The 62,613-nt window shown below is 46.4% G+C and overlaps 1 protein-coding gene across 1 annotated transcript; it reads right to left on the minus strand.

The window, feature by feature from the left end:
• Positions 1 to 3,609: 3,609 nt before the first annotated feature.
• On the minus strand, positions 3,610 to 38,662 carry LOC128350819 (cytochrome P450 2J2-like). Its single transcript, XM_053309582.1, has 9 exons — positions 38,492 to 38,662; positions 23,747 to 23,909; positions 22,126 to 22,275; positions 21,060 to 21,220; positions 15,019 to 15,195; positions 10,210 to 10,351; positions 7,256 to 7,443; positions 4,905 to 5,046; positions 3,610 to 3,797 (listed from the first exon to the last, which is right to left on the minus strand). The coding sequence occupies exons 1-9, from the start codon at positions 38,660 to 38,662 to the stop codon at positions 3,610 to 3,612; spliced, it is 1,482 nt and encodes a 493-aa protein (XP_053165557.1).
• Between the last annotated feature and the right edge of the window lie 23,951 nt (positions 38,663 to 62,613).

Consider the following 62,613-nt stretch of genomic DNA (forward strand, 5'->3'; position numbering starts at 1 on the left):
AAGACACATCTCCTCTGGAATGGAGGTGCTGCATTCACATGTTGGCGAGATTTACCCTGAAGTCCCTGCAAGTTATTGGGGAGCAGTTCACACACAAGAAAAATAAAATAAAAGCACCACACATGCTTCACAGTTCTCACTCAGACCTTCTGGGTTGCAAAACAACTTGAACATAAGTGCATTTATAAATGAATGAATGAATAAATAAAATTAATAAAATACTGTTCCAGAAGTTTTTGCAATTTTCTGCCATGAAACAAGCCACTTATAGGACTTTTTAGATAGTTTTTTTTAAGTCAGCAAATTTTCCAAGCTGTTTCAAAATAAATATTCAGAGACTTCTCGGTCCCTTCCCCCCCCCCCCATATCCAAGCCCTATGGCAAGCAGATCCCTATATATGGGGGGCGGGGGGCGGGAAAGGTAACCACAAAAAGGAGTTCACACTCTACCTGGCAAATGCTGGTCTGGGTTAAGCAGGGCAGCAAGGGGTCTTCTGCTGCAGAGAACACTCTGGCTGCCTCCTCCTTCCTGGCTGGCTTGGGCCCTACTCGAGTTCAGGCTTCACTGCGGCCTACACGGAGGCCTCCGTGGAAGCCCTGCCCACCCGCCGATCAGCTGAGAGGTGGGAGAAAAGGAGCTCTTGGCAGCTTGGCTGCTGCTTCGATTGCGGGCCAGCAGAACAAGCAGGAGAGATGGCGAAGAGGGCAAGTGGCTGAGAGGCTATGGGGCTGGGCAGGGGGCAATGGGGAGTCACGTGAGGTGCCCCTGGGGTGCCCCTCCAGGCAGTGGGGCCCCCAGACAACTGTCTCCCCTTGCCCTATCATTGTTACGCGCCTGGTGGAATGGTTGCAGCACCACGTTTGGCGCAGGGTTTGTAGTTTACAGGGGGTCAAGCGTGCTAGGTGCAAGGCCTCCGCTGCCATTGGGAGGATGGTAACTGCATCCGGTGGGGCAGTGGTTGCACAACCAGGCCAGGGTATGCCCAGCCCCTGTTATTCAGGCCTGACGGCATTCATCTGTCAGTTGAAGGTTGTGACATTTATTTGGCTAATTTGAGGAAGGGGCTTGGCCGGGTGCTGGAGAGTCTTGGAGCAGGCAGGTTAAGCTAGGCTAACCTACCTGGGTGGTAGGGACAGTGTAGGCTGGGTTGTCAGGAATGGGGATTGAACATCAGTGACCGCCCTTGGGCATTTTATCTGGTGGATTGGTCAGACACTCCCTTGTGGTTTTCACGGTCCAGGGATGCTAGTTGGCCATGAGAGCGGCTTCAGGACTTTGCAAATCCTAGGGCTCAGCGGTCTGGGAGCTGTGAAGGACTGGAAGTGTCCAGACTCCTCCAGGGTTGACTATGAAGGGATAGGAGCGGGTTGCTTACCTGCTTCTTTTCTGAGTCAGGGTGTGTCACCCATTTAGGACACGGGCTAGGACTGTGAAGTCTGAACCCGGTCTTTGTTATGCCCACACTGTCAAGGGGGGTGGAGCGTTTTTCCCCTCCTTCTGTCTGCAATTCAACTAATTAATCTTGATAAAGTTGTGGCCCATTATCCCAACACTTGGTGTCTGTGTCTTCTTGGGGCTTGGGTCTGGTGACAATCAACAAACTAACATTTACAAAAAGGAAAAAGAGGAGGGATGGGGCACAAATGCAGATAGATCAAACACATTATTTTGTGTAAATTTCACACTGGAGCAAAATATCACGTGATATTATCCTGTGGGGAAAAGGGATCAATTAAGGAATTCTAAATACAGTTTTTTAAAAATTATGTCCAAAACATTGCCCTTAGCAAGTTATTAGGGATGTGCATGAATCATTTTTTAAAATTCAATTTGTTCTCTAATTGAATCACCCTTGATTTGGTTTGTTTCCAAATCTGTCCCCCCAAATCACCCCAGATCCAATTTTGATTTGATTTGATTCAGATCTGGATCGATTTAAACCACTTATAAATGTCCCAGGGGCTCCAAATTTGGGTGGTGGGCAGGACCCCATGGATGCCACCTACCACCAAATTTCAAGGCAGTGGGGCACTTGGTTGATTTTTAATGATTTTTTAAAAAATGGTTTGTATATTTCCTCCATAGGATATAATGGGGATTCAAAGCTGCCTTATCCTAATCCTAACATGGATCCCCAGCTTTAATTTTTTTTAAAGCTAGCCCTTGTAGAAGTGGAGTTATGGAGCAAAATGTGCAGTCACTATTTTTCAAGTGTTTGAGTTCTTTGGTGTATAGTGAGGTTTCCTCATAATGAATCCCTATAAGGATTCTTTGCACACCTTCATTTCTTCTGTTCATTTTGACTGTGATTGGACAGTGCCAACTGCTATGTGTCAACTAACACCTACCACACACACACACACTGGGGTACTCAGTTTATTTTTTAGAAATATTGAAGTGTTTAGATTCTTTGGTATCTTAATTACAAACCTTCACTTTTTCCTGTTCATTTTGACTCCACTGCTTTGGGGGTGGGGGGGTGGGGAATTAGTGGCATCCCATGTGCCAACTACCCCGCAACCTGCATGCCACTGGGTACTCAGTTTATATTTTAGGAATTTTTGAGGTGTTTAGACTCTTTGGTGTGTAATGAATCCTCATAGGGATTCATTATTAAACCCTCATAGGGATTCATTATGAGGAAAGGTTACTAGACACCAAAGAGTATTGAAAAAGAAAATAAACTGAGTAGTACCCCACTGCCTTGTGTGCGGGTGGGAGAGGGGTGTAGTTGGCACATGGCAGTTGACAGCTGGCACTGTCCAAAGGCAGTAAAAATGAATAGAAGAAATGAAGGTGTGTAATGAATCCTCATAGGGATTCATTGAGGAAAAGTTATTAGACACCAAAAAATCCAAACACCTGAAAAATAGTGACCACACATTTTGCTCTGTAACTCCAGTTCTACAAGGGCTAGCTTAGCTTTATTTAAAAATGAAAGCTGGGTATCTGGGGAAATTCATAACAGGAATCCAAATCTTGAATCGATTAAAATAGAATCTGGTGCGATTCAATTTGTACCCAAATCTAGACAATGGATGACAGGGGTGATTTGTTCTATCTCCAAATCACCCAAATCAGCTAGATTCGGGTACAAATCGATTTGTACCTGAAGTTCTATCACAGCTTTCCAAATACCACAGTTACTTCACAATGTGGCAAATGTTTTCAGTGCTTTAAAATGCTAATGGAACAATTACTAAGCAGAGTCACATGTTGGACAATAGCTGCTAAAGTGATTCCTGCAGGGGAAGCAGGCAATGAAGTTTACAGCAGCGTATCACAGCTTAAATGTACACTTTGGAGGAAATGGGTTACACAGTAGAGTTTGCAGGAAATGGTTAACTGTGCTTGAGTATCTGGTGAGGTTAGCACAGAAACTGCACTTTTTGCTGTGAACTGTGCCAAGAGCCGCAGGAGAAATTGGATGACAAGTAGATAGGTTAGATGCCTGAATTCCCTTTGTAAAGATGAATCTGACAATGGATACATTCTGGGACAGGGTGAACTGAAGCAAATCAAGGCAGAAATTATGCACATCAGAGGGAAAGGAATAAGTGAGATGTAAAATCTAAAGTTACAAATAAACCATTCATGTATAAGGTTTCTTATGCACTGCAGCGGGGAATGGCACAGAGTTTATAAGGCTGGGGAGGTGTTGTGGCCCCTAATGCAGGTACTAGACTGAGTTCTTTGACTCCTGCTGGCAGCTGGAAGGTGAATGCCCTCAGCAGGCTGGTGAAGAAGATGAAGAGCTCGACCCGTGCCAGCTGCTCCCCGACACATACACGATCTCCTGAAGAGGAAATGCAACACATAAATAATAACCTATTCCACCTATTCCAATTATTAACTTTTAAAAAACTGCTTTGTATGTGTGTGTGGATGTTCAGCATGTTCGTCCAGGTAAGTGTTTATCTAGTACCTTTTAACACAAGTCAGTCATTTAGAGAGAACATTTCCCTAGGAGTGTAGGAGTGCCTTTGTGACTGGCCCTTGTGGAAATCACTACCCTGCACAGTTAGCACTTCCTGCTTCTGTTGGAAATAAGGACAATTGGTGGTTCAATGCTCCATACAGTTTGGAAGTCAGGATTGCCATCCAAACATGGATGACTACAGTTCCAGAATGGGATCCCTGGGAGATTTCCCAGACAGGTGGATTTACTGCGACAGGAAGTGCCGTTCTGCACACTGCAAGAATTAAGGATGTCTATAATGTGCCATAACTGTGAATCATCAGGGGGGAAAGCTGAATATTGCTACTGGCTGTATGAACTTTTGCCGCTGTCCTGATGTCGCTGTAAATGATCCCCTTGTAGAAACTACCCCCAGCATGTTTAGCAAAGCTTCATTCCATCACTGTTTGGAAAGACTCCTGCTCAAGCTATGTCTGTCTCTATGGAGCCTTAATATAGGCGAAGTAGGCAGGGAGCTGGATTGAGTTTCAAGCGCCACAGCCTAAATGTACACTGATGAGCGATCCATTCACTCTTCCCACCCCCACCCCCGGCATCTAAACATGACCCATGGTAGTGGAACACTGCTTTGGAAGGAGCCATTAGGAAGGAGTCATAGCTTTGGTTCAGTCCTGGGCATGGTGAGTTATGAGCACCTTAAGTAGCTGGGCTGGAAAAGAGGCCTGCCTGAGACAGACCTCCAAGACAATCACTGAACTGAACAAGGTCAGAGGTTTGACTCAGTAGAAGACTGTATGACCTTGTGAAAAAAAGAGAGGTGTTGCCTTCAGTTGTGCCATTTAAGAAATAATAAGAGTTCATGTTTTATGCTAGTCGGATTATTTAATACCCACAACCACTTGTTCTCTGGAAATGAAAGGTTACTACAGATCTCTACTTCACTGAAACAATCCCATAAACAGGGTCGATAATTTCTGCGTTTACCTGCACCAAATGCCAGAAATTCTTCTCTAGCCATGAACCGTCCATCCATGTCCAGGAAATGATTTGGGTTGAATTTTTCAGGTGTCTCCCATTGTTCAGGATCAAGAAGAACAGAGCGCAGATCTGGAATAATAAGGGTCCCCTGAAAGGAAGAAACCATTGATTCAGAATGTATGCCGAGATGTACATTTTGCTTTCATCCTTAATATGGTATTTCAGCTCTACTCTAGAGATGCCAGGGAGTGAAGCTGGGAACTTCTGAGTGCAAGCAAATGCAAGAGAAGCATGTTACATACAAGAACCTATTTGGGGTCTCCTTCGATGTCCATCACTAGAAACCACTCAGCCTGTATGTAAATGTAGGATACAGATAGTGTCATTTACCCTGCACCAAGTCCTTTGTAGGCATGCACAGAACTGGTTCACAATTGAACCAGTCTGTGCAGCAGCAGAGCCAGCTGAATGGTGGCCTGGGTCTGGCCCAGCTTGGCCTGGGTCTGGCCCAGCTTGGCCCAGTTATGCCCATTCGTTACCTCTAGTTATGCCCAGAGGAGCCCAGAGCGAACTCTCCCCTCCCACCTGAGCTTCCGAGAGCCCAGGTGAGCTCTTAAAAAAGAATTCAAGCTGCCTGATAGGACGTTCCCCCCTTTCTCTCCCTTTCTTTGAACCCATTCACAAAATGGTGGCTACGCCCCTGAGTCTCTGGCAAAGTGGGTCAGCTTGAATGGTTCGATTGCAATCCACTTTGAAAAGGTTCAAGCTGATTCATTGAACTGACCTGCCCAGCCCATTGGCTTGACTGAACCGGATCATGGACCCATGGTTCTGTTTGAATTCAGACCGAATCATGGCAAATATTCCATACACACCCATAGTCCTATTCAGTTTGGTACATGCATAAGAGCCCTTTGGGTGTTCCGATGCTTATTGCTCTTCGCATACTATTTTTGGATTATGTTGGACTATTGAAGCTCATATTGAAAAGGAATAATGGAGCAGAATCTTAACCACATGAAGACAAATAAAGGGAGAATTAACATTTTGCTATGTACTATGAAAGACTCTAGCAGAGAGGCCATACTTTGGCTAGCTTGGCTTGAAGAAAGGGCCTCTGAGTGAAAGGCACAACTTGGCACCATTTAGCCAAGGAGTGTTTGAAGACAAGACCAACAATTCTTGTTAGTGTGTTGGACTAGGACCGGGAAGACCCGAGTTCGAATGCCAATTCAACCATTCAACCATGAAACTCACTGGGTGACTCTGGACCAGTCATGTGGCTCGCAGCCTAACCTACCTCACAGGTTTTTGTGAGGATAAAAATAAGTATGTACACCACTCTGAGCTCTTCATATGAAGAATGGGATAGAAATGTAATAAATAAATAAACGTTTGTGAGGAGGAGACTGGAAGACCTATTCCACCTGTGCCTTGTCAAGTTGGTATATGGTTTCTGGTACTTTATCAAGGGATGAAGAAGAAGAATTACAAGGCCTGATGGTAGCAGTTTAGTGTGGAAGTAAACAAGCCCTGTCAAAAGTGGGAGACTGGATTTTTATAAGCTCCAGGTTGACATAATCAACACAGAATATTACATTTCTAATAAGTATGGAAATGAGGAACCCAAAGAGCCAATGAGAATCCTGGGTGCAACAACTGGAAACCAATACAGGGTCTGAGTGGATGGACAAAGAAGATAAGTTGGACTTTTACAGTATAAAATATGAAGTCTGTAGGAAAAGAGCAAATTATCTCTCTTTGTTCTTATATCTTTTACCTTCCCTTCTGGCACATCTCTCCTTTGTTTCTCTCCTCTTCAACCTTCCCCCTCTCTGTCCAAGATGCTTTATTGCTCAAACTATTTTCTTTTCCCTTTTCTCCTTCACAACAATAGTCTCAAGCATTCGATCTTCTTCTAAGTATACAAACTTCATCTATGCAACTTACTGAGGCGGGTCTCAAGATCCGTGAGACCCACGTTTGTAACAACTGCGGGGAGAGCGGGCTGAGCCCGCTGTCCCCACAGACGAGTGGGCAGGGAGCCCTGGGCGGCCGGATCGGCCACCCACATGGTTGCCAGCTCCATGACAGAGCTGGCAGGGGGGTGGGGGGAGCGGTAAGAGCTTCAAATGCCACATGTTTTATGCTTTTTAGAATGTTATACTTTGCTTATGCTTATATTTTGATATATCTTTTACCACACATTTACCGTTTTGCATGCCTTAAGTCTTGGAATAAAACTTCTCAGCTTAAAAAGGTGTGGTCATTGAGTTTGGGGTTTGATCATACAAAAAGCCTACTGAGGTAGTAAATGAACCGGTTTTTCAGAGAGCAGCCATGACCATCTTCAATACCTTGGGAATGTGAAAACCTTGCATGTTCACATCCTTTTCAGTTTGTCTAGGAACCCCAAATAAGAAGACATAGTTGGAACGCTGGATCTCATGAATTACTGCATTAGTGTATGGCAGTTTCTTATGATCTTGATAGTAGATTAAGCAAGAGGAACCAAACACATCTTCTATCTCCTTGTGGACTTTCTCTGAAGAAAAGAGTGGAAAAAGAAGCTTCATTTCCATCTCAAGAAATTCTGGCAATCACTAGGAAATTAATGAAATTTATCTCTAAGATTCTATTAAAGAAACCTGAACACGCATTGAACTGTATGGGTGAGATGAAGGCAAGTCATGAGGCTATCATATATGGTGTCTCCTGACCCCCACCTGGTGCCAGGAAAGTGAGGAGAGAACAGGAGAGGGCAGGGGTCCAACACCAATGACACAACTCCCACAGAGTTTTAACCTGACATGGATCTGTCTCTGTTCTGATTGTTGGGGTTTGCTGTCTTGAGAGAACTCCTTCTGAGGATGCTCAACAGAGCACATATAGGTTTGACATGACGGTCAGACTTAACACAGTCCTGTAAAGTTAAGTGAGTTTATTGTCATAACGCATTTATTAAAGCATATCAAAACATAAAAAATAATAGCTAATACATCATGTTTTTTAAAAAGCAGATGATATAAGAAGACAGTAAAAAACATAATAACTCTATCGTGTCTCCCTGCAGTCATCTTTTCTCTAAACTAAATAGCCCCAGGTATTGTAGCCTTGCCTCATAAGAAAGGAGCTCTAGTCCCCAGATCATCTTGGTTGCCCTCTTCTGCACATTTCCCAGTTCTACAAGGTCCTTTTTAAGATGTGGTGACCAGAATTGTACACAGTACTCCAGGTGTGGCCTCACCATACTTTTGCATAAGGGCATGATAACATTAGCAGCATGGTGTAGTGGTTAGAGTGTTGGACTACGACGGGGGAGACCCGAGTTCAAATCCCCATTAAGCCATGAAACTAGCTGGGTGACTCTGGGCCAGTCACTTCTCTCTCAGCCTAGCCTACTTCACAGGGTTGTTGTGAGGAGAAACTCAAGTATGTAGTACACCACTCTGGGCTCCTTGGAGGAAGAGCAGGATAGAATAATAATAATAATAATAATAATAATAATAATAATAATAATAATAATAGCAAAAATATTCAGATATTTATTTTAAAAAGCAATGAGCATGTGGAGTACACAGTTAACAATCAATGGCGAGACACTTGGACAGGTTAGCATTAGAAGAGGCATTTTCCAAGGGGACTCACTATCCCCTCTGTTGTTTGTAAACGCCATGACCCCACTTTCACAAATACTAAACAAAACAGGCCTCGGATCCCAAACATCTAAAACATCAAGTAAAATCAACCATCTGCTGTACATGGACGATCTGAAGTTGTATGGAAAGTCCCAGTCAGAAATTGAATCGCTACTAAACACTGTCCATATATTCAGTAGTGATATAGCAATGGAGTTTGGACTAGACAAGTGTGCTGCATTAATAATGAACAGAGGAAAAATAGCAAAAACAGAAGGAATAGAACTGCCCAATGGAAGCAACATCAAGAACCTGAAAGAGAAAGAACATTACTTGTGCATTCTCCAGGCTGATAACATTGCACACGCTGAAGTTAAAAGAAAAATTGGAAGTGAATACATCAGGAGAGTTAGAAAAATCCTCAAGTCCAAACTCAATCGCGGGAACACCATACAAGCCATAAACACCTGGGTTACACCTGTTATCAGGTACACTGCAGGAATAATAGACTGGAACAAGGCAGAGATGCTAGATTGTAAGACCAGGAAAATAATGACTATCAATCATGCTCTGCACCCCCGCAGTGATGTAGACTGGCTATGCCTCCCTCGCTGCTCAGGTGGAAGAGGAATGCTGCAAGTCCATCAAACAGTAGAGGAGGAGAAAAGAGGCCTTGAAGAATATATCAAGGACAGTGAAGAAGATGCACTTCAAATGGTCAAGAACGCGAAACTATTCAACACCAATGAAACCAAGCAGGCCTACAAGAAAGAACAAGTCAAGAACCGATCAGAAAAATGGAAAAAGAAGCCAATGCATGGTCAATATTTGCACAATATAAGTGGAAAATCAGACATCACCAAGACCTGGCAATGGCTTAAGAATGGTTACTTGAAGAAAGAAACTGAGGGTTTAATACTGGCTGCACAAGAACAGGCACTAAGAACAAATGCAATAACAACAAAAGTTGAAAAATCCACAAGTGCCGCCTTTGTAAAGAAGCAGATGAAACCATGGACCACCTAATCAGCTGTTGTAAAAAGATCACACAGACTGACTACAAACAAAGGTATGACAAGGTAGCAGGGATGATACACTGGAACATCAGCAAAAAATACAAGCTACCTGTAGCCAAAGATTGGTGGGACCATAAAATTGAAAAAGTTGTAGAAAATGAAGATGCAAAAATTGTTTGATCAGTAAATAGGTCTGTGATTGGATGACTGTCAGTCGTGCCAGTCTAGGTTTGTTACATAAAATGTAATAATCTGGTTGACACAATTGTTTTAATTAAGATTTAATGTGGGTTACTGACATTAGCATGGCATGTTTGTGTGATCCATGTCAAGGCAGGTATCTTGGATTCATCTTGGACAATAAACCACCATGGTGTGGGTTCACACAATGACACTAGTGTTAGCAACCCATATTAAACCTAGACTAAACCATGGCCAGAGAATGTTAGTGGTTCCATGAGATAACTGAGTTCACCCAATGAAAGTTTTCCTAAAAAGCATTTTGGAGCTGGGGTTCTACTGGATGTTTTTGGACTTGGTCATCTGAAATGTGTCTGAAATCTTAGAGGAATTCAGATCTACTGTTCAGCAGATCAAGTATTTTTTCCTATGGGGATCAGGACCGGCCCTTCCTCACATTTCATACGTCTCTCTCACCTTGGATATCTGGATGAGTTGCCATCAGGAGCAGGGCCCATTGCAGAGTAGTGGCAGTTGTCTCTGACCCTGCGGCAAAAAATTCCATAATGCACTGAGCCAGGTTTTCTTCATCGTATGTAGAGTTGGGGTAATTCTTGGCCTGCCATTGACAATAGGAAAGTTGAAATGTCTCTTACAGTGAATTACTGGCATTTTACTATTATTACTACAGCACAACTAAGGGCCCCAGAAATAGTGTTTGAAAAGAAAGGGAAAAGGTACTGAAGGCCAGATTCAACAACAGAAACAGTGACATAGCTGCCAATGGGCTCTGCAGTCATGGATATAAAGTTGCATGAGAAGGATGGCAGAAGACCATCTGGTGCTGGTGAAAGAGTGTGGAAGGTCGGGAAGAGTGAGAAGAGCTAGAACACTCTCTTCCAAGATGTTAGCTGGATCATGAGGCATCTAGATTCATTTATTTGGTTGTCACAAATAAATACACTGCCCTATATAAAATCTCAGGGTTGTTTACAATTTAAAGAAACAGCAAACAGCAAGTAAAACCTAAAAACATAAACTAGATTAAAAGTACCATAAATAAAACTTGAAAACATCATAAACTAAAAGCTTGGGAAAAGGCATTTAAATACAATCAGAGATGTGGAGATTCTGAGGTCATTTGGGAGTGTGTTCCAGAGCCACGGGGAGAAGGCATGGTTTTGGGTCACTACCAAACAGGCCAGTGGGAAATGCAATGGGACCTCTCCCAATGATCTTAATATTTGGTTGGGATCATAAAGAAGAAGGCACTCTCTTAAAAACCCTAGGCCCAAGCCATTCAGGGCTTTATGGGTAATAACAAGCACTTGGTATTTTGTCCGGAAATTTATTGGCAGTCAGTGTTGTTCTTTTAAAATAGGAGAGATATGGTCTCTACACATGGCCCTGGAGACCAACCTGGGTGCTGCATTTTTCACCAATTGCATTTTCCAAACTGTGTACAAAGGCAGCCCAATGTAGAGAGCATTGCAGTAATTGAACCTGGATGTTACCATCATATGCACCACTATTTTAATTTTTAATTTTAATTTTTAATTTTCATTTGTCATGAGAAATGGACATAGCTGGTGTATCAGCTGAAGCTGATAAAAAGTGCTCCTGGCCACTGCCTCAACCTGAGATATCAGGGATTGGTGTGGATCAGGAAGTACTCCCAAGCTTCATACCTGATTTTTCAAGGTGGAGTGTAACCCCATCCAGAACAGGCAGTTCTAAACAATTTCCTGCCTCCCATTAGTACCTTCTCTTTGTTTCAATTCAACTTCAGTTTGTTCTCCCTCATCTGGCCCACTACCAATTCCAAGTAAGCATTTAGAGAGGTTAAGCCATCTCCTGACATAGTTGATACTTAGATCTGGGTGATATCAGCATATTGATAGCACCCTGCTTCAAATCTCCTGATGACATCTCCCAGTAGTTTCATGTAGGTGTTCAAAAGCATTAGGGAAAGAATGTAATCCTGTATAACTCCATACAAAAGCTCTGGCTTTGAAGGGCAACTATCTCCATGTGACACCATCTGGAATCTACCCAAGAGATAGGAGCAGAAGCAGTGCAAAGCAGTGCTCCCACCTCCAACCCCCTCAGGCAGTCCAGAAGGATACCATGTTTGTGTCATGTCCCCTAGCTCTGACAGCGAGGAAGAAAGGGAAGCTGTCGGCATTTCAGCTGAGTCTGGAATGTCTGAAGGGCAGAGCCCGACTGCAGTGGAATTAGCTGACGGTTCAGAACAGACTCAACAGCCTGAACCAGCAGAAAATGTCAGCGACCAATCGGGGGATGATTTAGGCATTGGAGCTCCACCGACGCCACAGCAACGCAGGTGTTTCAAACGCAGGTCACAACTGGAGGCGGTGCGGAGGAGCAAGCGCCTGTTATCAAAGGCTGACAAGCCATAAATCCTGACACCTGGGAGCTTTCGACTGGCTCCATAAATTGGAGCCTCTGACTCCCACTCATTGCTGAGTTTCAACAATTGTCATTCACCCAAAGCAAGCAGCCGAGCCGTGTACTTCGCTGGCCTTGGGCCAGACCTTGACAGTTTGAAACTCAGCAATGAACTCCTCGGAAAAGAACTACAGCATTTGGGACAAGGAACTGCTGGCGATCAAGGCAGCGTTTGAATTCTGGAGGCATTTGCTAGAGGGAGCAAAACACCCCGTGGAGATGAGAACCGATCACCATAACCTGGAATACCTACAGACTGCCCGTAAACTGAATCAACAACAAATTCGATGGTCCCAGTTCTTTGCCCACTTCGATTTCAAAGTGACGTACATTCCTAACACCCACAATAAACAAGCAGACGCTCTCTCCCGGAAACCAGAATATGCCACAGAACCTATAACAGAACAGAAAGCCACTGTTATACGAACCGAAAATTTCGCTGCAACAAACCCGAGTCCCATAACCAGAGACCTGCTAAAAGCTCAACAAACACAGGACCCCTTCGCGCAAAACCGTATCCGAGAGTTGAACCAAGCCAGACCAAACAAGTCCTCAGACTTTTCATTCCAAGATGGTCTCTTGTATTATCGGGATCGATTGTATATACCCACCGAAGACCTCCGAGCTCAGGTCCTGAAACAATGTCATGACAGTCGCCCCGCAGGTCATTTCGGCTTCTACAAGACCTTGTACCTGGTTGCCCAGGAATTTTGGTGGCCCAAAGTACGCTGAGATGTGGAGAATTACGTACGTATGTGCCTCACGTGTCGGCGGGCCAAAGATCAGCGTGGGAAACCCACGGGACTACTCCACCCTCTACCGACCCCTGGTGGCCCATGGAAAACGATCTCCTTAGATTTCATCGTCGACTTACCAACCTCTCAAGGCCACAACACCATTTTGGTGGTTGTGGATCTTTTGTCAAAAATGGCTCATTTCATTCCATGTTCAGGAACCCCCTCAGCCCAAGAGACGGCCAAACTGATAATCCAGCAGATCGTCCGGTTCCACGGCTTGCCTGAAGAGATCATCTCAGACCGCGGACCCCAATTCATCGCCCATTTCTGGCAGGTTCTGTTCCGTCTCCTTGACGTGCGAGTACACCTCTCCTCGGCGTACCATCCACAATCAGATGGTCAGACCGAACGGACAAATGCCACCCTGGAACAGTATCTAAGGTGCTACGTGAACTACCAACAGACGGATTGGGTAGACTTGTTACCTCTTGCAGAGTTCGCCTACAATAACACCCCACATGCATCCACCCGACAGACGCCCTTCTATGCGAACTACGGGTATCATCCCCGCTATTTCCCAAACACCTGCACTTCGAGCTCCTCTGTCCCTGCAGTTGACCAGTTCCTTGAGGAACTTTGGGCCGTACAAGATATCCTGAGAGAACAACTAGCTCGCGCAAAGAATGCATATAAACATGCTGCAGACGCCAAAAGACAAGCAGGTCCAGTCCTGAAAGTGGGGGATCGGGTCTGGCTATCGACCCAACACTTCAAGACACATAGACCATGCAAAAAACTGGATGCCCGCTTCATGGGGCCTTACCCGATTGTCGCCCAAATCAACCCGGTCGCCTATCGTCTTCGCCTACCCTCCGGCCTGCGCATTCACCCGGTCTTCCATCGATCACTGTTAATCCCAGCAGACCCTACCCATCCCTGGCATGGGCAGGAAGTACCTCCACCGCCGGTGCTGGTGGACGGCGAGGAAGAATTCGAAGTCAAAGAGATCTTGGACTTGCGGGTATGGCGTAGATGCCTACAATACCTAATTGACTGGTCAGGGTACGGGCCCGAAGAACGTTCATGGGAAAATGCCAGTGATGTCCATGCACCTGAGCTCGTGCGCCAGTTTCACCGGTTGCATCCCTCCAAACCCGGGCCTCCGGTCCCGGAGGGGGAGGACCCTGGGGAGGGGTGTAGTGTCATGTCCCCTAGCTCTGACAGCGAGGAAGAAAGGGAAGCTGTCGGCATTTCAGCCGAGTCTGGAATGTCTGAAGGGCAGAGCCCGACTGCAGTGGAATTAGCTGACGGTTCAGAACAGACTCAACAGCCTGAACCAGCAGAAAATGTCAGCGACCAATCGGGGGATGATTTAGGCATTGGAGCTCCACCGACGCCACAGCAACGAAGGTGTTTCAAATGCAGGTCACAACTGGAGGCGGTGCGGAGGAGCAAGCGCCTGTTATCAAAGGCTGACAAGCCATAAATCCTGACACCTGGGAGCTTTCGACTGGCTCCATAAATTGGAACCTCTGACTCCAACTCATTGCTGAGTTTCAACAATTGTCATTCACCCAAAGCAAGCAGCCGAGCCATGTACTTCGCTGGCCTTGGGCCAGACCTTGACAGTTTGATGAAATTGAAAGCCTTCAGGAGATCTAAGAGGACCAACAGGGTCACACTCCGCCTGTCTATTCCTAACTGGAGATCATCTATCAGGCTGAACAGATGATATTTGTGTATGTATTAGATTGGAGATTCTGTTTCTTCATGTTGGATTTGCCTGGGACTATATAGCCACCCTGTCAGTACCCAAAGCCACATTTGACTCGAAAGTTATGGAAAGTTACCAATTGCACCCATCAGACCAAGTGATCCTTCATTATCTTAAAAGAAAGGGGAATAAAAGCAAACAAAACTCTTAAATGAAAAGTATTTATTTAATACTCTTCAATGTAATACTCTTAAATAATGCCCAGAAAATCTTATTGATGACCTCATAACAGTTGCTGTTGAATCAGAGCAGGAAATGTAATGCTTTGTTGCATGAACTGTATTTATATACAAAGCCTATACTTACTTTTTCCATCTCAAGTAGATAGAAATCAATGAAATCCTGTGGATCATGCAGTGTCTGATGCTCTTTATGTTTTTCTAGTTCCTTCTTTGCAAATGAACGTGCAATCTCCACTGAGGACAATGCCTTCGTGTGAAGCCCTGGGAGATGTTTCACGAGCCATGGAAACGTATCATAGAGCTGCAGACACGAAAAAGAAAAACGTCATTATCAGGTGAAGTTTCACTAACAAACTCCACAACTCCTTTGGGTAAACAAAAGGGATGTGCACGTAGCGAAAATTGTGATTTGATTTGAGTTTGTATCAAAATGTGCTGTTTCTATTCAAACATGAATTGAATCAACCCTCAACAGGCTGATTCTATTTAGACTTGATTCGATTCAAATTGAACCCAAATCAATTTGACCTGTACTGTATGGGGAATGTTGGAGGGGGGAAGAAAGGATAGGAGCCCCTCACCTTTCAGCATTTTTGAGAGAGAGAGAGAGAGAGAGATATGCTTGAGTGCCTGGAAATTACCTTTGTTGTGCAAAGCCCACAGTGGTGGGAAGCATGGGGAGGTGGCCACCTGACCCACCATCCCCCTGCAGCCCGCCGACCTCTGGCTGTACAAACAAGAGGTGCAGATGCACCTTTAAACCGCTCCTGGCGGGAGTGGTAACTGCAGAACTGTCAGCCGTGGGGTGGTGGTGACCTGACCGGCCATCCTTCCCTCCAACTGGCTGGCCCAGCCTCTCACACTGGTCTAAACCTTTAAATGCCCTCTGTGCATGCATGGGGAGGCCATTTAAAGGGATAGCCTGGTGTATTGTTAGGTAAGAAAGTGATATTTTTACAACAACAAAAAACCACTGGTCTTCTAGTGAAAGAACACTGGGTAATCCACTACAGTGGCCTCCCTGCCCTGCACACACATGGAGACCATTCAAGGGGATAGAAAGTTCCTAGAAAATCCCCTTGAATCATTTCCACACATGGTCTCCCCGCACAAGTGTGGAAATGATTCAAGGGGATTTTCTAGGAACAACTTACTAAATTGCTTCCCCGCACATGCTTTGAAGCCATTTAAAGGCTTAGCCCAGAATGGATGTATTTTTTCACACAATGCATAATCAACTTGTGGAATTCATTGCCACAAGATGTGGTGACAGCCAACAACCTGGATGGCTTTAAGAGGGGTTTGGATAACTTCATGGAGGAGAGGTCTATCATTGGCTACTAGTTGGAGGGCTATAGCCCACCTCTAGCCTCAAAGGCAGGATGCCTCTGAGTCCCAGTTGCAGGGGAGTAATAGCAGGAGGGAGGGCATGCCCTGAACTCCGGCCTGGAGGTTTCTAGCATCATCTGGTGGGCCACTTTTGAAACAGGATGCTGGACTAGATGGGCCTTGGGTCTGATCCAGCAGGGTTGTTCATATGCCCAGCTGGTTGCAAGGACGCATAGTGGATCAGCTTGCTGCCTCCCCACCACTGTCAGTTTTGCAGTTACCGTTCCCACCAGGAGTGGTTCAAAAGCACCTTTGTGTCTCTTGTTTGTAATAGCAGTGGCTGGTGGGCTGCAGGAGGAGGATGATTCAGGTTAGGCTTGTGCATTTTGATTCAGCAACAAAACATTTTGTGTCCGAAAATGGCATTTTCGGACATTTTGTATACAAACCAAAATGAAAAAAGTAAAAAAAAAATTTTTTTGGTATACAAATCAAAATGACCCAATTTCAGAGCTAAAGTTTTGTTCTTCAGAAAAAAATTTGGACCTTTGGTCTCCTGACTGCCACACCTACAAGGCAGTGAGTGTTTGTCAAGAAGAGATTAGCAGAAGATAAAAAGAAAAGATATGCAAAGAGCAGGCACAGCATCCCTGAGTAAGCTCATTTCCTTGGAATGTGTTCTATTGTAATGCATTGGTGTGCTAAGAAATTCGGTTTAACCATTGCCAGCTCTAAAAAACAATGCCCTGTTTCCACTCTGTCTGGGCTGATTGCTTTGAGGGTGGTGGGGAGTTTGGTTCCATTCATTCAACGTCAGTTACTCAGTCACTTGCTTCTGCCTTTCTGGATGCCTCATTCAAGAGAGAGAGAAAGAACTAGTTTTGCATTGCATGTCTAAACTCCTTATTCTTCACGCCTTTGCCCTTGTGGCTGAGGTGCTATTGAGTCCACTACGCACTTTATTCTTTATTGTGACCTCTACAGGAATGTTCGTCTAAATTTTATTTCACCCTGGCTGTAGTCTTTTCCTGGCTTTGCGGATGACTTTTATCTTGATTTACTATTGTCTAAATTTGACATTATGAGTACTAATTCTGTCACCAAGTTTTGTTATATTGCATGCAAGTTGTGTATTGCCATTTTATGATGTCTTTTTCTTTTTTCTTTCTGTTCTGGTCATTGATCGAAATAAAAACTGACTGACTGACTGACAATTTTCCTTCTAAACTCAAGTTTCCATGATGCCATGCTTGCCTTGCTGCTAGCCTGAGCCTAGCATGCAAGCCTGCTCTGGCTACTGCATGCTACTGCATGCCAGCCTGGGAATGGATTAATATGCTGCTGCACTGCTTGCTTTTTTGTTCCAGAAGATTTTTTTTCCCCCACCTCCTTGAGAGAATCACTGCCTGACTGTGCCCTTTGCCAGCAGCCACCAGTGTCCTGAGTGAGTGGGGAGGCGAGTTGGAGGGAGGTTTGGGGTTGTAATTGAATGTAGGGAGGGAAGTTGGAGGGAGGTTTGGGGTTGCAATTGAATTTAAAAGGTTCTGTGTTGTGATTTAGTTTAGAGAAAGTTTAAACAGGGGTTCTGTGTGGGAGAATCTAGCTATTGAGGCAGGTCTCATGATCCGTGAGACCCGCCCTTGGTGAAACTGCGGGGAGAGCGGGCTAGGCCCACTCTCCCTGCAGACTATCTCTGTAGGAGCCCTGGGCGGCCGTATCAGCCACCCACATGATTGCCGGCTCTGTGATGGAGCCTCTGGGGGCTGGGGGGGGGCTATCGGCCCCCACAAGCTCCAGCATGCCCTGCGCGAGTGTGCAGGGCATGCTGGCAAGACCCCTGGAGCTGGGAGGCAGCTTTTCGCCTCCCCTCCAGGGGTCTCCTCATGATCTGATAGCCCGGGTCACTCGCTCCGCAAACCCAGGCTAAGGGGCAAAGCCGGGCTAAGGGGCGGGCTACCAAAGCGGGTTACCCACAGCCGAGCCCAGTGGTTCTTACAATCAGGAGAAATTGGGCTAAGCTTTCCTAGCCCGATTTTTCCTGATCGTCAGAATAGCCCCATTGTGTAGCTTTAGTTATATTGTGTCTCTCTGTTCCCTTACTGCTCCATATTTAGTTACTGTGTGTGTGTGTGTGTGTGTGTGTGTGTGTGTGTGTGTGTGTAAAATGCAATTCAAATGCCTGCCTGCCTGTCTAGGATGGTTTGTTGTTCTGCTGCAACTGTGTGATCTTGCCTTGGAAACCTGGTTCTTTGTAAAGCTCCGCTGTTGTTGTCAATGTGTTGAAAAAAATGACTGTGGATGAGAACTGCTTGCTTGGTGGAGGAGGGAGGGCAGGACACACTTGATGCTGCTGTTGGCCATAGTTTGCTGTATCTGATGCTTGATTTGGAAACCTGGTTTTTTATTTATGTATGTATTTATTTAACATACTTATATACTGCCCCAAACCAAAGCTCATATGCTTTAAGAAGCTCTGCTAGTCTGCTGTTCTCTGTTGTTGTGTGCGCTGCCTGGCAATGATTTTCTATGAATTGTTGAAGTTTGCATCTTTTTGTGGCACATTTGGGGCAGAAATGGGCCTGTGGGGGGGCAGAACAGTGCGTTGGGTGGCAGTACCCCAAGGGGTTGCCTGCCAACCACCCAGCCAGATTCCAAAGGGACTGGCCAAAGGCCTGATTTTCTATGAATTGTTGAAGTTTGTGTGTCTTTGTGGCAGATTTGGGGCAGAAAGGGGGTGGAGCAGTGGGTTGGGCATTAGCACCCCAAGGGGTGCCTGCCCCCCACAAAGATTGCAAAGGAGTTAGCCAAAGGCCTGATTTTAAATTGATTTCTGAAGTTTATGCGTCTTTAAGGTTTTATTCTATAGGAAACAATGGAGGTTTCAGCAGCCCCATAACTACACTGTGGGGTGGGGGGTGGTCCAGAGTGAGTGGTGGTGTATTGCACAGAGGTGCCAACCACCCCCATGGGTTGCTAACTGGGTACTGGGTTTTGTTGTTTCTGAGTTGTTCTGAATGTAGATTCTCTGGTAGCATATGAGATTTCCAATGACATGAATCTACATTCAGAACACCTCAGAAACAACCAAACCCTGTACCCCACAGGCTTGTGGGTATGGGGGTGGTTGGCACCCTATGTGCACTACACCACCACTCACTCCAGGCCACCCCTGTGCCCCCCAGCTGGAGTTATGGGGCTACTGATACCTCCATTATTCCCTATGGGGGGGAAACCTTAAAGATGCATGAACTTCAAAAAATCGTGAGACCTGGCTCTATGTATGGTTTGGAAAAAATGGAAAGGGAAAAGGTCTCCTTCTCTCACAACCCTGGAGCGAGGGGTCATCACATGAAACTGATTGCCAGGAAATCTAGGACCAACAAAAGGAAGTATTCTTTCACACTGCACATAATTAAACTGTGGAATTTTCTGCCACAGGATGTGGTGACAGCCACTGGGTTGGATGGTTTTTAGCAGGGTTTAGACAATTTCATGGGGGACAAGTCTTTCAATAGTGACTAAACCTCGTTATATAGGCTACCTTCCATGTTCAAAGGTAGGATGCCTCTGAATACCATTTGCAGAATAGCAGCGGCAGTATATGGGGATGCCCTCATGTCCTGGTTGTGTGGCATCTAGTGGGCCACTCTGTGAACCAAGGTGCTGGACTAGATCGGCCTTTGGCCGGATCCCACAGGGATCTTCTTATGCTTTTTCCTTGTTAAATTATAGAAACAGATAAGAAAAAGCAGGTGCTGGTTCAATGTGGTCTTAAGGATACACCATTGTTCCTGGATACCCGCCTTTGCTGCCCTCTCCGGCTCCTTCTTCCTTCTCTTTCAATTCTGCCTCAACTCTGCCGTGCTACAACATCTACCTTTCTACCACCTCTGCTTTCTGTCCCCCCCCCCCCCGCCGCCCCACCACACCAAGCCACAACCCCTGAACGCAAAACCCAGCATGTGACCAGTTGGGGGAACTAGACAGGCTGCCGTGTATGATCTTCGTTCCAGAAGTATCTGATGAGCTGCCTTGTTCTCCATAGCTTGCATTTTAAATGGGGGGTGGGTTAGAGCTCATTTGCTTTCTCTAGGGCAGGCTTCCCCAAACTGCAGCCCTCCAGATGTTGCATACCCAGCCACAATAAATTGTGGCTAGGGATGCTGGGAGTTGTAGTTTAGCAACATCTGGAGGGCCGCAGTTTGGGGAAGCCTGCTCTAAGGCCTCGAAGTGGAATGGGAGGGAAAGTAAAAGGATATTTCCTGTTCTTTTTTAATGCAAGCTGCAGAGTACCAGGATGCTCTTTGCATGCTCCTTCTTGAATGAAGATCACACAAGCCTGGTCCCTAGCCTCCACCCCGATCCGGTCCCAGGCTGTCTTCTCCATTCTCACATGGGGGTTTGGTAAGTGAGGATGCAGAGAGGGGAGGTGACAGAGGAGAGGAGACGCAGTGCAGTGCTGCAGAGGCGAGGCAGAGGAGAAATGGGGGAAAAGAGATGGAAGAGTCAGTAGTGACAAGGGAGGGTCCAATAACATTGTTGGTCATCTGAGCTGACAGTTGGGAATGGTGGACAAGCCTCTTACCAAGAGTGTCGATATCAGACTGGGTTGAAATTTGACTTTGGGGCCTGTGCTTGGGTCCAGTATATATGGCCTTGTCCACTTCCATCCATGCAACAGCCCTGAGAGGCTGAGCAGAGATTTAGTCCTGGGTCTTCCTTTTCTTAAGGCCCAGCTCTAACCACTTGTTTTCAATCTCCACTCTAATTACTAATAATATGTTTGGGTCTTTGGGTGACCCATTCAACTATTAAGGAAATTAAAAGATTACTCACAATTTGAGGGACACTACCTCCAAATTTTTGCAAAAAAGCAATGGCTTTCACCAGTTTTTGGAAGTCTTCATCTTCAGGAGAGAACCGCTGTCCAAAAGTTAAGACACTGATCACATTGCAGATTGAATTTGTGATGGGTAATGAAGGATCAAGAGGCTGCCCTACAAATAAAGGTAATTGCACCCATATCAATATTAATCCTGCCTCTACTGAGAATACAGTTATTAGGCTTAGAATGCTATTGGCATCTCCTATGATTTCTATTTCATTTTGTAGAACAAGAAGAAATGCATCAAACTCCATCCCAAAATGGAGAGAATGTACATGAATCTTTCTGCAGCCTGGGACATGTGCCAGCATAGGCCTGGTTCACACACTCATCTGAATCCAACTTTAACGTGGGTTATCGACATTAGTGTGAATGTGTGGTCCCATGCCAAACTGCTTCTTGGTGTGGGTCCACAAAATCCCACTAATGTCAGTAACCCACATTAAACCAAATGCAAATGACAGTGTGGACCAGGCCATAGTCTCTTAGTGTCCCATCCTTGTTGGCCATAAGGTGAGGCAGAGGCATGGAGGAGAGGCACAGGCCAGTCCATGCGACGTTGGAGAAAAACCAGAGAGCAAGCCGACTTGACAGCAGCCAGAGGCAGACTGAGCCCTTAAGAACTTCTGAGCTCAGGATGCCCCTCCTGGGTACTTCATCGCTGCCTGAAGAGTGGAAGCCTTAAAGGGTCAGTCTTCTGGAGTGTGGCAAATCCTCCTCCACTCTGTCTGCTTCTGCTGGCCTTGTGGCTGGTGCTGGGGTGCAGATATTGGAGGGCATGATGGTGTGTGAGAGGCTAGCTCTGTAGTGGGCTTGGGTTCTGAAGATGCTGACCTAAGGAGCTCAGGCACCAAAGGGGTTGCCTCAGAGGGCTCCAATTCTGGGGCTATCTCCGTTTCTGGGCTGGCATCAAGATCCAGAGCTGGTCCTGGTCCTGCCTCCTCCTCATCTGACTCAGAGTTGCTAATGGGACCAGGGGCTGTGACAGCCTGGACCTTGACACTTGGCATCACATACCATTGGCTTGTGCAAAGGTCTCCACAAGCTGCTGGGCTTCCTCCTTTATTCGGTGCTCTATGCCTTTCTTCCCTAGTCCAAGTTTCCTCAGGGTAACTAGTGCAAAACGCCTGTGCTGCTTCCAGTTGTGTCCATTTGAAAATATTATGCCTAAGATAATCAAGAATCAATGAGAAATTATTTCTCTGAAAATGAATGTTTAAAAAATTGTTTCATTGCCAGGCTGGAAACACCCCCTCCCCTGCCAGTGTGTTCAAGAGAAACACATTCTTGAACCAAATCCAGCGCTTCCACACCCATCTCCTCAGAAGGGGGACAAACAGGCCTCTCCACCCCTTTAGAGGAACGAAGTAAGTGTGGGCCTCACATAGCTGGCTGTGGAAGACTTAGAGGATCATGAGGTGTCCATGAGGCTGTTCTCATGAGTAGCCAAGACCGGGCTAGGGCAGCAAACCCCTGGGATGGCTGCTCCTGTGAACTGCCAGGATCTACATGGCTTCCGGCAGTGTCTCAGCAGAAATCCCACATAGGAAGCTCACCGGTTAGCTGAGGTTAAGGGCACGGGTGTGGTCTTAACCCAGGCTAATTGCTTGTGTGTCAGCGCCAGCTGTTCCCATCCAGTGCTGACACAGGAGCAGGCTCCCGGTCATCACATTGCACCGTCCACTTCCAAGGCACATGGTGGGATCTCCGGGGGCCAGGAGGATGCATCCCTGCCCCCATTCCTCTGCGCTGCCTTTGAGAGCAGCAGAACATCTAGGCACACAATCTGCACACCCAGAACCAGCAACAGGATCATCTGTGGGGAAGACGAGCTTCTGCAGCCTTCCCCGGCGTCCGCCGGCAAGCCCACTCATGCCATCATGAGAAAAGGCTTGATATCTCCCTAGAGATGTGCTTAGCAGCACAATGGCAACTTGGCCACCCAGACAGCTTCTGGAAGGGAAGGATTATCCCAAAATCACCCAAGTGCCCCACTGCCTTGTGGGTTCGGTGTTATGTGGCATCTATGGGTCCACACACCCCAAACCTCTATGGAATTCCTAGACACTACCCAGGTGAATAATGGGGCTGCTTTGGATCCTCATTATTCCCTATGGCAGGAAAATACAAAACTGCTTAATACTAAGAAATTACTTAAAATCACCCAAGTGCCCTACTGCCTTGCAGGTTGGGTGTCAGTTGGCACCCATGGGACCCTGCCACCCCACCCACTGTTGAACCCCTAGGAGCCACCCACAAGTGGCAATGGGGTGTTTTGTGTCCTCATTGTTAACTATGAGTGAAGCAAGCTGCTGCACACCCCACACTCACTCAGTGTGTCCCTCTCCCCCTCATACAAAATGACAGCACAACATGCATTATGCAATGAGATCTGCTGCATCCATAACTGCTAATGCCCCCACCCCTCACAGGATGACAACAATGCAAGATGGCCCACAGCAGCAAATATGTCCCTCCTGCTCCACACAGGATAACAGCAAGCTTTGCAACATGGAATCGCAACATGAAATCAAACTTGAAATCCACATCATCCATGCTGCTGTTTTTTCAAATGGCTTAAAGCTTCTTTATCTGGAGACAAGATGACTATAACTTCTGATTTTTCACCAAGACCTACCTCTTTCTTGACACATAGCTTTAACGAAATTGGTCTCTGGTCTCCCACTGAAGTCATCTGAATGATTGATCAGCCCTTCTTTCACGGCTTGGAATCCTGAAAGTACTACCGTGGGTATAGGCCCTGCCCATAGGTTGTAAATCTTTCCATATTGCTTTGCCAGCTGCCATTTGGGTCAAAACAGAGGAGAGTCATGCTATATTGAGAACATAAGAACTGCCCCGCTGGATCAGGCCTGAGGCCCATCCAGTCCAGCATACTGTTTCCCACAGTGGCCCACCAGATGTCTCTGAGAAGCCCACAGGCAAGAGGTGAGGGCATGCCTTCTCTCCTGCTGTTGCTTCCCTGCAAGTGGTATTTAGAGGCATCTTGCCTTTTAGGCTGGAGGTGGCCCTTCTCTTTCACAGCTTGGAATCCTGAAAGTACTAGCACGGGCCAAACAATGGGCCAAAGCCAACAAGTTGAAAATGCCTTTGGAGAGTGCTGATACTATAGCATGGATGGGATATGAATATGCTAAATAAATAAGTAAGCAAGATCAGGCAAAGTTAATGTTTAGCTAGCTAGCCACAGAATTTCCCAACTCTAAGAGCTGTTCTACAATAGAACAGTGTGACTTATAAAGTGGCGAGTTCTCCTTCATCAGAGGTTTCCACTGAAAGCAGAGGCTGGTCAGCTTTCTATCTTGGCTATAGGAGATTTTGGACTGAGATTTTGGAGTCCACCGGTACAGTTGATGATTCTGTGGATCAAACAAGTTGTTTTAGTAAGAACTAACTAGCCTACTTTCCTTTCACTGCCTCTACAACTGGACTAAATTTGGTTCAATTCGAGGTTCACAAGTTAGATCTCTTAAACCTCAAATGTTCATGCGTCTACCTTCTTGGATCAGGATGGATGACATCATTACAAACTACACCATTGAGGTGTCCCTATGTGTCACTCACTACAACTGTACCAAATTCAGTTTAAATTGGTTAGACCGTCCACAAACTAGTCGGCTTGTTCCTGAATAGTTCACACGTTTGCCATCTTGGATTGGGGCGGGTGACATCATCACAAACTACACCACTGGAGCATCCCTATGTGTCCCTATAGCCGTAGCAAATTTGGTTTGAATCATTTAGACTGTCCACAAGTTAGCCCTCGTGCACCTCCAAAGTTTACACATCCGCTATTTTGAATAGGTGTGGATGGCATCACAAACTATGACACTGAGGTGTCCCTGTGTGTCACTCACTGGAACTGTTCCCAATTTGGTTCAAATTGGTTAGATGGTCCACAAATTAGCTGGCTTGTGGCTCAGACTTTCCTGCGACCACCATCTTGGATTGGGGTGGATGGCATCATCACAAACTACACCGTTGAGCTGTCGCTATGTGTCCCTACAACTGTACCCGATTTGGTTTATATTGGTCCATTGTTGCGAAGTTAATAGTTGGGGGACACACAGACGGACACACACATAGGGACACACAGAGAATGCCGGGTGATCTCATAAGCCTACTGGAAAGTAGGCTAAAAATGTAATGGTTGATCACATAACTGAGTTCTCACTGAGACACGCAAAGAAGCCAACATAAAACATTCTCTTTTCCATACAATTGCTGATTGTTCTTTCCTCCTCCTCAAACCTTCAGTGCTGAATGCAAATTAGATGCTTTTAGTTCTTTCTATTTCTCCTACTCCCTTGTGATTGGGGAAAAGAAGTTTGAGATGCAATAAAAATGTGAAAGATTGAGGTACAGAGAGTGGAATAAGTTTGGGTGAACGGCCCAGGTACATTGTTGTATGGGGCGGTATATAAATGTAAGACGGAAGGAAGGAAGGAAGAAAGGAAGGAAGGAAGGAAGGAAGGAAGGAAGGAAGGAAGGAAAGGAAAACTTGGCTTGTCCTCCGCTTCTCCTGATGTACTACAACAGTCAAAGATTTATTTATTGTCTAGCAGTAGCTCATGCTGTTCCTGCCCCCTTGTCTTCTCTCTCTCTTATTCTAATATATTCCAATTGATTTTCTTGCCATTTTTTCTTGTCTTCTGTTACAAGGCATATGCAGGTAGTCCATCCTTTGTGCTTGACAATCTGGACCAAAGGCGTAACGATAGGGGGGGCAGGGGGGCACGTGCCCCCGGCGCCATCTTTGCTGGTCACGTGGGGGGTGCTGCCATGACCCCTGCCGATCCCAAATAATAAAAAAATTTTTTTTTAATTAAAAAAAAATTTTTTTTAATTAAAAAAATGCGCCGCGGCGCCCAGGCAACCCTCACTTCCGGCTTCCATGCGACTTCCCCCTGCATACAGAGTGGCAGAATGCAGCCACTCTGTATGTGGGGGAAAGTCGCATGGAAGCCAGAAGTGAGGGTTGCATCACTTCCAGCTTCCATGCGACTTTCCCCCCTGCATACAGAGTGGCAGAATGCAGCCACTCTGTATGTGGGGGGAAGTCGCATGGAAGCCGGAAGTGAGGGTTGCCTGGGCGCGTCGGGAGACAAGACAAGGCGGCGGGAACACTGAGAGCCTTCCAGCTGTGGCGTTCCCCACCAGTCCCCCGCCCTCTCGCGGCGCGGGCCCCTCCTCAGCCGCGCTCTGCTCCTCCTTTGCTCTCTCCAAACTTTACTGGCTTGCATGTTCTGGAACTTAAATGCTTGGAAAGCATTAAAAAAATAACACTTGTCTTGCTTTCTGTGGGCAGAAGATAGAAGTTTATTCCACCGGCTTAGCTGAGTGTGGTAAGACTGTGGAGTAAGGGGGGGGGGCGGCAATGTGTATGAGGGCTTCAGTTCATAGCCCACCATTAACTATAGTTAATAAGAGCTAAATATATCATTTTACTATAAGGCTTCATATTATTTTACTATATCAGTGTCCTTGTCATTGATATATTCAAGCAACTACATATGGAAACAAAGTGGTATGTGACCTGTATTAACAAATGTCTCTTTGTGGTTTAGTTATTGTGGGGCTTTAAGATTGTTCTTTAGCCATAACTGGCACAAGTTAATGCACATACAAACCTGCAATCTATCCACTATAACCCAAAATGTGTCACTAAAAATTATGAAGGTGCTGCTCAGTATATCTTGGTTTTAATATGATGTGTACTGATTGCTGCTAGATGCATTTTAGCAACAGTGGCTTCTAATTGTTGCTCTAACAGATTAACAAGCATAACTTTCAGATAAATTAATATTTGAATTTATGGTGTACCCTCAAAATTGCATGGCCTCCTGAATACACAGATATTTTGTAATAGCCCTAATCACAGGGGTGTGGCTTGAGGCCAGATAGCTGAGTTTGTGTTTATAGAGGATCACTTTCTGTACCAGGCAGAATGTGAGCATAGGCAGGCACTGGTGGAAGAGTATTATTATTATTTATTATTATTATTTACATTTATATCCCGCTCTTCCTCCAAAGAGCCCAGAGCGGTGTACTACATACTTAGGTTTCTCCTCACAACAACCCTGTGAAGTAGGTTGGGCTGAGAGAGACGTGACTGGCCCAGAGACACCTAGCTAGTATCATGGCTGAATGGGGATTTGAACTCGGGTCGCCCCGGTCCTAGTCCAGCACTCTAACCACTACACCACGCTGGCTCACAGAGTAGATTACGTGTCAGTCAGATGTATGTTGGGGGGGGCGGTGGGGGGGCGCAATTTCAGTGCTTGCCCTGGGCACCGTTTTCCCTAGTTACGCCTCTGATCTGGACTGCTTTTTGTAGTAAAGTGTATTTCACAGAGCTCTGGGTACTGAAAGGTTAATAGCTGTAGTTGTAGAAGGCACTTCTACTGCACCTGCACTCCTGAATTTGTGACTACCCCTCTTCCCAGAGATCCTGTAGAGAGCATTCCAAGACTCAGAACTGATATTAAACGACTCTGGAATGGGGCACTGAGGAATCTCTGCTGGGGAAGTATGGGGCAGGCGGGGTGGGGGGAGGGAGAGAGCGCTCGCATGGAAGTTGAATTTGAGAGAGGGAGTTGTTCAAAGGGAACCTTTTTTGTGAAGATTTCTTGGAAGGAAAGTGAGGAATGTGTTTAAAGTTGGGTGGAGAGGAGGAACAGACGGTAACCTAAAACCACATACACTTTGCTATCAATGTGAGTGTGGAACAGAGAGTTCTGCAGCTGCCATCTGTGGGGACAGTTCATCATTCTGTAATTTTGACCCGTAATTATGCACAGAAACTGGGGAAGGCTGCAAAAGTCATAGGAACATAGTAGGAAGCTGCCATGTTCTGAGTCAGACCGTTGCTCTATCTCATTCAGTATTGTCTACACAGACTGGCAGCGGCTTCTCCAAAGTTGCAGGCAGGAGTCTCTCTTCAGCCCTATCTTGGAGATGCTGCTAGGGAGGGAACTTGGAATGTAGATGCTCTTTCCAGAGCAGCTCCATCCCCTGAGGGGAATATCTGACAGTGCTCACACTGCTAGTGGAAATGGAAAGCACTCTCTGTATTACAAACATTAGTAATATCAAGGCATAAGCTCTCTCCAGGCTTGCTTTCAATGGTGACCTGGAGATTGCTATTGATTCCCAAAGATCCCAGGCCAGTCCTGAATGGCTGGCAAACCTAGAGATGAATTCTCAATATGGTAACTAAAATTGATGGTTTGTTATTGTGTTGCCTCTCTGTGTATTCTCTGCCTGCCTGCCTGCCTGTCCTTTGGATAGTCGTTTGTCATTTGGATAGTTATTTGGATAGCTTGACTTTGGATAGTTGCTTGCCATGAGTCAGTGTTCTTCAGCTGTAAATGGGGACTGAAGCCTCCAGAGGGGAAGAAGCTAAATAATGCCTACTGTATGTATGTATTTTGTGTATTGGGCTTGTCTTGTCTTATGTGCCTCTCGTCACTGCTTTTGTCACCCTCAGCTTCCATACACTTTTAGTTTCTGTATTCTGCTAGTGCTACATCTGCATCTCGGTTTTGGGGGTCCCAATGAGGTCTGCCAGATCCTGTGGCTGGACTCTGTCTACTCATGCACAGGCATGTTTATCTTTCCACTTGTGAAATGTTGGAGAGGACGTGTGATATGAAGCAGAAATTGTAGTCCTTTTTGGTTCCTGAGTGAAGAGACTGGATTTCTTTTTATCGGTTTGCCATTATCATGCTGCTTGTCGCCACCCTATTGGGAGGTGCGGCCGGTTTTCCCCAGCCCCCTGCAAGATGCACAAAGCCTCGGAGCTTCCCATTGGCTGGAAGGCCAATGCGGGGGAGGAGCTTCGGCCGCTCAGCTTGCTCTGATGCTGACAGTCTCAGTTCGCTCTGAGAAGGCATCGGAGCAAGGCATGTCGGCAGAAGCTCCTGGGCTTTCGGCCTATTGCTTCCCTGGGGTGCAGCGGTGATGAGGAAGTTGGGGTTTCCACCTCATGAGGTAGTGGCAGCAGAGCGGGGGGGTTTTTAAACCCCCTGAGGTTTGGTGGGCCCAGGGGGCTGGGCTGCCAGGGCTTTTTTTGCGGCACCGGGTAGGAGGCTTCCAAACCCTTCCCCCCAACAACAGGCCGCGAGTAGCAGCGGTGTGGGGTGGATGACGGGGGCACCTTGGGGATCACCCCCTCCCCCCTAAGCTTGCAACCCCCTCCATAGTTACTTTAAGTTAGGAAGAACGGTTTACAGGTTACTGGGACCTGTCTTTCTAGCTCCCGAATAAAGCTGGTTGGGGATGGGTCCCAAGAAGGCCAAGGAGAAAATGGGTGGGAAGCCTATCGGGCCTCCTTGGAGGCCTGCGCCTAATACTGATTCTTCTTTAGAAGACGATGCTGATATGGGCACTATTAGAGCGCGAATAGCTCACTTGGAGGTTCTTGAAAAGGAAAAGCAGGGGGGTGGCTGCAAACAAAGACAAAGGTGGTCTCCCGAGGGTCTGATTGGGGCCTGGGAGGGCACCAGTGGTACCAAAAAGGCCAAACTAATACACTCACTATCTGCCAGGCTTGATGCATTAGAAGCCAAGGAACGACAGCCCGCTCCGGGATCCATGGACCTGACTTCAGACAACACAGTGGCCGCACCTGCTATGGACCCAGCCGGGGGCACCGATGCTGCATGCAGTTGGGCCTCTCCTGGGTGAGTCCCTGCACCACACTTGGCCTTGGGGGCCACCCCCCATCGCTCCTACATACAGCCCATACAGCTAGCACCCAGACCTTTATGCCCATCCCGCCCCTTATGGGGTGTGTGCACTAGGGGTGTGCGTTTCGTTTTGGATACAAAATGTTTTGTGCCCCAAACAGGCCATTTTGGCTGTTTTGTAGCCGAAACAAAACACCCAATGCTCAAAACAGTAAATTTTGTAGCCGAAATAAAACGTCCCGGTTGTTTCAGCCATTTTGGAACTCCATTTAGGAATTGCGAAAAGTCTTTCTCCAGTTTCCATTTTGAGCTTTGACATCTGTTTGAATTTCCGGCCCTTCCAGCCTGCAGATTGGCCAGCGAAAGCTTGGGCTGATCTGCTGGCAATCGCCTCCTTATTGCTTTTAAGGGTAAAATTTACCCTCATTGGCCAGTGGGACAGTGCACATTTCATTGTTTCACACTGTTGTGTGTAGATCAGTTGCATTTCTGCGGGGGATGTGGATGTGCATGACCTTTGGAGATCTACCTGGTTCTTTGCAAAACTCTGCTGTTATTGTTGATGTGTGATGTTGATGTTATTTTGGGTGGATTTGGGGCAGAAAGGGGGCTTGGGGGCAGAAGAGTGGGTCAGGTGGTAGTGTCTCAATGGGTCCCTGATGCCACCCAGATTCCAAAGGAATTGGGGAAAGGACTGGTATTAAAAGAATTTCTGAAGTTTACATGTCTTTGGGGCAGATTTGGGGCAGAAAGGGGTCCTGAGGGGCAAAACAGTGAGTTGTGTGGCAGTGCCCCAAGGGGTGCCTGCCACAACCCAGATTCCAAAGGAATAGGGCAAAGGGCTGATTTCTTAGGAATTGTTGAAGTTTATGCGTCTTTAAGGTTCCACCCTCCAGGGAATAATGGAGGTTTCAGCAGACCCATAACTCCACCTGGGGAGCACTGGGGTGGCTGGTAGTGAGTGGTGGTGTAGTGCACATAGGGTGCCAACTACCCCCATGGGTTGCTAACCCATGGGTTGCTGGGTTCTGTTGTTTCTGAGGTGTTCTGAGTATAGATTCTCTGGTAGCATATGAGGTTTTCAACGACAAACCATGAATCTACTCTCATATGCTTCCTTGCCTGCACAGGGTGCTACCACCCACCTTGCTCTGCTCTGGGCCACCGCTTTCCCCCAGGCATGAAGCTATACTTTTGCTGAAACCTCCATTATTTCCTATGGGGAAAATCTTAAACTTCAAAAATTCACCAAAAACCAGCCCTTTGCCCGATTCCTCTGAAATGTGGGTGGTAGCTTCCACCCATTAGGTACTACCACCCCCCATCCACTAGTTTTGTCCTGGGGCCATTTTTTAAAATCCAAAACATTTTAGATTTGGATTTTGCAATTTTGAACAAAGAACAAAATTGGGGTATTTCAGATTGGCTGATTTTGAACAAATAACAAAATGGGGGTGTTTTGGATTTGGGCCAAAAACAAAACAGAAAACCCCCCAACATGCACAACCCTAGTGTACACAGGTCTGACAGGGCAGCGCAGCCACCTTGGGCTGTGCCCTGGCAGCTTTACCCGCTGCAGCTCCGTCAACATCAGCCCCACAGACTCCATACCCACTGGGCAATTTCTCCCTCTCTCTGGGTGACCATTTGCTGCCCGCAGTAAACAGAGCATATGTCAGGGGGAGTTTGTGGACATCTTCCAATTGCTCCTTAGGGAGCCTGAACCTCTAGTGAAAGGGGAAGAGCAAAAGCGAGAGGAAGAGAAGTCAAAGTGCAAGCTGGTGGAACATAATTGGACAAACTGGCTGTCAGCATACACGGTTTATGCGGGTGTGGTTCTCCAAGTCCACACGTCCAGAGGCCCTGTCCTTGTTAAATACCTGGACATAATCATAGGGGGTACATGGATTTTATGGGGAACACCTGGGAATGCTACGATCGTTCCTTCCATCTTAGAGCAGCTTTGAACCCTGCTATTCCGTGGGATAAACAGCACTAGGAGCTTTGGCTCCTTATTCTGACTCCCTCGAGACCCATTCAGGGCGAGTGGGCCGACAGTGGGCCCCCACAGGGTAGTACCCCTAGAAAAGGGCCCCAGCCCAATTAAGCTCCCAGTGCAGGCATGCCTTCTGTAGGTTTACCCCCTTAGGGACCAGGTGCCTTATTTATGGTCAGGTTTTAGTTGTGGGTTTCACATCCCTTATATGGGTCTGAGAGACACTGTTCAGCATCAAATTTGAAGTCCACCCAGGGCATGGGGGAGGTGGTGTTAAAAAAGATATGCAAAGAAGTGGCACTGAGACGGGTGCTGGGCCCCTTTGCGGTGCTGCCCATCCCAGACTTGCACATCTCTCCCCTGGGGGTGGTGCCCAAGAAAGCCCAAGAAAGCAAGTACAGCTTGATTCATCACCTGTCCTTCCCCCATGGCTCCTCAGTGAATGATGGGATACCACCCGAACACTGCTCAGCCAGGTACACCTCATTTGATCAGGCAGTTAAGGTTTTCCGCTCCTGCGGGCCTGGTGTGCTCCTAGCGAAATGCTATATCGAGTCTGCGTTTTGTCTGCTCCCGGTAAACCTGGCTGATTTCAATCTTCTAGGTTTCACCTTCCAAGGTCAATATTACATTGACTGAGCCCTGCCAATGGGTTGATCAGTTTCCTGTGTGGCATTTGAAGTGTTCAACTCCATGTTGGAGTGGATGCTTCAATGGAAGATGGGTTTAGGAAAGAGGGCTCACTGCCTTGACGACTTCCTTTTCTCAGGTAGTGTGGAGACAGACCAATGTAGGTGCCTTTTAGAGGCTTTCCACATTCTTTGCTTGGAACTGGGCTTGCCGTTCGCACACGATAAGACAGAGGGCCCCACCACCACCTTAACCTTCCTTGGCATTGAGCTGGATACATGAACAGGCAGCTCTCAGCTCCCACAAGCAAAGCTTGAGGTGTTGTGGGTACTATTACGCGACTACTTGGGGGCACGCAAGGTTACGCTGAAGCAATTACAACAGCTTATAGGTCACCTAAGTTTTGCTTGTCAGGTGGTTGCTCCAAGCCGGCTCTTCTTGAGGCGGCTGTGTGACACCACCATCGGCGTCAAAAAGGCAGAACACCAGATGATAGTCACGGACCCCATGCGGGAGGACCTCAAACTATGGGCATTTATTTATTTATTTATTTATTTATTATTGTTGAATTTATATACCACCTTTCATTAACAACAATCCCAGATTACAAAGGTTAAAAAACATATAATAAAATGACACTTCAAAGTATTAAGCTAAAAATATGACAACAAATCTGATTTTAAAAGCCTGGATAAAAAGCCAAGATTTAACAAGTTTTCTAAGAACTGTGATGGAGTCCGAGGAGCGAATGACCACTGGGAGAGCATTCCAAAGTCTGGGGGCAGCAACAGAGATGGTCCTGTCGCACGGGCACGAGAACCGAGCCACCCTCATTGTCAGCACCCAGAGCAGAGCCCCCTCAGATGGTCTCATCAAGTGGGCAGCAACCCTTGGGAGCAGGCGGTCCCTCAGGTATCCTGGGGCCAAACTGTTAAGGGCTTTAAAGGTCAAAACCAGGAACCAGAAACACACTGGTAAGCAGTGCAGCTCTTTCAAAATAGGTGTGATATGATCACACCGGGCAGCTCCAGATAGAACCCTAGCTGCCGCATTTTGTTCAAGCAGCAGTTTCCAGATATTCTACAAGGGCAGCCCCACACAGAGCACGTTACAGTAATCCAGCCATGACGTGACTAAGGCATGGGTAACTGTGGCCAGATCTGCCTTCGAGAAAGGGACGCAGCTGGCACACTAGCCGAAGCTGTGCAAAGGACTCATATAATGAGGTTTACTTCTGACATGATGTGCTCCTGTTGGAGGCTGACCTGCAGGTCCAGTGGTCTGGGCTTCGGGGTGTACTTCTGGGGGTGCTGGTGAGATGGTGAGAGATGGCCAGACACCTGCGTGTCAGCAGGCATCAACAGAGATTTAACGTTTCCTGAATTCTTTCCAATAGTAGTGGCCATACACATCTGGGCTGACCTGTTTAGAAACAAGACCGTGCACTTCTGGTGTGACAACCAGGCCACGGTCCAGCAGACTTCCAGATCCCCCAGAGTTATGAGGTTAGTGAGGGCATTCGTCCTGGCAATCCTGACCAACAACATCATTTTCTTGGCTTGCCATGTGCCGGGTGTCCAGAATAGCTTGGTGGATTTCCAGGTGTTCTGCTTTTGTCAGCTGGCACAGGAGGTGGAATCATTGCCCAACAGGATGCCCCCTTGGCTATGGAGCCTTGGCTCATAAAATTGCATCGAGCTGTCCTGGCCTCGTTGGCTCCATGCACTCGGGCCACGTATGGTAGGCAGTGTAGGGCCGTTCATGATTTTAGGTGCCATGCAGGAGTGGATCAGGAATGGCCCCTGCCCATAGAACATCTGATGCAGTTCTTGGTTCATCTGAGGGGTAACGGCTTATCGCCCGGGGACCTGGTTGGCTATCTTGCTGCCATCACCTTCTACACCAAGGCGTAAGCAGTACATGCTCTGTGCCTGTGCAGCAGTCACCAGTTGTTTTCTCTTTGCAGGCCCACTGAGGAGAGGGAGCGGGTCCTCATCCTGGGCCATTCAATTGGGTTCTGGGCCCACAGAGCAGTACTTGGGGCACAGCCTGGAACACAACTAGGACTTGGGAAATGGGCATCAATCTCCTGGATCGGTCAATGGGGTATGGTCATCACCCAGTTTCTACCCATGCCACAGGTATTCCTGTCAGCTAACCCACCACCCAAGATCTTGGTGGTTCACATGGGGGGAAATGACCTAGCTATGCAGTCAGGGCTTTCCATCATTTGTAAAATGCAATTGGACCTCCATTTGGGGTAGGGTTGGTAGCACACTCTGACATTGTTTTCTTGGCACCCGGTTTGTTTAGCGGGGATGGAGTTCACCTTGTGCCCAAGGGGACAAATTTGTTTCTCGGGGATCTTATGCAGGGATTGGCTAAGGTTCTGTGTGGTTGTGGGTGGTTGAGGGGTGTTAAGCTAGGCTAACCCCCGCTGTGGCAGGTACAGTGCGGTTGGGAATAACATCTGAGGCTAGTGAGCACCTTCTTGTAAGTGTTTGGCTATAGGTTGGACTGGGCAACTCTCTTGAGACTGCACAGCTCAGGGAGATCTGCCCTGGGCGATCTACTCTGTCAGGCTAAGCTCCCTGGAATCACTGACTGGCTACCGGCGGGTGTGTGTGTGTGTGCTGCTATGGCTGAGGCCTGGCATTAGGCCGGCTAAGATGGGCAGTCCCTGCTCTAAAGCATTGGGGCTGCTTAGAGCCGAGGTGTGTTGCCCTATGCTATAGGCCAGTCATGCCCTGGTGGCGCATGCCTAGGGATACTGCACTGTATGGGTTGAAGAGCCTATCCCTGTTCTTTAAAAGTTGATTGTTAAATAAAATTGTGGACAGAAATGGAAGAGCAATGAACTGCCTTCAAAAGAAGATTGGCTGATAAAAAATTTGGAATATGTGGAGATGGCAAAACTTACAATATTGATAAGAGACCAAAATTTAGAATGCTTTAAAGAAGATTGGAAACCATTCTTGCTGTATCTAAAGAACTATTTTCCTACTATTGATTTTACAACAGGGTTTGAAATTTAGTAATAAGTGCAGGTTGGGTAGATTAAAATCGTGTTTGTAAGGTTTAAATTTATGTTTTGAATTATTATTATAGCAAGGGTTAACTCTATAACTGATGATTCACGAGGAGGTGTGAGCGGGAAGTCCATATCTGTTTATTTGTTGTTAATGTTAATGTTAAGATTATTGTTAAAATTAATAAAAATTTAATTAAAATAAAATAAAATTATGGACAATTATTTATAACAACACTCTGTGTCTTGTGTCTTCTTGGGTGCTGGGCAAATGAATATGAAGATTCCAACTCTGACTTCAGCTGTTCCTGAAGTTTCCCCCCACTCCCAAGCTTTAATAACATGAAGGCACAAGCTCTGCAGGCTTGCTTTCAATAGTGGCCTGGAGGTTGATGCTGATTCCTGGAGATCTCAGACCAATCCTGAATGTTTGGCAAATCTAGAAATGACAGATGGAATTCTCAATAGGGTGACTGATGGTTTCTTATTATATTCCCTGTCTGTGTACAATTGCTTTCATTATAACATGTTGCATCTTGAATGTAGGTTTTCCCAGGTCTGGAATTCATTGTAATTATATGAATTGTTTAGAGCACAGTTTCTCAACCACCGGACCCTGGACCGCTGCCGGTCCCCGAAGGGTTGAGTGCCGGTCCCTGACTGGAAGTCAACCCCCCCCCCACTGCAATCAAGGCACTCACTTCCTCAGTTTTGCACATGGCACGGAAGAGGAAGAGTATCACGGAGGCGTTGGACCCTTCTTGTGCCTTGCCTCCACGTGCTACTGAGATCTTCCTACAGCTTTCTTATTCCCTATCTTTACAGCTTAAAACTGTATGCACAGTTCGTGTCTGATCCAAACTGATTTAAAACCAGCTGCCTGTTGTGGCCAAGGCACCTTGAGAGGAAACACCATTTCCCTCTTGCATTGGTAGGGTGTTGTGGTCCCTCGGCCCCCTATAACTCCATGGTCTGCACCGCCGGTGGAAGACGGCGGTCCTCTTTATGACCTCACTGGGTGCGGGGGACAACCTCTAACTGGGATCATGCTGCGGTGAGGGCTAAGCAGAGGTGAGAGGGAGGAGGGCTGCCTTGGCTTGCTTCGCAGGTATGCGCGGGCAGCATGTGGGACCACGTGAGCTGCGTGGCCCCAAAGGCAGGCTGGTGTGATTGGCGCATGAAGGGGAGTTGGGAGGGGGGCACAGAAGTGCTCATTGTGAGAGAGGATGGGGGAACACCTGCTACACTCTGGTGTGCAAGCACAGTGGAGGCAGCTCTTGGACCCAGGCGAAATTCCGAGCACGGTCCGGTGCACCATTGCCTCACCCACCCTGAACAGTGCCTCGTCTCCCCAGTGAGGAAGATGAGGCATCCAGCACTACAACGCCCCATGCCCTCCGCTATCTCAGAATCACCCCCTTCCCTTTAATGCCAGGTCCCCACAGCTCTTCTTCACATTTTCTTTCACCATTAAAAAAAAAACCACCATTCCCAGCACCTGCCATGTAACCATTTTTAAGGAGTTTTGGAGGAGCTGCGCGGGTTTCATTAGGTCCGCCTCACAAAGTGCATATCTAAGAGCAGGATTCAGATCAAAGCAGGTGATCATGACCAAGCAGCATTGACACAAATGAGAGATGACTAAATTAATTTCAGTGGGTGGTCCTGACTAACGTCATCTGGATCTGGCCCTGTGACTACACAACTCCTGCTAAAACTCCACCTCCATCATGAGAGGGTTAAACTGTAGATTTCTGGCTCTACTGAACTTGCCCAGCTCTCTTCTCCTCACCTCCTTTTTGCTTTGCTTGACATCCAGCCTGATGAAGCGTTTGGGGGAATTCAAAAGCTTGCTTGTGTGTTGTTTTCATTGGCCCCATGTAGCTTTTGAATTTTTCTAATGACCCAACATCCATTGGGCCATCCATCCATCTCCATTGAGTAATCACAAGCACCCCCACCCCGCACATACTGAAGACATCCTGGAGACAAATTTATTCACCCAGGCTTTTAGATTCAGGGGTTCTCAACCTTGGGTACCCAGATGTTGGTGTACTTCAACTCTCATAATGCCCAGCCATAATGGCCAAATGCCATTGTGGTTGGGAGTTATGGGAGTTTAACTGAGGGACCCAAGGTTGAGAACCCCTAGTATTCCATGTTTGCAAAAGATTCCAAATTTAATGATTTTAATGCTTATATTATTTTAATCGTAAACTGCCCAGAGATGCAAATTTGGGGCAGTATAGAAGTCTGTTAGATAGATAGATAGATAGATAGATAGATAGATAGACTTGAAACCCCTTTACTAACTGCTGGTCTGGGAAACTGCGCATGGAGAATGTAGCGGTCCTTGAAACTCTGCACGAAGAATTTAGTGGTCCTTGACTCCAAAAAGGTTGAGAAACACTGGTTTAGAGTTTAAGCTTACAGGAAGTTCCCAACCAACAAATAGGTTCTGTTCCAAAATTTTGTTTTTAAGCCAGATGTTCATAACTCAGAACACGTATAGTCTGCATGAGCTATGACTTGATTGTACGTTTGGGTTGGTTTGTAAGTTGAACAGTTGTTTGTAAGTTGAACGTTTGTCACTCAGAGAGTTCCTGTATTGCTAATTTCCCTTTTGATTGCTGTGAAGCTTTTAATATATATATATTTCCAAGCTAATGTGGTATTGCTTACTAGAAGCTTGTCTTGCATCTCTTGTATCGATCTTACTCAATTGCAGCATTTAGCACTTAGTTTAATGGTCCCATTTTATGTGTGTTCCCCATCCCACCAAGCATGACCCATATCAACATATAATTACATTTATGATATAATACATAACACCTATAAAACAATCCATTCTTTTGGTATGACCATACACCTAATTAAAAATGTTTCTGCTAAACATAAAGGCTATACATTTCACCTGTCCTAATGATTTGTTACCTACAATTACAATTGGAAGAAAATAGCTCACAATTCTCTTCAATAATCCTCTTATTAGGCAACTGATTAAGTAGCAAACAGTACCTTGGTGGAAGTATCTAGAGAAACCCCTAACCCAATTCGCCACAGGCCTCCAATGACAGGAAGTGGGAGAGGTCCAGGAGGGTAGTGTCTGCGCATCCAGAGCTGTTTTAGGAAATGCAAAGTCAGGAGGCATACCAACAGAGCAATCAGAAATGCCTGTATCCACAGCATTTTCCCGTTTTCTCTTTCACTGCCTCTGTATTTGTCTAGTGCATTTGAGTGTGCTGAATGCACTCTCTCTGGTGGCTTTTATCAGAGATATTGCCACCACGAACCTCTCTACATTTTTTATGTGTTCCAGTTATGTCCTAGACAAATTGTACAGGAATGCCATCCTCCAAACATATATTATATTATAGAACATGTGATTATGTGTTGCAATAAAAGTGTGCTGACATATTCAGAGTGAAAATGCATAAACAACATTGCTGTTGCTTCCTTAATAGTTATTCCATTTTGTTGCCTTGGCTTCATGCCCTAACACACTTAGAAGCCCAATTCTTAGTAACTTTGAAGAAACAATATAAGAATTTATTAAGAAAGAAGAAATGCCAGTCTAAAAAAGCTGGGTGGGCTGAACTCATTGGTGCCTCAAAACTTAGAAACGAGCCAAAATTCTGGCGTCTGGTTTTGTGTCCCTTAAGGAAGGCCCCTTCCAACTTTAATTTGGTTATTCCAGCATGTGTATGGGAGCGTCATTTTTTGGCATTCTACAAAAAGATATGCCCTGGTCAAGAAATTTCTTGAGGCCCTGGTCAAGAAATGAACCGGGCCCCAGGGTCCTCTTATTAGGCAACTCTTATTAGGCAAAAAATGAACTGGGCCCCAGGGTCCTCTTATTAGGCAACTCTTATTAGGCAAAAAATGAACTGGGCCCCAGGGTCAGATTGTATTACAGTAGAAATTATCCGTAATAACATGGAGTGGTGGGCACCTCTTTTAGTCGCATTATTCACTTACTTTTCTTCTTCTTTTCAAATTCAATTTTTATTAATTTTTAACAATAATAACCATTAACAATCATAATAAACACAAATGGACTTCCCGCGCACCTCCCTTCGTGAAATAACAACTATAAAGTTTACCCTTATTATAATATTAATAAAAAACACAAATTTAAACCTTTAAAATAAAAAAAAGAACCACTAATCTACCCAACCTGCATTTCAAATTTCAAATTCTTTAAATACAACAAAAAAGATCTCCAATCTTCCTTGAAACGCTCTAAGCTTTAATCTCTCAAGTTTTGCCATCTCTGCAAATTCCAAAGTTATTCCTAGCAGGAAGGCTTCTGGCTTCTTAGGAAATGTCACTTTAAATATTTTCTTTAATTCATTATATATCATGTCCCAATAGGCCTTAGCCTTCCCACAGGTCCACCACATTTTTTTTTTTTAAAAGTACCTTAAGTATGCCCACAGTTCCAACATTTGTTGAAACATTTTTATACATTAATGCCAGTTTTTTGATGTCAGATACCATCTGTACATCATTTTATAATAATTTCCCTTCAAAGCATAGCAAGCAATAAATTTTAAATCACTCTTCCATAACTTTTCCCAGGCTGCCATTTCTATATTATGTCCAACATCTTGAGCCCACTTTATCATAGTTATTTTAACTACTTCCTCTCTTGTCTCCTCCAAAAGTAACATTTTATACATTTTGGAAATTAATTTTTCATCATCTTGGCATAAAATTCAAAATCTAATCCTCAAATCCAACTTTAAGGTCTTTCTTCCAAACCTTCTATCAAATCCCTCCAGATCAAGAACTCTGGGGTTTCTCAATGTTATCCATTCCTTTAACCATATCAAACAAACAGCATCAAAATACAACCTTAGGTCTGGCAAGGTAAGACCACCTCTTTCCTTTACATCTATTAAATTCTTAAAGTTTATTCTTGGTCTTTTCCCCTGCCAAACAAACTTAGTTATATCCTTCTGCCATTGCCCAAAACAAGTCAAATTATTAATTATAGGAATAGTCTGAAAGAGAAGTAACATTTTAAATAAAACATTCCTCTTCACCACTGAGATTCTTCCCATTAAAGATAGATTCATTTTAGACCATCTTTGCAAATCATTTTTCACTGAGTTCCCTGTTTTAACATAATTATTAGCAAACAACAAAGAATTATTATTTAATAACCAAACTCCCAAATATTTAATTCATCATCTTCTCTAATACTTCTACAAAGCACTTCTAAAAAAATGATCTTTGCTTAACATATTTCAAATTCTGTTCAAATTCATTTGCTATTAACATAGAAAGTCTTGATAGCTTAAGAAACCTTCTTATCTTTAGCCCATAGCAGTTCCCTTTCCTTTAGAAGATAAGTCTTTTTTGTATTTCTGCCAAAATTCTTGTGCTTTGAGGAGCTCAGTGAATCTGTTCTTCTTGCTCTTGTAGAAAAAGGAGAGTCCCTCTGGTAATTCCCATCTGAAATGTATTCCATTAGCCTTTAATGCATCGGTCAAAAATGTGTAATCCTTGCGTTTTCTTAAAATTCTAGCTGGAATTTCCTTCAAAATTTTTATCTGGTGAGCTTGAATTGTTAAAGCTGTGGTAAAATGAGCCTGGATGATTCGCTCAGCTATTGATTTAGTAGTGAACTGTACTAAACAGTCATTAATTAATTTATTTCTTATAGCAAAGTCCGAGTTTAGACGAAAAGCTATCTCAATCTGAGCCTCCATCTCTCCAGCTGTAATTCCCAAAAACGATGCAAGTTCTTCTCCAAGTAGTTTCTTAATATTCTGGTTAGGAGTTTCTGGAATACCCCTAAACCTTAAAAAACTCTCTTTATGTCTTAATTCCAACAAAGCCATTTGATCTAATAATTTTTCTTTATCATCTTTCAGTGATCCCACATCCTTCTCTAAAGCTTCAACCCTTAATTTAAATTCTTTATTATCCTGTGCTAATTTCTTGACAGTCTCATCAATATTTATGGTTTTGTCATTTATTTCATTCATATTCTGTTTCATCTGGGTCATATCTAAAATGACTTGTTGAAGGGCAGTGGCGTTTGATTGAAGGGCAACAGCATTTGATTGAAATATTTGTTTCATCTCAGACAGCGTTTGATCCATAGCTGTAGGTATTTTAGTTTTCCCCATGCCTGAATCTGGAAGTGAAAGTTTCCTGGCTTGTGTATGTATCTGACTCTGATGAAGTTTCTCTTTACCTTTCATAATGACATAAAAGGGTTAAAAAAAGAAGAATTCTTGCACAGCAAAGTTTGTCCTTGATCTCAAAACGGAAAGTAAAAGCCTGTGCCTGTTTCTCGAATATAAACAACTTCTGTATCCAATCACTGGCAGTTAGAATTTTCTCACGGTGGTGTGGGACATCTATTGTTTCCATTGGTTAAAAGAACTGATAGGCAGAGTCCATAGCAAATTAGAAACGGCAAAGCGTCTCTTCTTTAAGCTTAAAGAATGATAATCGCCACTAATAAAATCTTTTCCAAATATTAAAAATTTTTAAATCAGCAGTTCAAGTCTTAAGTTTTAGTATTTAGCAAACAAAGAAGAAAGAATTCCTTTCTTTAATTGTAATCCAAAGGAGAACTTACAGCCTTATAGCGTCTTTCCCAGAAACGCAGGAGGAATTTCCACAATTTGTCTTCATCTATCACTAGAGAGGTGAACTTCTTGAACTTCAAACATTAATTATATCCAAGCCGTAGAGATTGTCTGCCGGGCAGCTTCAGTCATAAAGATTTCCTGAGCAGGAGACGAGCGAAGATGGAACCCTTATCCCTGCCGATCAACTTAAGACAAAAACCGGGCTCTTCAGCCCAATCCCTGTATCAAGTGACCGGCATATGAGAAGTCGTGCTTTATCTTGAGTCAATCCTTTAATCCAGGACGACGCCTCAAAACCCTCTTATTTCTCCTGCTCGGTCTTCTCTTTGCAGAGAAGCAGACAGCTACGCTGGCAGTCCAACTGCCAGCCTGGTGCCCGGTCACTGTTACTGAAATTGAGGCCCTGGTCAAGAAATGAACCGGGCCCCAGGGTCCTCTTATTAGGCAACTCTTATTAGGCAAAAAAATGAACCGGGCCCCAGGGTCAGATTGTATTACAGTAGAAATTATCCGTAATAACATGGAGTGGTGGGCACCTCTTTTAGTCACATTATTCACTTAGGTGCTATGGGAGAGGTGTGGACACACCGGGAGAGGTGTGGAGAGGAGTGGACAATCCACTTCTCTATCCAGCGGCAGAGTACAGCTGCCACCTCTTCCATGGTGTACCTCGTGTCCATGGTCTCTACATGCAGAACGGCCCCCCTCTGCCGTAGTGCAGTGCAAGACGTGATGGAGCCAGAGGCAGTGCCCATGGAGGTCCCCTCTCTCTCTGGGCCGCACCAGTGGGCAGTGAGGGCCAGGAAAGCAGCGTGCATTCCAGTGACACTGGTCCAGAGGTCACTCGTAAAATGCACGTTGGTGCCAGCAGGTGCTGCCCGCAGCCTGGATGATACAAGCTCGCTGAACAGGCGGTACAGGGAGGAGACCACGTTCTGGCTGAACATGGTCCTTGAGGGGACCTTGTACTCGGGAGCAAGGTACTGGAGAATCTGGCAGAAGTCGGAGTTCTCGGCCGCCTGAAAAGGTTGGTTGTCAGTGAATATTATCTCCCCTGTGAGGCGGGTGAGGTGACAATGGTCCACCTGACCAGCATGCTTGCTGCCCTACAACTGTGTCCACCACTGGACTGGCAGTGTTGCCTGATTTTTTTTGGCAGCTGGCACACCACCCTTGTCTGCACTAGTTGCAGGAACACCAGGCGCACTAGCACTGCCAGCGAGGCCAAGGAGAGCTAGGTGATGACACTCCATGTGTCACCACATGGGCATCATACCTAGGCACTTGGGATCCTTGCCCCAACTGACCTGTTCCCTGCAGTGGACACAGTGGGCATTGTTCGGGGCATTTTCAAGCACCTCAAAATGCTGCCAGACACTGCTGCCCTGGGAGGCCTCCTGCGCCCTGGGTGCCCTCTTTGCCCTCTTGATCCTGGGTGACTGCAGTCCTATGAGGGGGCGGCTGCCACTGCCTGCCCACTGCTTTCAACCACCCCCCTTCTGCCCTGTGTGGAGGAGGAACAGCCAGGCTCCACTGCCAGAGGAGAGGCAGGCCTCTCCACTACCTCAGCAGACTCTTCCTCATCAGAGCCAGAGTGCGAGGACCCACAACTAGACCCTGACATGACTGCCCCAGGCTTCGGGGGGGGGGGCCACTGAGCAGCAAAATAATAGGGGAAAGGGCCCCAAGAGGGAGGGAGAATCTGGCAGCATCGCTGGCAGCCGTCACGTCCTTCCTGCCCTCTGCCTCCTCCCCCGCACCACCAGTCTCTACCACCACTGAAGATGCACCACCACCTGGCAGCGAGGGACCCACCACAGCTCTAGTGCCTCGGCCTTGGCCTCATCCAGCGCCGGCAGCTGGCTGGGAATAGTTCAGCCTGTGCACAAATGCCTCAGCTGGGGCAAATAATGCCTCAGTGGGGAGGACTGGGGTATCATCAGGCTCTTCCCCACATCCTCTCCCTCTCTGCCCCACAGCCACAGGCACAGCCCACCCCCGGCATCTCCCACCTCTGCCTGGCAACCTTCTGCGAGGCCTGGCCTGAACACGGCTCTCACATTGTTCAGACATATTAAGGGTGGGAGACTTTAGGCCGGAAAGAGGCAAAATAGTTTTTTTTAAAAGGGGGGGAAGGCCAATTAATTGGCACAGGTGGATTCTTTAGGGAAAAAAGCCAATTGGGGGGAAGGGAAGACTTTTAACAGGTAAAAAAAGGCCAACTGAGGTGAGGTGAGGGGAACCTTTTTGTGGGGGGGGGAAGCCAATGGAGGGGGAAAGTGAAAATTTTAAAAAGGGGGAGACTCCTGGGTTGCAGGCAATTACCCTACACTCTAACCAGGCGGAGGAGCGGGGCGGGGAAAGCTTTTTGGGGAAAAGAGTATGGGGGGAATTATGGAGCACCCACCTACCAGGAGGAAATCAAACCCTGGGGAACCTAAAAATCAAAACAAAATACTTATTTAATCTGGAGTTTTTTGGATTTTTTTTTTGAAAAACATTTTATAAGCCTATTTAAAATGACCTCTTTAACAAAAGCCTACCCACACACTCCACCCACAGCAAGCAATACAATAATACAAGCAAGCAATCAACAATAACAATTTCCTGGGGAAACCTGTAAAAGGAGAAGAACCTGCCACAAAAGAAACAACCTGCAAGAGAAAAGGCAGCAGCAGCAGCAAGCAAACAACAACAATACACAAAATATATCCCACCCTACACCCAAATGCAAAATAAATGAGGCCCTATTTAAAACTACCAACTAGGGGTGGGGACAACAAAAGGTCTGCACACACGCACCCCTCTTCTTTTGGTTCTTCTCCTGCCCCACACTGGTCAGAAGATGAAAACCAGGAATACCAGTGGGCTGCCTGCCATACAGAGAGTGTGGCACAGGAGGCAGACAGCTAGGGGCAAGGGTGAGCGCAGAATGAGCCATTAGTTGCAGCAGTGACTCACCCACCCCCAAGGAGCAACAAATTAAATAAAAAATACTTTAAAAATAAATATAAAAGGCTGGCAGGTGGTGTGACTGCTGGCGGGCGCTGTAAGGGAGAAGGGAAGGGAAGGAGGAAGAGAAAAAGAGTAAGGCAGCGAGAGGAGAGAGACTACAGAGAGCAGGAGGAGGACAGTGGAGTTATGTGGCTGCTGAAATGCCCCATTATTCCCTATGGAGGGAAAGCTTAAAGATGTGCAAAATTCAGAAAAAAATTACAATTTCTTTGAAATCTGGGTGGTAGCAGGCACCCATTGGGGCATTACCACCTGACCCACTTTTCTGCCCCCCCAAACCCCTTTTCTGCCTTGAATCTGCCACAAAGACATGCCAACTTGATTTTTTTTTTTTTAGAAACACCCCTTTGCCCAATTGCGTTGAAATCTCGGTGGTAGCTTCTTTGCACCCATTGGGCACTACCACCTACCACAACCCACTCTGTGTCACCCGGGTGCCCCCCGCCCATGGGGAGTTATCTCTAAGGCTGCTGGAATCCCCATTATTCCCTAAGGGGAAAAGCTTAAAGACACACCAAGTTCAAAAATTCTTTAATAATCACCCCTTTCCCAATTTCATTGAAACCTGGGTGGTAGATTCCACCCATTGGGCACTACCACACAACCCACTTTTGGTTCAGAATCTGGGGTGATTTGCTTTGTACCTGAATTTGGGCAACTGAGCACGGAGTGATATGTTTTGTCTAGGAGCAAAAAACATGCACTAGGAGCAAGAAACATGCCAGGGTGGTGGCTGTGGGGGGTGGTTGCTGTGGGGGGTGCAGAGCAGGTGGGGAGCAAGGGAGCAAACTACCCTGGGCCCCACGAGGTTTTGTACCCCCAGCATATTATCATGACTTCTGATCTGCTGACAGCTCAATGAAAATGACAACCCAGTGTGTGGCAGCTGTGAAAAAGACCAAGTCCATGCTCAGGATCATTAAGATCATTAGGAAAGGGATTGGAGATAAGGCAACCAGAATCACAGCGCCCTTATAGAGATTGATGGTCCAGCTGCACTTGGTTTGTTTGTTTGTTTGTTTGTTTACATGTGTATTTCTCCAAGGAGTCCAGTATAGTATCTTTGGTTATGTTTATCCTCACAACAACCCAGTGAGGTAGGTTAGGCTGAGAGAAGCGATTGGTCCAGAATCACCCAGGGAATTTCATGGCTGCTGCATCTGAAAAAAGCAGATTGCAGAGCTGGGAAAGGTCCAGAAAAGGCCCAGAAAGGGCCATCTCGATGACTACCATATTGAGGCATCTCTGCAGCAACCATCCAAGACAGTGTGTGACAGAACGAAGCAGAAGATCTCTCAACCAAATTTTTCAAATTCGTTTTCCCCTTCCCACACAGACACAGACTTTGAATTGCAGGCATTCACCACACAACAGAAAACTTTGAGAACCCTCAATTGTAGAGGCAATTGGAATTTGAAAGCGGTGCAAGAGGGGTTTCTTTGACTCCTTATTTCAAAGAAGGGCACTTCGCATTTCAGAGCATTCTAATTGTATTGAAAAGAACTGCTCTGCATGGGACTGCTTGCTGCTGGCACACCAGGGACTCGGAATTGCAGGAATTCACCACCCAAGGCAGTAATAACAAATGACTGCTGATAAGTGGGGGGAAGGCAGGCTGATGTTTTAAGCAGCTGCAACACTAGCATCAGGGTTGGGGCCACTATTGGGTGAATGGTTTCAAAGAACCTGGGCTGCCACCCTCAGGAGCTGTGCCTCGAGGCCCCCCGGACACATCCCTGCATCCGACATCTTTTTTTCCTTCGAACATGTGACTTCCTCAAGTATGGCAGCTCTCTGAACCAACAGATTTATCTGTTCAAACTTTTATCCAAAAACCTCCCACCTCCCCCCCCCCCCAAATAAACTTTATTCCAAAGATGGTCCTCTCCAGCAGCTGGCACACCTTCTCTGGCATGTGAAGCTGCCCAGAGACATAAGTTTGGGTGGGGGTTTATATTAAATAAAATAAATAAATAAATGTGTTGTTCTGCCAGGGCTCAAAAATATTTTGTAGGTTAGCATCCCATAAGCCTGACTTGTCAAAACAACATGCTATTTTACATTCCCTGCATTAAGGCTCCATTTTTAACTCTACTCCTGTGTCCATGACTCCATTTAAATTTACTATTTATTTATTTTTTTGCTTTTGAACATGTGACTTTTGCAATTATGGCAACTCTCTGAACCAACAGATTTCTCTGTGCATACCTTTATCCAAAAACTTCCCACCTACCCCACAAAAAAAAACTTTATCCCAAAGATGGTCCTCTCCAGCTGCTGGCACCTCTTTTCCGGCAGGTGTTGTTGTTCTGCCAGGGCTCTTCTTTTCCAACAGTTTGACTGACCAAAGAGTGCCATTTAGAAGGGACCCCTTCCGTGGATGATGAGCCCATATCCTCTCGCACAGGGGATACTCCTCTGGGGGGTGGGGGCCTCCTTGTAGTTGGTGATTCGATCATTAGGGGGATAGAGAGATGGGTTTGTGACCCGCGTGTTGACCGCACGGTGACTTGCCTGCCTGGTGCGAAGGTTGCAGACATTACGCAGCGTCTAGACAGGCTCCTAGGCAGTGCTGGGGAGGAGACAGCTGTCGTGGTGCACGTCGGCACCAACGATGTGGGGAAATGCAGTCGGGAGGTCCTGGAAGCCAAATTTAGGCTGATAATTAGCATTTTGAAATCCAGGACCCCCAAGGTAGCATTCTCAGAAATGCTACCTGTTCCACGCGCAAGTACAGTGAGACAGGCAGAGCTGAGGGGTTTCAATGCGTGGATGAGATGGTGGTGCCGGGAGGAGGGCTTTAGATTTGTTAGGCACTGGGACACATTTTGGGGCAAGCAAGGCCTGTACAAAAGGGACGGGCTGCACTTGAACCAAGATGGAACCAGACTGCTGGCGCTTAAAATCAAAAAGGTTGCAGAGCAGCTTTTAAAATGACACCTGGGGAACAGCCGATGGGAGCTGGGCAGTATCCCGTTTGGCAAAAGCCATCCTTTAAAGTGTGAGGCTGCAAAGAATTCAAATAAAACAGATGGGGACGGAGCAGAACTGCATAAAGAGCAGACGGGAGGCTGTGCCAGCAGGTCAAAGAGTCAAAGGAATAGCATACATCAGGGGAAAGATTCAGTGTATAGGTGCTTGTATGCCGATGCCAGAAGCCTCCGAGCCAAGATGGGTGAGCTGGAGTGCTTGGTTGCTAATGCAGAAATAGACATAGCGGGCATAACAGAAACATGGTGGAACAGTGAGAACCGGTGGGACACTGTTATCCCTGGGTATAAACTCTATAGAAAGGATAGGGAGGGGCGCCTTGGAGGAGGGGTAGCACTGTATGTTAAAGAAGGGATAGAATCTAACAAGCTAGAAAACCTAGGTGGACTGGAGTCCTCCACAGAAACCCTGTGGGTGACTATACAAGGCCGGAAAGGAATCGTGCTACTGGGGACATGCTATCGCCCTCTGGATCAAAATGCCGACAGTGACTGGGAGTTGCAGGAGGAAATCAGGGAGGCGTCAAGGAGAGGCAGGGCTGTAATTATGGGTGATTTCAACTACCCACACATAGACTGGGTAAATTCACATTCAAGTCAGGACAAAGAGGTCAAATTTCTAGATACGCTAAATGACTGTGCCTTAGAACAGTTGGTCATGGAACCGACCAAAGAGAAGGTGACCTTGGACCTAATTCTGAGTGACACCCAGGACCTGGTGCGTGATGTCAGTGTCATCGACCCTTTAGGGAACAGTGACCACAGTGCCATCAAATTCAGCATACATGCGGGGAGAGAATCACCAAGGATGTCAAACACAGACATTTTAAATGTCAAAAGAGGAAACTTCTCCAAAATGAGGAGTATGGTGAAAAGAAAGCTGAGGGGGGAAATCAGGAGAGTCACTTCGCTCCAGAGTGCATGGCGTTTACTCAAAACCACAATACTAGAAGCCCAGTTAGATTGTATACCCAAAAGGAGGAAAGGTACCACTAAGTCCAGGAGGATGCCAGCATGGCTAACGGGTACCGTCAAGGAAGCCATAAAAGGGAAGAAGACTTCCTTCCAAAATTGGAAGGCCTGTCCAAACGAAGAGAACAGAAAGGAACACAAACTCTGGCAAAAGAAATGCAAGGTGACAATAAGGGAGGCAAAAAGAGAGTTTGAGGAACATTTAGCCAAAAGTATCAAGGGGAATAACAAAAACTTCTTTAAGTACATCAGAAGCAGGAAACCTGCCAGGGAGGCGGTTGGGCCATTAGACAATGAGGGAGTGAAAGGGATTATTAAGGAGGATATGGAGGTTGCAGAGAAACTGAATGAGTTCTTTGCGTCTGTCTTCACGGCAGAGGATACTGAGCATATACCTGTTCCTGAACCAGGCTTTTTAGGGATGGAGGCTAGAGAGCTGAGTCTGACAGAAGTGACAAGGGATGATGTTCTAAACTGTCTTGAAAAAGTGAAAGCTAACAAATCGCCAGGGCCGGATGGCATCCATCCACGAGTCCTCAAGGAACTCAAATGTGAAATTGCCGACCTCCTTGCTAAAATTTTTAACTTATCCCTGAAATCAGGCTCTGTACCAGAGGACTGGAGAGTAGCAAATGTAACACCGATTTTCAAAAAGGGATCCGGGGCGATCCGGGAAATTACAGGCCGGTTAGCCTAACGTCCGTTCCAGGCAAATTGATGGAAAGCATCCTCAAGGATAAAATTGTAAAGTACCTAGAAGAACAGGCCCTGCTGGGAGTGAGCCAGCATGGCTTCTGCAAAGGTAAATCTTGCCTCACCAACCTTTTGGACTTCTTTGAGAGTGTCAACAAGTATGTGGATAAAGGTGATCCAGTTGACATAGTCTACCTGGACTTCCAAAAAGCTTTTGACAAAGTTCCTCATCAAAGACTTCTGAGGAAACTTAGCTGTCATGGAATAAAGGGACAAGTACATGTGTGGATTGCTAACTGGTTGAAAGACAGAAAACAGAGGGTAGGTATAAATGGAGAGTTTTCACAATGGAGGGAAGTAAGAAGCGGGGTCCCCCAGGGATCTGTACTGGGACCGGTGCTTTTTAATTGATTCATAAATGATCTAGAAGCAGGGGTAAGCAGCGATGTGGCCAGATTTGCAGATGATACTAAACTCTTCCGGGTAGTGAAATCCCATACGGATTGTGAGCAGCTCCAAAAGGATCTCTCCAAACTGGGGGAGTGGGCGACAAAATGGCAAATGCAGTTCAATGTTAGCAAGTGTAAAGTGATGCACATTGGAACGAAAAAACCCAACTTCAGGTATGTGCTGATGGGATCTGGGCTGTCGGTGACGGACCAGGAAAGGGATCTTGGGGTTGTGGTTGACAGCTCGTTGAAAGTGTCTATTCAATGTGCGGCAGCTGTGAAAAAGGCAAATTCCATGCTAGGGATCATTAGGAAGGGGACTGAAAATAAAACGGCTAACATTATAATGCCCTTATACAAAACTATGGTGCGGCCACACTTGGAGTACTGCGTACAATTCTGGTCACCACATCTTAAAAAGGACATTGTTAAACTGAAGAAGGTACAGAAGAGGGCAACCAAGATGATCAGGGGCCTAGAGCACCTTTCTTACGAGGCAAGACTGCAACACCTGGGGCTTTTTAGTTTAGAAAAAAGACGACTGTGGGGAGACATGATAGAGGTCTATAAAATCATGCATGGCGTGGAGAAAGTGGAGAGAGAGAGATTCTTTTCCCTCTCACACAACACTAGAACCAGGGGTCACTCCATGAAATTGATTGCCAGGAGGTCTAGGACCAACAAACGGAAGTACTTTTTCACACAACGTGTGATCCACTTGTGGAACTCTCTGCCACAGGATGTGGTGACAGCCAACAACCTGGATGGCTTTAAGAGGGGTTTGGATGACTTCATGGAGGAGAGGTCTATCAATGGCTACTAGTCAGAGGGCTGTGGGTCACCTCCAGCCTCAAGGGTGTGCCTCTTAGTACCAGTTGCAGGGGAGCAATGGCAGGAGAGAGGGCATGCCCTCAACTCCTGCCTGTGGCTTCCAGCGGCATCTGGTGGGCCAGTGTGCGAAACAGGATGCTGGACTAGATGGGCCTTGAGCCTGATCCAGCAGGGCTGTTCTTATGTTCTTATGCCATACTGTGATTGCTTATGATATTTATCACTGTACTAGTACACACTAAACCTGATTACCCTCTATATTAGGGCCAGTGCTCCATTACTTGTTCACAAATTGTTCAAGAAGTTGTAGTAGCCAACAAAGTGGTCCAAAGGTTGGAGTAACCATCAAAGTGGCAAAATTTGCAAATTGCAATTCAAAGTAAGAAAGTGTCAAGTGCTGCATATTGGGGCATTATACCCCACATGTGCACTCAACAGCTCTGATCTCCTTCAGGTATACACAACATTTGACATTCACAAGGTGGAGTGATGATGCACTCAACAAATCATCTAGGTGTGTGTGTGTGTGTGTGTGTTTAACACATATAATATGTATTAAACATAGATTTGGTATATATGTTTTTATTTTCATCATGACAATTCCAAAGTGGATTAAACGGTGGGAGAAATATGGTGGTGGTTTTTTTTTTTTTTTTTTAATTAAAGTATAAACAGGTGGCTTTAAAAGATGGCCTAAAAAGATCTTCCTCGTGCCAAGGCATTGCTCCAGGTGTGCCTGAAATACACCCTGTGTGCCACACCCTCAGCAGCTAGCTAAGCACACTGCATGCCCTTCAGCTAGCAGAATGTAAAGAAGGTTACTTTTGGACAAACATAATGCTACTATTTGCTTCATGAAGAAACACAATATTTACTGCCATTTATCAGTGACATTAAACAAAAGGAAGCTGATAGAGGGATCTTAGTAAACTATCCTGCAAAGGAACCTACCCTGGGACAAATTGAAGAGTTACACAGTACTTGGGCTGTTCAGGCCAGTGAGGAAAAGTGAGGGGAAACCATTGACTGCAGAGAAAGATGGGTTTTTAAAACAATTTTGGGAACAGAGAGATTTACCTTGTGGCTCCCAACGTTGTACTTTTACCTAAAATTTGCAGTATTAAGTTAGAAGGAACAGTGCCCTTGATGGCTTTGCCAGAAACAATCATTTGCATCTGAGGAAATCTATTTTGGTTCATAAGATGTCATGGTAACAGGCAGAATGCTCATACTTTACGGCAAAAAAAGAGGAAGAGAGGGAAGGGAAATCCCACCGTGACTGTGGCAAACATATATACAAATGATATAAAGCAACTAAACTATGGAAACAATAAACCAATCCTCTATAATAAAACCCTAAGTGAGTGTCCGTGGCTTTAGAACGTTGGGGATCTGCGTCCCTGTCTCCCTGGGCTGTTCTGGGCCTGCGCTTCGCGCAGGCCCAGAACAATCCAAGGGAGACACGACCGCCGACCCACCAGGCGTCTGGGGAGGGGAGGGAAAGCGGGGGCCTGGCAGGAAGTAGCCTCGCAGCTCGACGCTCCACCACCGCCGGTGCAGCAACCTCTGCCTTCAGCCAGCTGCAGCTCCTCTCCTGCCGTCGCCCCTTCTGAGCGAGCCCTCTCCAAGCTCTACCTTCTCTGGCCGCTGATTGAGCAGACGCGACCTGAGGGAAGGGAAATCGGGCGGCCATGCTGGGGAGGGAAGGGAATAATCCAGAATAATCCTGCCGCCCTCCTCGGTTCCTCCTTGCTTGAGGAGCCCGAAGCAGAGTGTTGCCTTCCCAACCCCGCGCGCCCCAGAGGAGTCCTGATGGCTCCTCTTCAGAAGCCAGACAACTTTGGGCACCTCCCCTCCTGAGCGACGGCCGCCCGCGGGGAAGGGGGGCGGCAGCTCTCTCAAGGTGTGCGGGGAGCGGGGCTCCTAAAGCATGCGCTCCTGCGCCTGTTGGAGCGAGACGGAACAAGTATGTAACGTGGCGGCTGGTCACTTGGCGCGTGCCAGAGGAGGAAATAGCAGCAGCAGCATCGAGCGTCTCATTACCAAGTAATGAATATTTCAGCGCGAGCTAAACAGTCCCCTTGGCTGATGTCACGGGACTTGCTGCTTTGGCGACTCCACCAATCCCCCAAAGAGAAAGCGGGAGCGCAGGACGCAAACCGCGAGTTCATCTGTGGCAAAGAAATGCTCTTGAACGCTGTCACAGCTGCCCGGGCAAGCCTTTCCTTGCACGAGCTACCTTTAGTTTTTACCTCAGAAAGCACCGGGAAATAGACAGACACCTGGGTTTTTAACTGTATTGCGATTTCCTTTGTGTAAGGGACACATTCCTTCCGCAGGCTTCAAGCGCCCCCTTCCTGCTTTGGGATTATTATTATTATTATTTTTAAAACCCTCGGGGTTAGTAGAGCGCACTTCTCCACAGGCAGAACAAGAAATGTATTGCTGCTCGCACTATTGCTTGCTATCTCACTTCCCTAAAACCAGGCTCTTTTCCAAAAAGGTGTGTACCAGTTTGGTTGCCAAGATTTTTTTTTAAGACTTAGACCTTTAAGGCTTAGTGTGAAGTTGGCCTCAAGCTTGGAAAGAAAGGATATTGGATCTGGGGTTGGAGGACAGAGCTTGCAAACAAGTTTGTGTGTCTCATTTTAGAAATTAAACACTGCTTGATTCTTTTCCTGTGATAATGACTACATTGACTACTTGATTTCTGTCTCACCCCAGTGTAAGGATCCATTGACTTTTGTTTAATCATTTCTGTTTGTCCCTCTTTGCCTCAAGTGTGCTGAGGAAGAAATAGCAAGGTTATCTACTCTAATGGCATGTGGAATACGTTATATTCCATATATATTTTATTAATGCTCTGCTTAATTATTTCCTATTTGTGAAGATGACTGTAATGGTTCAAAATTATAGAACTTTCCAATACTACTTTGCATACTGCGCAGAGATCCACAGCTCTGAGATGTGCATGTACTGCTTGCAAGCCACTCCAAAGTGCAGCCACTCTGGGGCCACTAAGCAGTGCATAATTCTAATTGTGAAGGTACTCTCATTTTTCCCAATGGGTGTGCAAAACAAAGACAGAGAGAAAGAGAGAGAGAGAAAGAGAGAGAGAGACAGACAGACAGACACAAAAAAATAGACAGACAGCAAAAGACAAAACAAGGAATGAGGGAGGGAGACAGAACAATAGAGAAAAGAAAAGAAATAAAGAAGGAAAAACAGAGAAAAGAGAGAGATGGGAAAGAAAAGAACAAAATAAACAAAGAGAGAGGAAGGGAAAATAAGAGAGATAAAAGTGAAGAACAAAGGGAAGAAACAAAAGATAGAAAAAGAGAAAAAGGAAAAAAACACACACACACACACAAAAACCAACCCCACAGAACACACCCATTATAGAAAGAAGAGAGAAAAAGATAACGAAGAGAATAAAACATATAAAAAACAAAACAAAAAAAAAAGATAGAAGGAAAAGGAGAACAAGAAAAGGAAGGAAAGGAGAGAAAGGAAGAGAGACAGGGACAAAAAAAAAAAGCAATAGAAAGGAAGAACGCTTAAAGCGGGCGGGAAAGCTAGCACCCGTTATTATAACGGGCTTAAAAATACTAGTAGTAAAATAATCTCTACTTACCGATACTCATGAACCATAAGTCATAAATCCAAACACAAAATTTGAACAAGAATAATGATATGTACAATAATATTCAAACCATCACATAATACAAAATACAAGAATATAAACATGTACAATAACAGTCCAAAATTTCCAGAGGAGGTATGACCAGCAAGGCAAAATAGGGCTGCTGAATAAAATGGGCAAAGTTCAATGTCATCCATACAATAGTGGAAGTTCCAAATTGCAGAAAAGCCGCATCAAACGTAGTTTCAATAGGGCGTGGAAGTCATCAGTCACTTAACTTAACCCTCACGCCCTTTAGGAGAATACAAACTGAATGTGTAGAGATGTAGCTGAGCAGAGCAAAAAAAAAGAGGGGTGCTGGCTTGTTTGAGAATGTTCGGTATCATCCTCAGGAGTGAAAATTCCCAATAACAAACACGCAAGTTGTAGAGACCAGCCGAGCGTGGTTTCAGAAGATGTCAAAAATCAAAGATAAAGCCCACTGCATGCCCTGTGGAGGAATGCAAACTAAACAAGTCAAAGTCGAATGGCTATTCCAGATACTTGCCGTTTCGCGGGCAAAGCTTCATCAGCCTGTTAATAAACATAAATACAATCAGCCGATAGTGAATCTCGACAATAAATATGTCACAAAGAAGATACCCTTATACAAAATTACATACAAACCTCCTTAATACCATTCCTAATACCATTCCAAACCATTCCTAGAGCTAAATAAAGCCTTACAATATTATCTGGTATATATGCTTGTGAAAAGTTCTCTAATTTATACCTGTCTAGAAAGGATTTTCCACAGCTGTATATGACGTCATCAATCAAGCATGTGCGCATGCAGATAGATGACTCAGCAGTAAATCAATTAGCACAGATTGACACACTGTAAATAACCTCAGGTATTAAAGGAACAGAGCCCACAATACTACACTTCAGGAAGCTGAGGACATCCTGCATCAATAACAACAAGCCAACCTGACAAAGCCAGGTATAAACATAAGTGAGAAGGGAGGAAAAGGGGAGGCACTCAAATAACATAACTCAGAATGGGGAGGAAACAAGGGAGCATACATTACTAAACCAAAGGTCTCATAAACAAAGGCCAGAGGGAAACTGAGATGGTAAATCCTGATCTATACCAGGCAGTTCAATTGAGTATGCAGGGCATCTATCCCTAATGTGAAATCAAAACATTCAGGATAGGGGAATCCTGGGGGTGAAAGGGCAAAACTGGATAGATGTAAAACCAATGGTCAGAAGAATCAAGATGGAGTAGCCCTATAAATAGCAGGACAGGTCTAGATTGGTGTTAAGCCCAGACGGTTCCAACGTCTGGTATGCAAAGATAAGGGAAGCTTGTCTCCAGACCCCAGCCCAAGAAGACACGTAGACTTAATATGGGTAAGAGGGCCACAACTTTATTAAATGGATCAACAAGACATGGCGGACTGGAACATCAGGTGATTAATCACCCTTAGAGAACAGTACGGGCCTACTAGGACCGGGTTAAGACTCTGAGGTCCTACCCAGCGCCCTACTGGGCGACACACCCTGTCTCGGGAAACTGGCAGGTATACCCGGCCCAATTCCTTCAAAGCCAACCCCCCCTTTTGTAAGAGAGGATCTGGATACTTCAAGGTTTTCAACCCCCCACCCCCCGGACCGCTCAGCCCAAAGGTTGGTGAAGTCCTGAAGCCGGTTTCATGGCAATCAATTCTCCCCTTGCCACACAGACCACAAAGGAGTGATTGACCAATCCACCTCTTAAATATCCAAGGGTGCTCACCGATGTTTTATCCCTCAAATTAACACCCCGCCCGCACTGTTACTGCCACCAGGGAGGTTAGCCTAGCTTGACCTTTCTGCCCCATATCTCTCCACAAACTCAGCAAGCCCCTTCTGAATGTTGCTAAGGTACCGGTCACATCCCACCTCAGAAAGGTGAACTCCGTCAGGGCGAAACAACTCAGGAGAACGGGCAGACAGCCCAGGCTGTAGCAGAACCTCACCCCCCGCTGCCCTCACCAGTTTCCCTATGGCAGCGGAAGATTTACACCGAGCTTTCTCGATGCCCAGCACGTTCTGCACCCGCCGCCATACCCTGCGTTGCAGCCAGTTAATCCATAATATGCGAACCCCAGGTATCCAACCCTGCAAGATCGGAAGAGGCTTGCTGAACGATAGAGGCCAGTCCACCTGCCTAGATCATTCTCACCTAAATGAAGAACAATAATATCAGGCTCAGGAAACCTAGCTAAATGGTCCCGGATAGCCGGGAGCAGCTGGCTCCACAGCATACCCCGCATGCCCAACCAGTAAACCGAGGCCCTCCTTCCAAATCCCAACTGAGTGCCCCAGTGGGAGGTGCTGGTCCGCTTGAAGGCCCAAAAGACCAACAAATGGCCACACACCAGGACCCGAACGGGAGCAGCTACTCCCCCAGCGCCTGCCAAGACAAACAGTGTATCAGTTCCGGTACACACACCCCATTCAGTGCATGTAGCGCCTGACTACTGTGGATTTCCATCGCCCTATCCTCTGGACAGCGTCCTCTCGCAATCCCATGCGAGTAGCAGTGGTGGCAGCCCCGATCCGAATTGAATGCAAGGGAAGTCCCTCCACAGGGACCCTGGCTGCAATCAAGGCCTTCCGAATAATGGCCAGAAATTGATGTTGAGTAAGGGGACCCCGATCCTCATGCGCAAACAAACAGCCCCCTGGGAAGGGCCCTAAATCCAGGTAATGCCATAAGGCAGTCACCGGATAAAGTGAAGAGTTGCCGCCAGCCGCCAGGTGGACGACCTGTCCCTTACCCTTTTGGTCAGTTTTAAAACGGCCTAAGAGCAAACGCGCCTCTCTGTCCGAAAAGGACAGATCTGAAAACCTCAGGCAACCGCCCCTGGGGGAACCCTTGCTTTTTGGCAATAACCAGCCGGACCGGAAAGTGCCAAAAAAGGCAACCAGTACTGCTGCTCGAAAAAGCGGGACTTCCGAGGGGGCCCTGCAGCAGCCTGGCAACTGCCCGAGCAGGACAGCTGTCAAATCCAAGGTAAATGGGCATCTAGCGTCAACTCCTGCAGGACACTCTCTAGACCAAGCCTGCACAAGATACGGCCCACGGGCCGGATGCGGCCCGCCATGCCTTTTTGCCTGGCCCACCACTCCTGAGCATACCACAGAGTATGTTCTCCCCCCACCCGCCTGCCTTTCCGGCAGCTACGGCTGCCTTCCCTTCACTAGCCGTGCTACCTTTCTCTTCAACAGCCAAGCCCTCCATGGGGCTCGCTTCCCCTGCTCGCTCTCCTCTCTGGCAGCCGTAGCAGCCTTTATTGCCGCTCTCCTCTCATCTCACCAGCCGAGCCCTCCATGGGGCTCGCTTCCCCCCTCCCCCACCCACCTGTATTTGTTGCTGCCGGGCAGGAGCGTCCGTTTCCAATCCTGGTAAGGGGGTACACGTGCTCTGAGACGAGAACGAGGGTGCATGCCTGCTCTGAATGCGCCCTCATTGCTGGGAAACTCCTGCACAGGAAGCAGCAAAGGGAGGTGGGTGGGGAGAAGCAAACACCTTGGAGGGCTTGGCCGGTGAGGAGCGGGCGGGGGAAGCAGCGGTGAAGGCAGCCGTAGCTGCCGCATACACAGGCGGGTGGGCGGAAGCGAGCCCCAAGGAGGGCTGGCTGATGAAGGCAGCCGAAGCTGCTGAAAATGCAGGCAGGATGATGAGTAGCAGATGATGATGAGTAGCAGCAGCAGCAGCAGCAGCGGGGAAGTGAGAGAGCCATGTTAGGATCCCTGTCCCTATCTTCATATTATTTTCTTGGTTAATAGGTGCAAATTTAAAAGGGCCGAAATTGCTTCTGCAATGGCAGCAGTCCCAAAATCAAAGAGGAGGAAGATAGACCAGGAACACAGACAATTTAAACAGGAGTGGACAGAACAATACCTGTTCTTTGAATACAGGGGCAAAAACCTATGTCTGGTCTGTCAAGAACAGGTTGCAGTACCAAAAGCATACAATATCAGGAGGCATTATGAAACCAAACATTTGAAAACCTTTGGCTCTTTAGGTGCCAATGAGAGATGTGCCAAAGTGCAGGAACTGAAAAGGAAACTTTTGGCTCAACAGAACATATTCCGAAAAGCTACTGCTATGAATGAAGCGTGCACAAGAGTAAGCTTGAAGATTGCCCAGCTGACAGCACAAGAAGGTAGGCCGTTTAGAGATGGTGAATATGCAAAAGGGTGTTTAATGAGAGCTGCTGAGGAACTGTTTCCAGAAATGAAAAGAGTGTTGCAGAATGTAAACTTGTCCAGAATGACAATCCAGTGTCGTGTGGCAGATATATCTGAAAACATCAGTGAGCAGCTCAAAAAATGTTGTTCTCACTTTGAGTATTACTCAGTTGCAGTGGATGAGAGCACTGATATCAAGGATACAGCACAGCTGCTAGTGTTCATTCGTGGAGTGAATCAAAACTTTGAAATCACACAGGAGCTTGCAGACATGCGATCTATGCATGGGCATGCAACCGGTGAGGCAATATGCAAAGAAATTATTTCAGTTTTGCAGGAATTTCAGTTACCTGCAGAGAAACTTGCAGGTGTGTGCAGTGATAGTGCACCATGTATGATAGGCCAAAAAAAGGGTGCTATCACACTCCTTAGGAAGGAGTTCTGTCCAGGTTCCAACTTTAGACAGTACCACAGCATTATACATCAGGAGTCCCTCTCTAGCAAAGTGCTGAAATTCACTCATGTCATGACTGTTGTGGTGACCACGGTTAACCTCCTCAGAAGTAGAAGCCTTAATCACCACAAATTCCAGGAATATCTGAGGGAGATTGATGCAGCATATGAAGACATTATATATCACACTGAGGTGCGGTGGCTGAGCTGAGGCAATGTATTGCAGCGTTTTGTGGCTCTCCGTACAGAGATTTATGACTTTCTTGAAAGTGAAGGCAAACCTGTGCCAGAACTGAAACAGGAGGAGTGGATATGTGATTTGGCCTTTCTGACAGACATAACATGCCATTTAAACTACCTTAATACCAAACTACAAGGTGCAGATCTACTCATAACAGACATGATGACCTCTGTGGCAACATTCAGAAATAAGTTAGCACTGTTTGCTTCACAGCCAGGGCCGGACTGGGGGCACTGAGAGGGTGGGGGAATTTATGTGAGGAGGGCGCCAGGTTTATTATTTATTTATTTATTTGATTTTTATATCGCCCTTCCAAAATGTCTCAGGGCAGTTTACAATTTTTTAAGCAGAATGGGTGGGTTTCACCATACTTTTTTGGTTTCATTTAATAATTATTTTTTTCTGTTAACTTTTGATATCTGACCTCTGTTTTCTGTTACTTATAGGTTACTATAAATATTTCAAATGAAGTATCACTTGTAACTATTAAGAAGCACAATTCTATACTAATAAAATAGTTTAGATATATGTGTTCCTATGTAATCCAGTTCCTGCAAGTTTGTTAGAAAATGAAGTGGGTGGTATCTTAATAGCACTACAATAGCACTGTTTTAAGTTCCCTCTCCCCACCAATTTCCACAGGAAGCCTGCCCTCTCACCCCTCAGCCCTATACACCTACCCAAGAGAGGAAAATTATTTTCAGTTCCTAACAATATATATAGCCTCATAGAATTTCAAAGCGTTTAAACATATCATTGCAGAGAAATGGGGGTGAAGAGAAATGACGGCAGGGGGAGAAAATAAATAACTGGTGGAAGGGAGTGGATAACTATGTGAGACAAGGGCAGCTGGGCTACAAGAGCAGCCTGTAGTGTTTGGGTTGGGGGGCAGGGTAGAAGAGGAGAGCCTCACATCATGGCCAGTTGCCCCAGCCAGGCCAACCAGCTCTGATTCCTTCCCTCTCCAAGCAGGGACTCCCCACTAGCCTTGCTCCTTCCCCATCCAGCCTTCTGAGGCAGAAGTCTGAGTTGTGTGTCTATACACTACAGAAAGAAAAGACACCATTTTGATTTCAAATAGGACAGCAGAATGTCATATATAGAGTAACCCCAATTTTGTAGAATTTAAAGACAACCAATCATGGTACATAAGAACAGCCCTGCTGGATCAGCCCCCAAACGGCCCATCTAGTCCAGTATCCTGTTTCGCACAGTGGCCCACCAGATGCCTCTGGAAGCCACAGGCAGGAGCTGAGGGCATGCCTTCTCTCCTCCAACTGGGATTCAGAGGCAAAGGAGTTTCATGGGCAAAGGGGTTTTAAAAATGAGTTTCTTGTGAACTGATTTGCAAAGCCTTGTTTTGAAGCAAGTGTACAAAAATAGACTTTTGCTGGGGGAACCTGCTAGAAGCACAGAGCAAAATAAAATAAAAATGTTTAAAAGGGGAAACATGTTGAGAGAGCCATTTTGTCATCTTTTGCTATTTAAGCCATTTTGAGAACTTTGTTGCTTGAAAAAGCTGCATATCAATATTTTTAATAAGGGTGGTGGTGGGGAGAAAGAAACCCACACACAGAGACCAGATTAGAGATAGGGGTGATGTGAATACCCGGCTCGACTTGGGTCCGCATTTTAGCCAATCAAACAGACTCAAGGGAATCAATCAGAGGCTTTATTGCTTCGCGATAGCAAGGTATCCAATGCAGCTCACGCTTCACATTGAATACAATGAGTTACAGCTAGAGATGTTCTTTTATACAAACAACAACATGAATGCAAAAAGGCTCTTGACCCTAATGCACATAGCAACTATGACCTAACCCCTTTCAAGCACGCATGCGTGACTTGACTATCGTCCATCAGGTGATTTCCCTAATATGATTAGATCCGCTCTTTCTTCAGCGTTAGCATTTCAAGCGTTTCTCATGGGAACCTGGCTTGGTTAGAATTACAATTGCTACTATGCGAGCTAGAGAGATAAGAGTAGTGGCAGCTATTGTTAAAGCAATGTTGCAGAGTTTGTGTCCTTGGGCCGCTGCCCCACCTTCTGCCCCAGTCTCCTCCGCTGCCCCCACCTTCTGCCCCAGTCTTCTCCGCTGCCCCCACCTTCTGCCCCAGTCTCCTCCGCTGCCCCCACCTTCTGTCCCAGTCTCCTTCCCCAGCCCCCACCTTCTTCCCCAGTCTCCTCCACTGCCCCCACCTTCTGCCCCAGTCTCCTTCCCCACCCCCTACCTTCTACCCCAGTCTTCTCCGCTGCCCCCAGCTTCTGCCCCAGTCTCCTCCGCTGCCCCCACCTTCTGCCCCAGTCTCCTCCGCTGCCCCCACCTTCTGTCCCAGTCTCCTTCCCCACCCCCACCTTCTGCCCCAGTCTCCTCCACCGCCCCCACCTTCTGCCCCAGTCTCCTTCCCCACCCCCGCCTTCTGCCCCAGTCTCCTCTGCTGCCCCCACCTTCTGCCCCAGTCTCCTCCGCTGCCCCCACCTTCTGCCCCAGTCTCTTCCGCTGCCCCCACCTTCTGTCCCAGTCTCCTCCGCTGCCCCCACCTTCTGCCCCAGTCTCCTCCGCTGCCCCCACCTTCTGCCCCAGTCTCCTCCGCTGCCCCCACCTTCTGCCCCAGTCTCCTCCGCTGCCCCCACCTTCTGCCCCAGTCTCCTCCACCACCCCCACCTTCTGTCCCAGTCTCCTTCCCCACCCCCCACCTTCTGCCCCAGTCAATCAGGCGCCCTGCAGCCCAGCCAATCAGCTGGGCTGCCGGGACGCATTTTTCCTGGGCACACCCAGGAGAATTATATATATAGATAGCTTTTTCTAGTTGATTTACTCCCAACCTAGGTAGTATGGTTCTTGTCCATTGGTGGAACTTTGTGTTTCGTGTAGCTAAAGGATTTGGAACATAATTGATTTTGGCTTGTCTTCGTGTTCTGTATAACAAGCTTCCAAGATTAAGAAATTGTGATGCATTAAGTGAAGGTTTCACATAAATGGTAGGTGCTAAATGGGCTGGTGCACATCTGCCTGT

This window comes from Hemicordylus capensis, chromosome 3 (assembly GCF_027244095.1).
Source record: "Hemicordylus capensis ecotype Gifberg chromosome 3, rHemCap1.1.pri, whole genome shotgun sequence".
Classification (NCBI taxonomy): Eukaryota; Metazoa; Chordata; class Lepidosauria; order Squamata; family Cordylidae; genus Hemicordylus; species Hemicordylus capensis.

Bases quoted from the DNA above. Each gene is read 5' to 3' on its own strand.
- LOC128350819 (XM_053309582.1), bottom strand. From the start codon at position 38,662: ATGCTGTGGATACAGGCATTTCTGATTGCTCTGTTGGTATGCCTCCTG. The intron at 22,276-23,746 runs GTAGGTCTTGGT...TGATTATCTTAG, and splicing joins AGCTATGTGTCAAGAAAGAG to GCATAATATTTTCAAATGGA. The intron at 5,047-7,255 runs GTATTGAAGATG...TCTTCCTTTCAG, and splicing joins AAGGTTTTCACATTCCCAAG to GGGACCCTTATTATTCCAGA.